Source organism: Salvelinus sp. IW2-2015, linkage group LG9 (genome assembly GCF_002910315.2).
Source record: "Salvelinus sp. IW2-2015 linkage group LG9, ASM291031v2, whole genome shotgun sequence".
In the NCBI taxonomy this organism is placed as follows: Eukaryota; Metazoa; Chordata; class Actinopteri; order Salmoniformes; family Salmonidae; genus Salvelinus; species Salvelinus sp. IW2-2015.
In genome coordinates, this window is record NC_036849.1 from 26,701,470 (window position 1) to 26,773,558 (window position 72,089).

The window sequence follows — 72,089 nt, forward strand, 5'->3', positions numbered from 1 at the left end:
ATCAAATGTCATGCTGTGGGTCAAAAACTCCATCCCACCTGAACAGTCTAAAATTCCAGTCATTTTTTCCCACAAACTCTCACACTAAAAGGGCATTATCATAATTTTCACAATTTCAGTGTTATTTCGACCTCATAGTGTCACGGCCGTCAAAAGGAGAAGACCAAGGAATCTAAGAATGAACACTGAACAAAACTAACAAAATAACAACGCGAACCGTGACGCTATACAACGAGTGCTGAACAGGCAACTACACATAGACAAGAACCCACAAAACCAGAAGGGAAAATGGCAACCTAAATATGATCCCCAATCAGAGACAACGATAAACAGCTGCCTATGATTGGGAACCAATTCAGGCCACCATAGACATACCTATGCCTAGACTTACCAACACCGATAGACATACAAAAAACCCTAGACAATACAAAACAAGCATACCCACCCTCGTCACACCCTGACCTAACCAAAATAATAAAGAAAACATAGCTAACTAAGGTCAGGGCGTGACACATAGTGTGGAAATAGCTTCATTAAATCAAATTTGATTTGTCACATGCGCCGAATACAACAGGTGTAGACCTTACAGTGAAATGCTTACTTACAAGACCCTAACCAACAATGCAGTTTAAAAAATACAAATAAGAATAAGAAATAAAAGTAACAAGTAGTTAAAGAGCAGCAGTAAAATAACAATAGCGAGATCTCGTCATTGTCGGTGATCAGGCCTACCACTGTTGTGTCATCGGCAAACTTAATGATGGCGTTGTAGTTGTGCCTGGCCATGCAGTCATGAGTGAACAGGGAGTACAGGAGGGGACTGAGCATTCACCCCTGAGGGGCCCCTGTGTTGAGGATCAGCGTGGCGGAAGTGTTGTTACCTACCCTTACCACCTGGGGGCGGCTCGTCAGGAAGTCCAGGATCCAGTTGCAGAGGGAGGTGTTTAGTCCCAGGGTCCTTAGCTTATTGATGAGCTTTGAGGGCACTATGGTGTTGAACACTGAGCTGTAGTCAATGAATAGCATTCTCACATAGGTGTTCCTTTTGTCCAGGTGTGAAAGGGCAGTGTGGAGTGCAAATGGATCTGTTAGGGTGATATGCAAATTTGAGTGGGTCTAGGGTTTCTGGGATAATGGTGTTGATGTGAGCCATGACCAGCCTTTGAAGGCACTTCATGGCTACAGACGTGAGTGCTATGGGTTGGTAGTCATTTAGGCAGGTTACCTTAGTGTTCTTGGGCACAGGGACTATGGTGGTCTGCTTAAAACATGTTGGTATTACAAACTCGGACAGGGTGAGGTTGAAAACGTCAGTGAAGACAGTTGGTCAGCGCATCCTCGCAGTACACATCCTGGTAATCCGTCTGGCCCAGCGGCCTTGTCAATGTTGACCATTTTAAAGGTCTTACTCACATTGGCTGCTGAGAGCGTGATCACACAGTTGTCCGGAACAGCTGCTGTGCTCATGCACGTTTCAGTGTTATTTGCCTCGAAGCGAGCATAGAAGTAGTTTAGCTCGTCTGGTAGGCTCGTGTCACTGGGCAGCTCTCGGCTGTGATTCCCTTTGTAGTCTGTAATGGTTTGCAAGCCCTGCCACATCCGACAAGCGTTGGAGCCGGTGTAGTACGATTCGATCTTGGTCCTGTAGTCCCGCTCCTTGAAAGCGGCAGCTCTAGCCTTTAGCTCAGTGCGGATGTTGCCTGTAATCCATGGCTTCTGTATGGGTTATGTATGTATCGTCACTGTGGGGACGACGTCATCGATTTCATTTTTTGATGAAGCCAATGACTGATGTGGTACTCCTCAATGTCATAGGAAGAATCCCGGAACATGTTCCAGTCTGTGCTAGCAAAACAGTCCTTTAGCTTAGCATCTGCTTCATCTGACCACTTTTTTATTGACTGAGTCACTGGTGCTTCATGGTTTAATTTTTGCTTGTAAGATAGAGAGAATATTAGCTCTGACTGCACTGCCCCTTTAAAGTCAACAAATTCACAGGTTTTATGATGAACGGACATGGCTTTGATGCTCTCTTTTCCACTGTAGAGCTGTTCCCATGACGCTGTGTGAGAGCATTCAGTACCCTCCTGAGAGACTGTGAGCCTTTCAGTCCAGCTAATGCATCCTGCCAATTATCTGACAATAAAACCACAGGGCAGACAGACTCAACGGAGACAAACACAATGGCTGCTGAAAGTAGTCGCAATGGAAAACTAATTCTGATTATATTTCTGAGTACACAGCGAGGGAATTAGTTTTGAAGATAAGCTTTAGATAGAGAGAATATCAGTTGATCTCCGACCTCGCGGAAAGAACATACGATCATTATAAATCACAGGATGAGGTCTGAATTTGAAAAAGGATTCTCCCGATTACACCCCCTGTTCAGCTGGTCTCGGGTGAAATATTTATCAATAGCATATCCAGCTGTGGACATCTGCTATCAGAATGCATCTAGATGTAGGACTTGAGGAGACAGGTGGATCTCCCATGTGACCTAGAGATGTGACCCCAGAGATAAGAGGGAGTTAGGGCGCTGAGCCCTGCTTGCCCATCGGCAGACCTCTTTTGCAATTGTGATGCTATTTTTACAAACCAAGCCACATAGTATTACGCAATCACCGCAAATTATGATGCAGATGTCTTCTTTTCACCTAGGGGCTACAATGTGTCATGGCTGGGATACAACATGAACACAAGGGTTGCCGAGGACCCAGCCAGTTGATCATCCAAGGAATAAAAATGATCACCATCAAGATTCAGGGACATTTCCCCATGGGTGAAATGAAATATGGAGTTAATTTTATTTATTTTTATTTAACCTTTATTTAACTAGACAAGTCAGTTAAGAACAAATTCTTATTTACAATGACGGCCTACCAAAAGGCAAATGGCCTCCTGCGGGGACGGGGGATTACAAATAAAATAAAAATATATATATAAATATAGGACAAAACACACATCACAACAAGCGAGACAACACAACACTACATAAAGATAGACCTAAGACAACAACATAGCAATGCAGCAACACAACATGACAACAACATGGTGGCAACACAACATGGTAGCAGCACAAAACATGGTACAAACATTATTGTTAAAGGCAAATTAATATTTGATATACTCTGGCCTATGTAACAAAGAATTTAATAAAACTGGCTATATGCTGTCTGTGTGCCCTATCACCAGGATAATGTGTTCTGTGTAGTGAAAATATTCTTAAAGTGAGCACTAAGCAGAGGTCATCTGGTCAAGGTTGGGTGGCTGATCACCCACAATAGCAAAGTTTAGGAAAAGGAAAGGGGTATCAAGAGGAGAAAATAGGAATATCTCGGTCACTATAATGAGTGGGTGCCACGCCCGCCTCGGGCCTCCCTGATGCTGCTAGAACTTGTGAAAGCGGGTAGGAATGGAGGATAACCATGGCAATGGTGACGTCTTCTCCCTTGCTCTAATTGGAGGAAACCCCGTGGCCCCAGCCGCAGCCTACACGCCAGTCGAACCCATTTCTGAACTCCCTCCCCCTTTCCCCGCGCAAAATAGCTACTGGCTAATATTACTAGCAATCATTGTTGACAGGAAGCAAAGTCTATTTGTGATTGGAGAATCATTCTCACATAGACCCGCTCCATCTAGCATGTCTGGTTGAATTTCACGGCTGCTGTTTTTCGCTCTGCTTCATACCAATCTCACAGCGGATCAATTCGGAGGAACAAATCGGGACCTTAGAAGGTTAGAATATTCAGAAATCAGTTCAAAATGTTTTTTGTTTGCTATTTGTAAATTATTGTTCTGTTGTAGTCAAGCTTATGGCATGGTAATGTTATTTTGTAGCAATCCATTCTCAATGAAAGGAGTGGCCCAACGCTAGTAGCTAGCTACAGTAGCTTTTAGCTACACTAACGTTAAATATGTGTGCTAACGTTACCGTAGGTGGTAACTAACGTTAATTATATGGCTAGTTGTTGGCTAATATGCTCCGCTGACTTGTTTGGCCGTAGTAAGACCGATGCATCGTTTTTGTGGTAAATAAATGTCCACCTAGTAGGGATGTAAGTTAGCTTGTTAACTGATTATCTCTAGTGTAAGACTAACGTTAGTCAGCAACCGTGACCACTGGTTAGTTTATAGATCACTAGAAAGCTAAGTACATCGAGTCTTTCTGCGTTAGCTGGTTACGTTTCCACTAGCTAGCGACCCATCGAATTTGACAGATACCACGTCAACGCACGCAGGACGCGCACACACCATCTGTATGTTGCCAGCGCGTGTAACCTCTGCGAGCTGGATTACTACTGTATCTGGTTATTTTCTAAAGGCTGCAGTGTATAATATGTTGGTTCTAGGTACAGTACATTCTGGTCACATTCTGTCTTCTATAATAAAATGACTTAGTGACATAAACCTTCTGTTTTACATTTGCAGGTTTTTGGTGGAATACTACGCAGCATCCGCTACTCTCTATCGTTTAGCGCCATCTTCAAGTCCCTCTTGCATTCCTGGACTCCTATTGTTTTTAACCCTTCCGTGACGAATCAAGCTAAGGTTATACACTAAAGAATAAAAAACTATGGATAAAGCGGAGCTTATTCAGAAGGCCAAGTTGGCGGAGCAAGCCGAGCGCTACGATGACATGGCCGCCTCGATGAAGGAGGTAACGGAACAGGGGGGCGAGCTGTCAAACGAGGAGAGGAACCTGCTATCTGTCGCATACAAGAACGTGGTCGGAGCACGGCGGTCGGCATGGAGGGTGATCTCCAGCATCGGACAGAAGACGGAGGGAAGCGACAAGAAGCTCGCAATGGTCAATGAATACCGGGAGAAGGTGGAGGGCGAGCTGAGAGATATCTGCAACGACGTACTGGTATGTAGTACTAGTATAAATCATTTGAATGGAAATGTTGACTGTATAAAATGGGCGTGGGTTTTAATGTATGGTAGCCTAAGACATGGTTTCCCAAACTCGGTGCTGCCCCCCAGGGTGCATGTTTGTTTTTTGCCCAAGCACTATACAGCTGATTCAAATAATAAGTAAGGGTGTTAACCTAGGTGTTCTGGCTAAATTCCCAATCTGACCCTCATACCATCATGGCCATCTAAACATCCCCAGCTTCCAATTGGCTCTTTCATCCCCCCCCTTACCCCTGTAACTATTCCCCAGGTTGTTGCTGTAAATGGAAATGTCTCAGTCAACTTACCTGGTAAAAAAAAAAGTTTGAAACCCTGACCCGGGATATTGAATACACCTGTTTCTCCCTCTCACTGCCTCTCACAGCGTGCTACTGGGAGAGTGTGGTCACTGGTCAGACAATTGGTCAGATTTGTATTGTATCATTATATGGGGCAATTTATTTGGATGAAAAGTAATTACATGGACAACACACATATAGCTAATTTGAAATACAATTTCAGTAATTCTAGTCCATATTGTAGGGAGTTGATTAGTCATGTCTCTCTAGGTCTGGGAAGTGTTTTGTTGTTGGTCTTCCGACTGCACACCTCATGCTCCTCCAGGGGCATATTTGAGTGCATCAGTGCAAAGCACGAGGCATCAGTAATTCACCCAGCCCTAGTGCTACAGGAATCTTGTCTCTATGATGTCTGGATAAATGTGCCTTTAGAAAAGGGAGTCTTTTTAAATTAAGAGCAATACCTTCTATGAACAGTGAACAATACATTCTGTATGATGAAAGATGTCCATTTCTTCACAAAAGCATAGCTATTCAACTTTTTCCTCTCTCATTTTTGACCAGTCTACCATGATTGGGTTTAAATCTCTCAATTCAGGTAGAATTGCACATGTAGGCAATTGTTTTTCTTTGGACTTTTTAATTCCTGAATGGAAGTGACCCCAACTCTGGTCTCATTATCAGCAGTGAGTGCTTCCAAGTTCCAACCATTAATTTATTTTGAAACATTTAGCACACCACACATCCCTTTTCTATTACTGTAAAATAGAGACTAACATTAGATTGTTTCAATGCAATATGGGTCAAATATCATGGCCCAGGTTACCTCAATGAGTTCCTCCGGTCTAAAAAGGTGATCTCCCCTGGCCTCGTGATGAGAAGGAAGTATTGTATTTTCACCCCATTACCCCGGTTCCTTCCTGTTGGGATTCTGTCACAATGAACAATGGGATTTAACCACGTGACGGAGCATACTGACAAAGGTCACAATCCAGTGTGTCTGCAAAGCAAGGTGTGTCAGAATCTGAGAGGTAGGCTCTGGCAGAGCACCAGTGGTGGCTGTTTGAGAGCCATGCTGTTACAGGCCTGAAACGAGGAGTGTGTCCTCCTGTTTTCATAATCGGTCTCATCTGACACATGAGTTGTAATGAAGCTAGCCAAGTGAAGAAGTTCATAGGCAGTTTGCTCAAAAGGCTACGTCTCTCAACCCCACTAACCTAGCTAGTTACCCATTTGATGCTCCAAATTGCTATGGCGCTCTGTGGTTGATTTAAACATGAAACACGCAGGAAAATATATTTTTAATTGGCTTTCAGTCAAATTACTTGACTTTCATTGACTGGACTTTCTACTAACAACTTTCTACATCTGTTATTGTTTCCTTTGGGACAATTGTTTTCAGTTAAATCCAAGGCTTTACAAGTGAATAGCTCTGTCCGTTATTTCTATCTGGTGTTGATGGTGGATTAAGTGAGGATCTCTGTGGCGGCTTAGCTGGGAGGTTGAGCATTTCCCTGAGCCTCTGACCTGAGACACAAGGTCTGGGATGAGGTGGTTTGGGGAGGTGGGCAGCATTTGTAAGCACACTGGAGCACAATCCAGCAGTTATCTATACATATTAGAGGTTATGGCTACGACAATGAAAGGTCATACGTCTATACTTATAAAAAATTTAAAAAAGTTTATATGAAGGCAGCAGAGTGACGAAGGATCCATTGTCTGTTAGAACGTCTAGCCAGGGAGATATTCAAAACTATGAAACCGCATTCCATTGCCAGTGCCATTCTAATTGGGTTGATGTCATTTACTTTGACCAATCTGAATGGACACCAACAGAGATTGGGTGGCATATATGCATAGTGGTTCTCTATAATTGGGAGCAAGCAAACAATGGATAATCCTACGTATGTAGCTAGGCATAACTGATAAGCAGATAACTGTAGGATATGGTTGGTTTACTTCAGGTTGATTTACTGCCCTCTCCTTTCCTGTATGAGTCATGTTGTAAACTGTACAGATGGCCACGCTTTCAGACCCCACCTTACAGCTACCCCACTTCTTTGCACACGTCACCGTCTGTGTGTGTGTGTGAAACACACCCTTCTAGACTGACTCAGCCGCTTGCCAATGTTAACTGAGGGCGTGGTGGAGTCAGCCTAGAAGGTGTTTCATGCCGCTTGCCCCAACTTGTTTCCTCTGCTCAGCGGCTGGCTACTGATGCAAGTAACCACTATGGGATGGGAGTCCTATGTCTACTTTCAGCTGACAGGCTTGGTCTGCACTGCGCTGAAGTGAGCCTGGTGGCAGAGACAGGACTGGATAACATGATACTCACTTTCCACTAAGGTGACATCATGCCAGACCGGACAGGGACACGGTGGAACCTCTCTGCTCTGCTGCCCACAGCCATGCAGACACTGTGCTGCCCTCTGCTGTGGCCTTACCCACTCTGTCTGCTTGCACTGTGTTGGCCTAGACCAGGGTTAGGGCTGGGTGATATATCAAATTAATTCAAATGATTTTTTGTGCAATATTCCAAATGCCTAGATTGCAGAAATGTTATTCTATAAAAAAACAAATTGGTTGTCATTTTGGTCTCATCTCCTTCGGTGCTGTGTGCACCTTCCCATTTATACCTGAGATCTGTATATAATGACGAGATGCACATGTCTCCGCTCTAAAAAAAATAAAAAAAATACAAGTTGTCCCAAAGGCGGGAAGGGAGGCGACAAGCTTAGGTCCAAAATAAGCCAATAGAAATGCATTGGGCTTCACCTCTTCCTCTCTGTTTACACACACCACCAAGCCCCTGCCACTCACACAACAAAGATGAGAGATCACTTCTTCCTCTCTGACAAGCAGTTTCAAACTCGCTATTTGCATTTGAGGTTTGGTCCAACAGAATCAGAGACATTATTTTACTATCTTTTATTATCTCTAATAGAGAAGTTACCTTTTCTAACAATACCCTTTTATGGCTCAACTGCTCACATTGAGAGCAGAGCAGACACTACCAACACGGGAGTATCAATAAACATTGATTCTGGAAAATAAATGCTCAGTTTGTCACGCGGCGTTATACTAGCTGTCTAGTGTGAGTTTTTATAAATGTACAATAAGCATAAAATACAATTTATAGAAGGAATTGGCAACTCTTTCTCATTCTGAGAAATAAGGTAGGCCACTTGATTTCAACATGTGGACAGGCTAGCGTGCTGTTCAAACAGTTGAAGACGGACAGAAGGGTGTGTTCATAACATTTCAACTTTTCTTCCTTGTTAGCTGGCTAATAGATCCATGTTTGCTCAACTTGAACTGTATAAAGATTCCTGTCAAGATTAGCTGGATACTCACTAGCATGTGGGCTTGTGCTTGAGAAATTGTTTGAGACCTGTGTTAATTTTCTATAACGCCTGCTTAAAGAAGTTTGTCATTAGTGAATGTGCATTATGCATGGTTCTGGTTCAATTTGTAACAAGGGCATTTTCATAGACCAACTTGAAAGCCAAGACAGTGATTATTGCAAAAAAGCACCTTAAATTATTTTGCAAAAATAATTACCTTATTATTGGGTCTTATGGTTGTGGGAGGCTTATATTTAGCTTTGGTATAATTTCACGAGCATGAATTCATTTGATTTATTTCTGACTGTTTGAAATGCAGTGTATTTGACCTTTAATTGATAACAAAGGTTATTTAGAGAACATTTTAAGAAGTGTATTCATTCATACATACATACATGCATACATACCTACCGCAGAGTGAAGGAAAAGCAGCCAACAAGTGCTCAGCATATGTGGGAACTCCTTCAAGACTGTTGGAAAATCATTCCAGGTGAAGCTGGTTGAGAGAATGCCAAAGGTGTGAAAGCTGTCATCAAGGCAAAGGGTGGCTACTTTGAAGAATGTCAAATACACAAATGAAAATTTTCTAACACTTTTGGTTACTACATGATTCCATGTGTGTTCTTTCATAGTTTTGATGTCGTCTTTGATGTCTTCACTATTGTACAATGTAGAAAATAGTAAAAAATAAAAACCCTTGAATGAGTAGGTATGTTTCTACTTTTGACTGGTACTGTATGTGTATATTTTTATATGTGAATTGCCCATAAGTTTAAAATAATAGTGATATGATTTTTAAACCATATCGTCCAACCCTAACCAGGCTTTCCGTAAGCCGCTGGCTTTTGGACAAAAATGAATAAATGAAAAGCCAATGTATTGGCATCGGGCGGTAGAATAAATAAATCCCATTGCAAAATTAATACTTTTTAGTCTATTCATCGATGGAAACGCATTAGACCGGTCATGCTTATCGGTCTATAGGTTACCTTTGCATAATTTAGTGAAATTAAAATGATTGTGCATATTTTCGTTAGTCATTATGATTCTTATTTACCTCACAGCAGACAGATACAGAGCCTAGTTTGAGTGTAAAATCTGTCAGACAAGCGAGTGCTGCTGCCACAACTCCTGTTGCTGCTGGAGTGAAATGTGCTTTTATATGCCCAATCATTGCGCAAAAAATTCTGAATGCAATCTTGGGTTTAAAAACAGTTTAAGGCCACGATTTAAGAAATACTATTTCTCAACTGGTAATTGAAGTGCGCTTCCCATTCAGCATTCAAGTGCTGAGGCAACGGTAGGCAGGCATCAGTGTGTCACACACCACTTTGCATTGTAAGCTGGAGGCAGTATGCATTTTGAAAACATGTACTTAATTGTGTGCAACCTTAACTTTTTACTTCATATTACGAGGCATGTCTTGCTTCAAATCAACTTTCTTAAATCCAAATAACATTTTATTTGTCACATGCTAAAACAACAGGTGTGGACAAATGGTGAAATGCTAATTTCCCATCAATGGAGAGAGAAAGACAATAGTTAAATAATGAAGTAAAACATGTAATAATAGATACACAGTAATGATAACWTGACTACATAAAAGGGGTTCAGCTGTATTCACTTTTAGAGGATCTGAGGGCCCATGCCAAATCTTTTCAGCCTCCTGAGGGAAAGAGGCGTGGTTGTGCACTCTTCACGACTGGTGGTGTGTGTGGACCATGATAGATCCTTAGTGATGTGGGGACACAGAGGAACTTGAAGGTCTCGACTCGCTCCACTACAGCCCCGTCGACGTGAATGGGGGCATGCTCGGCCCTCCGTTTCCAGCTCTTTTGTCTTGCTGACGTTGAGGGAGAGGTTGTTGTCCTGGCACCACACTGCCAGGTCTCTGACGACCTCCCTATAGGCTGTCATCATTGGTGATCATGCCTACCACCTCTCGTTGAGAGCGGTCTTAGTGCCAGCATTGGTTTGTGGTGGTAAATGGACAGCTACGAAAAATATAGAAACTCTCTTGGTAAATAGTATTGTTTTTAAAGTTATTTTGATGTACTGGTTGTATGCATTTGGGATCTATTGTCTTAGAGTCTGTTTGGAATAGGCTGTTTTTTTCTTGCACAGAACGACAAGCTGACCAATAGAATAGGTACCTTTCTACAATGGGGGATAGATTGACATAGGCTAGTGATTTTGCTGTTCGTTATTCATGTTGGCTGAGGAAAAGTAAATGTGGACACTTATTGTAACATCTTCAAAGTGCGAATTGAAATTCGGTAAGAAGGACGTATGTTGCATGTTCTGTTAATCACATTTAGATTAAGGTACAATTTCAGGTTACTCACCCAATCCATAAGGGTCAGGTCAATTTAAAACGCTGCCGGTCAATTGTCCGGTGCCACATTTTCCTAACGAAACCCCTGGCCTAGTCATACTTTATAGTACTAGCACGGAGTAGTCGCAATTCGATAGTTGCCCCCAATAACCACCTCAATCTGTTGGCAACTGTAGTTTGTATGCGACTACAGGCGACCGTGGTCAGAATCTGTTTACTTATTGTTGATTAAGCAATGTTGACTGAGAATAGTGCAGAGAATGGTGCAGGCTGTTTTCAGCGCTCCAGTTTCAGCCATAGGTAAGACCGAACAGGGCCCAATTACAAAACCATCAAGGCTGGTCGTCTCTTCGCCTGTGGATATAACCTTGGCAAGACACATTTTTCAAAGTCAAACCATTTAGGTTGTCATGGCGATGGCCCACATTTTCGTGAAGATAATTGAAAACCCAGCCAGATTCACATAGTAGTCTTGACAGAATCACACACAAATATGCTTATCCGGATGTTCACGATACACTCACCTCCAACAGAACAGCACAGCCGCAAATTGCAATCCATTGGCTTGAGGAGTGCAATTATGCAATTAGTCAAACCCTGGAGAATTTCGCCACCAGCTCTTGGTAGGCCTATGCCTATATCATGACCACACAGGGGAGATGGGGCCCTGGGTTTTATGGAGAACAGTGCTCTTGCTTGGGTCCTATCCATTAAGGCACACCGTAGCAAAACGTTTTACAACGAAAACCGAGAACAAGCATTTCTTATTGGACATGTTCAGGTAATTCATCCCCGTTTCCTTCCGTTTGGTACCTTTTAATAGACTACTCTGTGGTCTGAAAGAAACTGAACACATTGTGAAAATCCAAGCCGCTTCCCCTCCACTCGTTTGCAGCCAGGGCGACGTATGGGAAGGAATGCTTGACATTTGAGCGTGCCGTGTATCGTCTCGACTAATCTGTCTGTAAGTAGGCCGAGTGGGAGTGGTTGGAGTTGGGCCGGGTGGGAGTGGTTGGAGTAAGTGGGGGCCGGGTGGGAGTGGTTGGAGTAAGTGGTGGCTGGGCTGGGTGGACAGCCTCATCTGTGGTGAACTTGTTTAATCTGGTATTTGAAACCAGTTACGGTGACCTTAAACACTTGGTCTCACTGACACAGATTAGCAGTAAAGCTGTAATCAGGCAGCAATCCGGCCCTTCTAGATCCTTATGAGTTGGCCACTGGATGGTTAGGCTCCTTCACCCTAGCTAACTGGGGATTTAGCATTCCAGAACTCAATGTCAGGAGCTGATAGTTTTCTCTTACAGAAGGAAACATGCATCGGATTGAATCCCACATGGCGTGTGTGTGGCACCTACCGTCTTACCTGTACCCTCTTCAGTCTATTTATTGCGTTGCATAGGAACTGGTCTGCAGTACTAGTGGAGTTTTTGCTGCTGTGGGGTTTAAATATTGGTGCATGTGCTTTGGAGACCCTGTGAGTGCTATCGAAGATGCAGCTTACACTACTACGTGCATTCAGCCGTTGGTTTTGCTTCCGAGAGTCGCTGTGCCACTAAGACAGAGCAGTGAGGGACGTTGGTACGAAAGAAGCATGGATGAATCTAGGGCAAAAGATGGTCTGGAACCCGCAGTAGGGATGGCCTCATTGTGGACAAGTTGGAATGACTTGACGCAGTGCAACATGCTGGCTCCCTCCCTGCTTGTACTTGACCCACTGCTGCGTGCCCATATGCACAGCTAGGCTCTTGATGGGGACAGAACGGGCTTGATTAATGATGTAGAGGTGTCCAGGCTGTCCACTCCACTCCACTCGGTGTGACCACGGCAGTCTCATATGTCTGCCTGCCCTTGTGTGGGCACATCGCTGCATGGACATCACATGTTGTCATTATATATACCTGCTTGTTCATGATCACGTGACGCAACTAGCCTGGTCAGGATTTTTCAACCACATTTTTATATAATTGTTTATATTTAACTTTGAATCCTGTGGTCCTCATTGATATACCACCTTGGTCCAGTACAGTCACTAATGCTGCTGCTAATCCAGTTGTTGTTGGTTTCATCTCAGTTGTAATGGAAAGATTGAGGCTAGTTGCGGTTTGTGACTTCACTTATCTGCCCACCACTGGTGTGGGAGGGTTTTGGTTAGGAACTCTGGATATGATGGGAACTCCACTCGCATGGTCATGTTTGGGTGGATGTTGTCTCAGCCAATCATAAGCAACCTTCAAACCTACTGACTGGCTAAAGAAGATTTTGAAATGGGGTTAACAGTATTTCAATTACACAAACACAACTTTGAAAGGAAACATTGACTGTCAAATGGAAGGTTTATGCAGTGTGAGCAAATTATGAATCTGTGTTTCCTTCCCACAGGAACTGCTGAATAAATATTTAATTGAGAACTCCACAAATGCTGAAAGCAAAGTCTTCTATCTTAAGATGAAGGGCGACTACTATAGATACCTTGCCGAAGTTGCCTCTGGGAATGACAAAACAGGTGAGATTGCAATGAAATGGGCCCTTGAACTGAATGCGGCAAAGGTATTTGCCATGTTGCTATTTTCAAGCAATAGTCCTACATTTTAGGCGTAGCCAAGTGATACTCAAGATTGATATCAGTACAAAAATATATATATTTTTAAATATACAGAATAAAATACTTTTTGGGGGGGAATGACATCTAAGCAGGTTTTACTGACTGACTTTATTGGCCTCTGAGACTCCCACTTGTACCCATTGTGTGACACACACTAAAGAGAGCTCTATGCCCTATTTTAGCTTGTTATTAGCATGTGCAATTCAAATGGGTCCAGGAAAAAGGAAGTAAATGTGCCGCTCGACTGCGAGTTGCTTATTGCTAAGAATGTACCCCAGTCAGAATCGTCCAATACTGCATTTGTAGTCTTCAACCTAGCAGCCACTAGCTGTCAAAGTCCTCTCATGTATCTTAATCACTACAGAGTGAATTTAGCTAACGAGGTTATCAGGCTTCTGTCATTGTTACACTTGATTGCAGGTAGGGTGCCATACTGTATCATTGCCTCCAATAAAGTCCAGTCTGATMTTTTTGCTCCCCCAGCAACCATAGAGCACTCTCAGGAGGCGTACCAGCAGGCGTTTGACATCAGCAAGAAGGAGATGGACCCCACGCATCCCATCCGCCTGGGCCTGGCCCTCAACTTCTCAGTCTTCTTCTATGAGATCCTCAACTCTCCAGAGAAAGCCTGCTCACTGGCCAAACAGGTCAGTCCTGCGCCTCTCCCCTGTTTGCTTTAGGTATGGGGACTTTGTTACAGATGTTATCGGCTTGTTCCATGTCAGAACAAATGAAAGGAAATGTTAAGTGGTGTGTTTGATTGAATTGCTATCAAGTATGTGAATGGGTGGATAGTAATATGTTTCTTCTGGGAAAGTTATTACAATGGGAGATCTCAAATACATGGCTTTATATCTGTGCTGGACAAGCAGGGGGTTTACTTGATGGTAGCTTGGATTTTGTACAGCGATTCTTCATTTAAGCTTGCCGTGTAATAAGTGTGTGCTTTTTATGTCTCCAGGCATTTGATGACGCCATTGCAGAGCTGGACAAACTGAACGAGGAGTCATACAAAGACAGCACTCTCATCATGCAGCTGCTCAGAGACAACCTGACAGTTAGTACCCTTCCCTCTCTGCTCTCCCCATGTTCCTCATTTTAGTCAAACAATGCTTAGACTGTTACAAGTTTAATTTTGTTAAAAATCAAGACTCTACAATAATGATAATGTATAGTTGGAGGAAGACTGTCTGCGTGGGTAATGAGTTGTTAGTAGAGGAAGTAAACTAAGATGGTGGGTGTATAGAGGTGTTTAACGTCAATGTGTCTCTCTCCAGTTATGGACATCCGATAACGCGCCTGAGGAAGGCGAGGCTGGAGAAGCTGGAGAAGCCGGCGAAGCCGGAGAGAACGAGAACTGAAACTCACACAGGGTCATCTCTCCAACAAACAAAAAAAGAACCTTTTTACACATCTCCATTCCTTTATTGCTCCACTTAAAGTCTTTTAGCAATGAAACCCATTACTGAACAAAAGCTGCATGTGGAAATTCCAAAATAATTTGACTTTTCACACTGCAGGTTTTGTGCAAATAAAAGAAAGAAAAATATTGATTGAGGGGGGGGGGGGATGAAACCTCCATTCCTTGGTTTGTTTGTCCTGACCTTCCATACGTGCAGTTTCTCCTGTTAGAAAAGTATTAATAGCTTCTTTTTATCAATGTTTTAGTCCAAATTAGAGGAAAAAATAAGACATTCTAGGGCTTTTTGCTGAGCTACAGAATCTTAGTCCCATCAAAACACAAGGGGAGTTAAGATGTTGTTAGAACAGGGGTGTTTGTTAAACAAATTCGATGAATTGTTCCCTCACCCTCCATAGGCTTGTTCTCTATTTCTCCACACGGTTATCTTGTATGGTTACAGCTGCTGACGTCCTCCACACGGTTATCTTGTATGGTTACAGCTGCTGACGTCCTCCACACGGTTATCTTGTATGGTTACAGCTGCTGACGTCCTCCACACGGTTATCTTGTATGGTTACAGCTGCTGACGTCCTCCACACGGTTATCTTGTATGGTTACAGCTGCGACGTCCTCCACACGGTTATCTTGTATGGTTATAGCTGCTGACGTCCTCCACACGGTTATCTTGTATGGTACAGCTGCTGACGTCCAATGTGAACAAGTGTAATTGTTCCTTGCTGCAGGGAGGGCCAGTCAATGAGCTGGCACCAAGTATCGCAGCCAGGTGATTCCATTGGTTCTGACAACATTTTTCCTCGCTCCCCCCTGGTTATGACATTCACAATAAAGCAGGTCTGGTTGAAGAGAAGAGGTGGGGGCTTTCTGAAGACCAAAACAAAAAGAAATACTCCTACATGCATGTAATTTAATAGTACACTGAATGGGAACCAATGCTCTACACACCAAGTCCAAATGTCCAATTTAGTACTTTTCAATGCAGGTTTGTGCACATGTTAATTAACAAGGGTGTGTGGTTAGTCCAGTGATTGTCATTAGAGATTTGGACCACTATGTTTTTGCTAATCATCGATTGTAGTTCCCAAAAGCCTTGTGGAAATGCCCAATGTATCAGCTATGTAACATGAATAAAATGAAATTTTATAAACCCAGCTCGAGATAGGGTCTTTCTTAAAGGGAATTTAGGCTTGCGCTGTTTCTTTTTTAATGTGTACTGCTTTCAACCCTTTATCAAATTGTTATAGAAAAGATTTGCTGACACGGCCAGACATATAACCCTGGACCAGCGTTCATGTAGGTGGCGTGGGGGCAAATATCACGTGATTGATTCATTTGAGAAGAGTGAAGACACCAGTGGCGTGCCGTGGCCTGGGGCCTAGGCCTTCAGTGAGGTACTACACAGTCCCACCCGAATTAATCCACCTCTTATTATCATCAATTATGCCATGGCTCTAGACACTATTCATTTAGACAGAAACGCAGATAACCAGGCGTTGCGTCACCTTGAAATTGACAAATTGAAATTTTTGGGTAAACAGTGTTTAACAGACAACTCAAGTTTGCAAAGCCAGTGTGGCTCCAAACACCAAATCGATCACTTGCAAATAATAGGCATTCCCAGCAGTACAGTTTGCAGTGCTTCTCGGAGCCTTTGAGCCATTGACAGCGCTCGTAGTTGAAACTTTGAAAGTGGCGAGCGAACGAACCCCTTTCCCGCCTGTGACAGGCTTTGTGGCGTCGGGCGACCTCTCCTTACAATGTCTAACTTTTCTTGAAAAGTTCGTCTTGAGAATGGCGTTATAATTATATCCTCGACGAAATCGATATCTTCTCCTCCTTCCGCCATTGTGGGTTCAAAAAACAGCTTAGTAGAGTTTCCTAGATCTGCATAGACCTGCCCATAGGACCTGCCTCTCAATATTGGTAATCCAATCAAAAGACGTGGACGCCCTAGGCCTGCTAGCTGGCTCCTGTGTAACACTGGAGCCAGCCGCAGGCGTACAATAGCCAACTCTAAAGCTGATGGTTGACACAAAATTTTAATTTCCATTCACTTTAAGCTACAAGCGCCCGCACTGTTGATTCTGAAGGCCTGAGAGCAGATTTTAGACCCCTGGCAACACATGATGGCTGAATATGATTGGATAAAAGATCTAACATAAAGACCAGCCCTCCAAATCTCAACCTGGGGCTGGAAGCAGTGCAACCAAGAGGAAAGCTATGAAATGAAGAGTATAACTCTTACTCTGGGGAATAATTTAATACATATTTGTGGGAAAATATATTWAAAAAAAAATTATATTCTGATGATGTTTAGGCCAGCAGAGAAGGCCTTGCAGGCCCTGACGGCCCACCACTGGAAGACACCCATTCCACTAGTGGAAAGGAGAAAATCTGCAGGCTATAGACCTACCGCATTTAAATGAATGAGTATGGTATGCAGTTATTCCCTGTCCTAAATGTCTATCAGCATAATTTAGTAAATATTAAATTTTGTTCAATATGAAATATTTGTTCCCCAAAAAATATTTTGTATATTTTTCTCAGATGCAGTATGACTTCCGGGTGTAGGAAGCAGAAATTGCTAATTAAATGACTGAGTGTAACTTCAAATGTGTTAATCTACAATATATTATTAGACATTTAAACGTTTGAGCTATATATCTAAGGCTTGCGAATATAACTTAAGTCGCAATCGAAATAATTTTGGTTAAAAAGTCAAGCGCGAACAAGGACCGCTAAGCAAACTTGCTTGACCTAGGTAAAATGAGTTTTATACTGGATGTTCGGCTTCTCTCGACATTAGCTATTGAACCAAGCAAGCCATGCCTATGAAGATTATATATTCTGAATCGGGAGGGTGGAGAAAATTCCACGGCTTTCAATCTTCAAAGCCCTCACACAAAGCGGGCTATGACTAGGAAAATGATATATTCTGAATCGGGAGGGTGGAGAAAATCCAGTTTTGTATTTAATTTTTATGTTTATTCCTTTCAATCTTCAATAGCTCTTACACAAAGCGAGCAATGACTATGAAAAGCATATATTCTGAATCACGGGAGGATAGAGAAAAATCCACCGATTTGTTTTGTTTCAATCTTCATCTTTGTTTTTGTTCTAAAATTGTCTTTTTCAGACTTAAGACATCCGCCAGTGCTTTTTGAACTTTTACTGTTGGAAAGTGATATCCTAAGTATAAATACAATAAACTGTGTGTGTGTGTGCGTGCTTGAATGCGTGTGTTCCCCAGTTGCACTACACTCCATTAGCTAAGGGTACAGATTCCAAACTTCAGAGATTTTTGCAATTCGTTCCAGTCGCAGGCAGCAGAGAACTGGAAGGAAAGGCGGCCAAAGTAAGTGTTGGCTTTGGGGATGACCAGTGCAATATACCTGCTGCAGCACGTGCTGCAGCACGTGCTACAGGTGGGTGTTGCTATGGTGACCAGTGAGCTGAGATAAGGTGAGGCTTTACCTAGCAAAGACTTGGAGCCAGTGGGTTTGGCGACGGATATGTAGTGAGGGCCAGCCAACGAGAGTATACAGGTCGCAGTGGTGGGTAGTATATGGGGCTTTGGTGACAAAACGGATGGCACTGTGATAGACCACATCCAGTTTGCTGAGTAGAGTGTTAGGGGCTAATTTGTAAATGACATCACCGAAGTCAAGGATCGGTCGGATAGTCAGTTTTACGAGGGTATGTTTGGCAGCATGAGTGAAGGAGGCTTTGTTGCGAAATAGGAAGCCGATTCTAGATTTAATTTTGGATTGGAGATGCTTAATGTGAGTCTGGAAGGAGAGTTTACAGTCTAACCAGACACCTAGGTATTTGTAGTTATCCAAATATTCTAGGTCAGCACCGTCCAGAGTAGTGATGCTAGTCGGGCAGAAGGGTGCGGGCAGCAATCGGCTGAAGAGCATGCACTTAGTTTTATTAGCATTTAAGAGCAGTTGGAGGCCACGGAAGGAGTGTTGTATGGCGTTGAAGCTCGTTTGGAGGTTTGTTAGCACAGTGTCCAAAGAAGGGCCAGATGTATACAGACTGGTGTCGTCTGTGTAGAGGTGGGTCAGAGAATCATCAGCAGCAAGAGCGACATCATTGATATATATACAGAGAAAAAAGTTGGCCCGAGAATTGAACCCTGTGGCACCCCCATAGAGACTGCCAGAGGTCCGGACAACAGGCCCTCCAATTTGACACACTGAACTCTGAGAAGTAGTTGGTGAACCAGGCGAGGCAGTCATTTGAGAAGCCAAGGCTATTGAGTCTGCCGATAAGAATGTGGTGATTGACAGAGTCGAAAGCCTTGGCCAGGTCGATGAAGACGGCTGCACAGTACTGTCTTTTATCGATGGCGGTTATGATATCGTTTAGGGCCTTGAGCGTAGCAGAGGTGCACCCATGACCAGCTCGGAAACCAGATTGCATAGTGGAGAAGGTACGGTGGGATTCGAAATGGTCGTGATCTGTTTGCTTTAGAACAAAAGGCCCTGGATCTTGTGACTGGGGTCATAACCTGGCCTTGGGTATTATCTTCACAAAGGACATACCTTTTAACAAATTATTTTGCGATGTGGAGAAGCCTACTAGACTGTTGTCAAGCTGAAGTGATGGATGTCCAATCCCAGCAGCTCAATAAGGACAGAGCCATTAAGTACAGTATCATTTTCATAGTCAAGGTACACTTTGTATAATAGCTATTGAAGATTGAAAGCCCCCCACAAGAAAAATATAAACATTTCTACAAAAAAAAGCTATTGAAGATTGAAAGCTTAAAGGTTTTATTCTTCTAAATTTTAACGAAAAAAACCTGTGGATTTTTCACCATCATCCCCTGATTCAGAATATATCATGTTCATAGTCATGACATGTTGTGTGTAAGAGCTATTGAAGATTGAAATCAGAATAAAATAAAAGAATCAACATGTCAACACAAAAAAACAGTGGATTTGTGTCCTTCCTCCCCTGATTCAGAATTAATCATTTTCATAGTCATGGCACACGTTGTGTAAGAGCTATTGAAGATTGAAATCAGAAATCTTATTTATTTTTCACACAAAAAAAGGTGTGGGTTGTTCTCCATCCACCCCTGATTCAGAATATACCATCTTCATAGTCATGGCATTCAGTGATGTGTGTAGTAGTGCCTGGGGAAGTGGGTACCCTGAAATTTTTTCTAAAACATTTACAGAACGCCCAGCGAAGGAAAGGCGCCCGAGGTGAAAAATTCTATGGGAAACAGCGACGTACACTCTGAATTACCTAAAATTATACATCCCATAGTGGTCTTTCACAGTCAGGCCAACCCAAGCTGTACTGTGCAACTAAGCTAATAGTAGGCCTACCATTGAAGCAAATAAATGTAAAAAGGCGTTCACTCTTAAAGTCACACTTTTTTTAACAGAAAAAACAACAAAATTGTATGTTTTAAGTCCATGACAATGCTTAAAACTTCTTACAGCTGAGATCCCGTTAACAGGATCAATATGACAACAGCCAGTGAAAGTGCAGGGTGCCAAATTAAAACAGAAATCTCATAATTAAAATTCCTCAAACATACAAGTATTTTACACCATTTTAAAGATAAACTTGTTGTTAATCCCACCACAGTGTCCGATTTCAAAAAGGCTTTACGACGAAAGCATAACATGCGATTATGTTAGGTCAGCACCTAGTCACAGAAAAACACAGTCAGTTTTCCAGCCAAAGAGTCACAAAAAGCAGAAATAGAGATAAAATTAATCACTAACCTTTGATGATCTTCATCAGATGACACTCATAGGATTTCATGTTACACAATACATGTATGTTTTGTTCGATAAAGTTCATATTTATATCCAAAAATCTCAGTTTACATTGGCGCGTTATGTTCAGTAATGTTTTGCTTCCAAAACATCCGGTGATTTTGCAGAGCCACATCAATTTACAGAAATACTCATAATAAACATTGATAAAAGATACAAGTGTTATGCATGGAACTTTAGATAAACTTCTTAATGCAACTGCTTTGTCAGATTTCAAAAAAGCTTTACGGAAAAAACACACCATGCAATAATCTGAGTACAGCGCTCAGAGACCAAAACAAGCCATACAGATACCCGCCATGTTGTGGAGTCAACAGAAGTTAGAAATAGCATTATAAATATTCACTTACCTTTGATGATCTTCATCAGAATGCACTCCCAGGAATCCCAGTTCCACAATAAATGTTTGTTTTGTTCGATAAAGTCCATAATTTGTCCAAATACCTCCTTTTTGTTCGCGTGTTTAGTTCACAAATCCAAATTCACGATGCGCAGGCCAGACGAAAAGTCAAAAAATTCCATTACAGTTTGTAGAAACATGTCAAACGATGTATAGAATCAATCTTTAGGATGCTTTTAACATAAATCTTCAATAATGTTTCAACCGGAGAATTCCTTTGTCTTTAGAAATGCAATGGAACGCAGCTACCTCTCAAGGGCGCGCACCTGACTGAGCTCATGGCAATCTGCCAGAACTCTTACGCAATCAGCTCATATTCTCTCCTCCTTCACAGTAGAAGCCTGAAACAAGGTTCTAAAGACTGTTGACATGTAGTGGAAGCCTTAGGAAGTGCAATCGGACTAAATTTCCACTGTATATTGGATAGGCAAAGACTTGAAAACATACAAACCACAGATTTCCCACTTCCTGGTTGGATTTTTTCTCAGGTTTTTGCCTGCCATATGAGTTCTGTTATACTCACAGATATCATTCAAACACTTTTAGAAACGTCAGAGTGTTTTCTATCCAAATCCACTAATAATATGCATATCTTAGCTTCTGGGCCTGAGTAGCAGGCAGTTTACTCTGGGCACCTTATTCATCCAAGCTACTCAATACTGCACCTCATCCATAAGAAGTTTTAAACCACATCAGGAGACCACTTTTGATGTCTGGAAAAATCTAAGAAATTTAGATTTTTTTGTGTAGTTAATTGAAGTGTGTAGGCATCTAGCACTGTTGTTTGGTTAGCAGTGTTTCAGTAGCACATGAGATGGAGTTTGCAAAATAAATGGCTAGGCTACCGAATTGATGCAAATAATCACGTCACTGACAGATTGGCGTAGACTACTTTGTAGCTATGGTAGTTAACATTTAATAAAGAAGGTTTTTGGGAAAGCCTTTCCATCTACCAGAAAATGGTTGGGCCTATCATTGGCATTGCTATATTTTTATATTCCTTAATTGTTTGAAACCTGAACATTTTACTTCATATGAGGCATGTCTTACCTTACTTGAAAGTAGCCTATAGACAAAATCCCACCATAGAAACATGGAGGAAATTATTTGTAGAAAGACTTACTCATATGCTTTCTCCTATTCTATTGATTTTCTTTCAACTTTTTTCATTGTCTAGCAGCCAAAGGCATTATCATAGTAATTTTAGCAACCCATGATAGTAATTGCATATTTAAATCCGCCCTCTTTCAAAATTTCTAACATATATTTCCATCTCTGTCCATGAAACCCAGTGCACATTTTAAAACAGCGTTTTCCCGCAAATTGCATTTTGGAACATTCACGCAAAAGCCCACCGCCGTCTGTATATTGCTGCGCCTAAAATGCGAAGAAATAATAGTTTATCAACATTTAAGCTAAACGTTCTGATCTGTTCAATCATCCGTATTAATTGAAACGGAGGATACCTCAACTACATTACATTGGTACGTATCAGTGGGGATTAAGAAGTGAGCACACGCAAATGCCCACGGGAATAGTAAGTGGGTATATCTTCCTATATCCTAAACTACACCAGTGATGGCATGATTGGTTCAACAGTTATTGACGAGAGAAAACCAGAATATCCAATATAAAACTAATTTTACATGGGTGCTACACCTGCTCTGCCTAGCCTGGTTAACGGTTCCTGTGTTGACTTGCAATAATGACACAGGTGGAGTAAGCTCTTTTAACGTCATGATGAAGTATCTGGTACTTGTGGCCTTTTTGGCTCCTTGTTGGGTCAATTGTGCGATTAAATCAAGGGCCACTGAGGAAGAAACACGGGAAAATGACACAGAGTTCGGTGAGTAACGTTAACCTAGCTAGTGGCTAGCTAGCTCGCAGACATGTTCTAGAGAAGCAAGCTGTCAGTCAAATGTATGCAAATTAGGCTGTTAGTTAGCTACATCTTCAATTGCTAAAGTTTGACGATAGTGTTCGCTAGATAGCTGTCTAGTTAACTAACAAACGAGTTAACTTTTTAATGTTGTTAGGTTAGCAAGTCCTGAAGAAAATCTTACTCGCTATCTAGCTAGATGGAATGTCTGGTATTCAGCATCATAGTAACGTGCATCATGCTGTGTGCGTTCAAATGAATCAAGACAGGGTGGCTATTTCTTTTCCAGTGGTGCCAGAGCAGTGTTCTTCAATCCAAGTCTCATCACATCTTGTGATTCAACTGAAATATTGTATGTTAGTTAGCTGAGTTAACTAGCTACAGATGTATAGGGCTGGAACAAATACCTGCGCAACCTGTGGGTCCTCAGGACCAGGATTGAGGAATGCATTTGTTCCCAGTCTAGCTAGATAATTATGAAGATCGCAATTCAATGTTTTACATAACCTGTAGTGATGTGCTGAAACAACAAACGTGTACGCATAGCTTTCCAGTGTTGGCCACCCCTGAAATAATTTGGTAAATCAAGATTGGTATTTAGGTCTATTTTTATTTAACTAGGCAAGTCAGTTAAGAACAAATTCTTAGTTACAATGACGGCCTAGGAACAGTGGGTTAACTGCCTTGTTCAGAATGACATATGTTTACCTTGTCAGCTCAGGTATTCGATCAAGCAACCTTTCGGTTACTGGCCTAATGCTCTAACCACTAGGCTACCTGCCACCTATATAGGCCCATATCTTGAAATTGTCACAGGCTGAGGATGTCAATTAAGTACCTAGTTAAAATTTCAACCATGCTCAATTTGTTTTAATTAGGAAAGTGTAATGCTCTGACTAACCCCACAAAGACAGTGTTGACAATCTATTTGTAGGCTGTGTGGCATTAAGGGCTCTCCACAGTGATTTCACAGCCTACACAAAATTCAGCCTCGCAAAATTATGTAGAACTACGTAGAGAGCTACACAAACTAAACTCTGTTGGATCTGTTTCTTAGACTCTGTAGAGCCCTTTAGACAGGAAGGAACTAGCTACATGACAGCTTTCAAGAGGAAGTGAGAAACTTCCATTTTGGCTGAATCCTCTGAAAGATTCATGGTAAAAATGTATTTTAGACTACTAACTGTTACTCAGTGCTGCATCAATCCAATATTATTTGCCACAGAGCGAGTAGAGTATAGGCTATTGCAGAGGTCACTAAAAATAAACCAGGGTTTTGTTCCAGCACTAACACATCTGATTCAGCTAATCAGGAAGATCATGATTAATACATGAATCCGGTGTGTTACTGCTGGGTTAGAACCAAAGGCTGCACATTTGAAGCTCATTGGGACAAGGGTTGGTGACCACTGTACGCTTACTGTACCAATGATATTGAATGTTACCATTTTCACTTTATTGGAGTTACATTGAGGGAGTTCAGTTGTGTGTGTGTGTGTGTAGTACCAGTCAAAAGTTTGGAAACACCTACTCATTCCAGGGTTTTTCTTTATTTTTACTATTTTCTACATTGTAGAATAATAGTGAAGACATCAAAACTATGAAATGACACATATGGAATCATGTAGTTACCAAATTAGTGTTAAACAAATGAAAATATATTTTATTTTTGAGATTGTTCAAAGTAGCCATCCATTGCCTCGATGACAGGATTGGAAACTTTTGGCATTTTCTCAACCAGCTTGAATGCATTTCAATTAACAGGTGTGCCTTGTTAAAAGTTAATTTGTGGAAGTTTTTTCCTTAATGCATTTGAGCCAATCAGTTGTGTTGTGACAAGGTAGGGGTGGTATACAAAGATAGCCCTATTTGGTAAAAGACCAAGTCCATATTATGGCAAGAACAGCTCAAATAAGCAAAGAGAAATGACAGTCCATCATTACTTTAAGACATGAAGGTCAGTCAATCTGGAAAAGTTCAAGAACTTTGAAAGTTTCTTCAAGTGCAGTCGTAAAAACTAGAGGTCGACCGATTAATCGGAATGGCCGATTATTTAGGGCCGTTTTCATAACAATTGGAAATCGGTATTTTTGGACATCGATTTGGCCATTTTTATTTATTTATATATTTTTTACACCTTTTATTTAACTAAGCAAGTCAGTTGAGAATACATTCTTATTTTCAATGACGGCCTAGGAACGGTGGGTTAACTGCCTTGTTCAGGGGTAGAACGACAGATTTTTGCCTTGTCAGCTAGGGGATTCAATCTTGCAACCTTACGGTTAACTAGTCCAACGCTCTAACCACCTGCCTCTCATTGCACTCCACGAGGTGCCTGCCTGTTACGCGAATGCAGTAAGAAGCCACGGTAAGTTGCTAGCTAGCATTAAACTTATCTTATAAAAAAACAATCAATCAATCATAATCACTAGTTAACTACACATGGTTGATGATATTACTAGTTTATCTAGCGTGTCCTGCGTTGCATATAATCGATGCGGTGCGCATTCGCGAAAAAGGTACCTAAACATCAATGCCTTTCTTAAAATCAATACACAAGTATATATTTTTAAACCTGCATATTTAGTTAATATTGCCTGAATTTCTTTGTGTCACTTCTCTTGCAACAGAGTCAGGGTATATGCAGCAGTTTGGGCCGCCTAGCCCCTTGGCAAACTGTGTGGATACTATTTCTTCCTAACAAAGACAGCCAACTTCGCCAAACGGGGGATGATTTAACAAAAGCGCTTTTGCGAAAAAAGCACAATCGTTGCACGACTGGACCTAACCATAAACATCAATGCCTTTCTTAAAATCAATACACAGAAGTATATATTTTTAAACCTGCATATTTAGTTAAAAGAAATCCAGGTTAGCAGGCAATATTAACCAGGTGAAATTGTGTCACTTCTCTTGCGTTCATTGCACGCAGAGTCAGGGTATATGCAACAGTTTGGGACGCCTGGCTCGTTGCGAACAAATTTTATGACATAACATTGAAGGTTGTGCAATGTAACAGGAATATTTAGACTTATGGATGCCACCCGTTAGATAAAATACGGAACGGTTCCGTATTTCACTGAAAGAATAAATGTTTTGTTTTCGAGATGATAGTTTCCGGATTCGACCATATTAATGACCTAAGGCTTGTATTTCTGTGTGTTATAATTAAGTCTATGATTTGATAGAGCAGTCTGACTGAGCGATGGTAGGCACCAGCAGGCTCGTAAGCATTCATTCAAACAGCACTTTCGTGCGTTTTGCCAGCAGCTCTGCTGTTTATGACTTCAAGCCTATCAACTCCTCAGATGAGGCTGGTGTAACCGATGTGAAATGGCTAGCTAGTTAGCGGAGTGCACGCTAATAGCGTTTCAAACGTCACTCACTCTGAGACTTGGAGTAGTTGTTCCCCTTGCTCTGCATGGGTAACGCTGCTTCGAGGGTGGCTGTTGTCGATGTGTTCCTGGTTCGAGCCCAGGTAGGAGCGAGGAGAGGGACGGAAGCTATACTGTTACACTGGCAATACTAAAGTGCCTATAAGAACATCCAATAGTCAAAGGTATATGAAATACAAATGGTATAGAGAGAAATAGTCCTATAATTCCTATAATAACTACAACCTAAAACTTCTTACCTGGGAATATTGAAGACTCATGTTAAAAGGAACCACCAGCTTTCATATATTCTCATGTTCTGAGCAAGGAACTTAAATGTTAGCTTTCTTACATGGCACATATTGCACTTTTACTTTCTTCTCCAACACTTTGTTTTTGCATTATTTAAACCAAAATGAACATGTTTCATTATTTATTTGAGGCTAAATTGATTTTATTGATGTATTAAGTTAAAATAAGTGTTCATTCAGTATTGTTGTAATTGTCATTATTACAAATAAAAAATAAAATAATAATAATCGGCCGATTAATCGTTATCGGATTTTTTTTGGTCCTCCAATAATCGGTATCGGCGTTGAAAAATTATAATCGGTCGACCTCTAGTAAAAACCATCAAGCACTACAATTAAATTGGCTCTCATGAGGACCACCACAGGAAAGGAAGACCCAGAGTTACCTCTGCTGCAGAGGATAAGTTCATTAGAGTTAACTGCCCAAATAGAATTGCAGAACAAATAAATTATTCACCGAGTTCAAGTAACAGACACATCTCAACATCAACTGTTTAGAGGAGACTGTGTGAATCAGGCCTTCGTGGTCGTATTGCTGCAATATGTTAGTCGAGGTAATTGTGGTAATATGTACATGTAGGTAGAGTTATTAAAGTGACTATGCATAGATAATAACAGAGAGTAGTAGCAGCAGGGTAAAAGAGGAGGGGGGGGGGGCAATGCAAATAGTCTGGGTAACAATTTGATTAGGTGTTCAGGAGTCTTATGGCTTTGGGGTAGAATCTGTTTAGAAGCCTCTTGAACCTAGACTTGGCACCCCGGTACCGCTTGCCGTGCTGTAGCAGAGAGAACATGATTAGGGTGGCTGGAGTTTGACAATTTTTAGGGCCTTCCTCTAACACCGCCTGGTATAGAGGTCCTGGATGGCAGGAAGCTTGGCCCCAGTGATGTACTGGGCCGTACTCGCTACCCTCTGTAGTGCCTTGCGGACGTAGGCCGAGCAGTTGCTATACCAGTCAGTGATGCAACCTGTCAGGTTGGAAAAGCAGCCTACAAGTGCTCAGCATACGTGGGAACTCCTTCAAGACTATTGGAAAAGCATTCCAGGTGAAGCTGTTTGAGAGAATGCCAAGAGTGTGCAAAGCTGTCATCAAAGTAAAGGGTGGCTACTTTGAAGAATGTCAAATATAAAATACATTTTGATTTATTTAACACTTTTTTTTTTTTTGGTTACTACATCATTCCATATGTGTTATTTCATAGTTTGTCATCATTATTATTGTACAATGTAGAAATAGTAAAAATAAAGAAAAACCCTTGAATGAGTAGGTGTGTCCAAACTTTTGACTGATACTGATATATATATATATATATACACTGCTCAAAAAAATAAAGGGAACACTTAAACAACACAATGTAACTCCAAGTCAATCACACTTCTGTGAAATCAAACTGTCCACTTAGGAAGCAACACTGATTGACAATAATTCAACATGCTGTTTTGCAAATGGAATAGACAAAGGTGGAAATTATAGGCAATTAGCAAGACACCCCCAATAAAGGAGTGATTCTGCAGGTGGTGACCACAGACCACTTCTCAGTTCCTATGCTTCCTGGCTGATGTTTTGGTCACTTTTGAATGCTGGCGGTGCTTTCACTCTAGTGGTAGCATGAGACGGAGTCAACACCCACACAAGTGGCTCAGGTAGTGCGCTCATCCAGGATGGCACATCAATGCGAGCATTGCCAAACGCAAATGCCAAACGTCCTGCACGGTGTGGGCTGTAAGCACAACCCCCACCTGTGGACGTCGGGCCCTCATACCACCCTCATGGAGTCTGTTTCTAACAGTTTGAGCAGACACATGCACATTTGTGGCCTGCTGGAGGTCATTTTGCAGGGCTCTGGCAGTGCTCCTCCTTGCACAAAGGCGGAGGTAGCGGTCCTGCTGCTGGGTTGTTGCCCTCCTACGGCCTCCTCCACGTCTCCTGATGTACTGGCCTGTCTCCTGATAGCGCCTCCATGCTCTGGACACTACGCTGACAGACACAACAAACCTTCTTGCCACAGCTCGCATTGATGTGCCATCCTGATGAGTTGCACTACCTGAGCCACTTGTGTGGGTTGTAGACTCTGTCTCATGCTACCACTAGAGTGAGAGCACCGCCAGCATTCAAAAGTTTTTCTCATTGTTTATTTGAGCTGTTCTTGGCCAATAATCATGGACTTGGTCTTTTACCAAATAGGGCTATCTTTTGTATACCACCCCTACCTTGTCACAACACAACTGATTGGCTCAAACGCATTAAGGTAAGAAATTCCACAAATGAACTTTTAACAAGGCACACCTGTTAATTGAAACGCATTTCAGGTGACTACCTTATGAAGCTGGTTGAGAGAATGCCAAGAGTGTGCAAATGTAACAGTATAGCTTCCGTCCCTCTCCTCGCCCCTACCTGGGTTCGAACCAGGGACCCTCTGCACACATCGACAACAGCCACCATCAAAGCATCGTTACTTATCGCGCAGACAAAGGGAACAACTACTTTAAGGTCTCAGAGCGAGTGACGTCACCGATTGAAATGCTATTAGCCGTCACCCCGCTAACTAGCTAGCCATTTCACATCGGTTACACAAAGGGTGGCAACCTTTGAATAATCTCAAATGTTAATAACATTAATAACACTTCTTAATAGGGGGCGCTGTTTTCACTTTGGGGGAAAATCGTGCCCAAATTAAACGGCCTCGTACTCTGTTCTAGATCATACAATATGCATATTATTATTACTATTGGATAGAAAACACTCTGAAGTTTCTAAAACGGTTTGAATTATATCTGTGAGTAAAACAGAACTCATTTGGCAGCAAACTTCCAAACAGGAAGTGAAAGTTCTGAAAGTGGGGCTCTGTGTCAGGGCTTGCCTATTCAATTGCCTTATATTTATGGATCTGTATGCACTTCATACGCCTTCCACTAGATGTCAACAGGCAGTAGAATGTTGAATGGGGTGTCTAGCTTGATGTGAGACCGAATGAGAGCTTTGGAGTGACAGGTCCACCCTATTGGCGGTATTCAACTGCGCACCAGGGAACCCCACATTGTCTTCTGAAATGCGTTAGGTATACACGACAAAATGCTCCGGCTCTGACTTTATTGGATACATATGAGAAAAACATCATAAAGATGGATTTTCAACCGAGTTTGACCAGTTTATTCTACGTTTATTGTGAATTTTGGAATTTTTCGTTCCATGCGCCAAGAGTTCTTGGACATGTGCGCTCCACATGGCTAGCCAAAGTTGCTAATTCGACAGAAGAAATGGACATTCTAAAACAAAACAACGATTTATTGTGGAACTAGGACTCCTTGCACTACATTCTGATAGAAGATCATCAAAGGTAAGAGAATATTTATGATGTTATTTCGTATTTTTGTGGTATATGTTGGCTCCAACAAGGCGGAGAATTTGTGGGCGCTGTCTCACAATATTGCATGCTGTACTTTGTACTAAAGTTATTTTTTTAAATCTAACAGCGGTTCCATTAAGAACCAGTGTATCTTTCATTTGCTGTACAACATGTATTTTTTAGTAAAGTTTATGATGAGTTTTTTGGTTAGATTACGTGATTGTCCAAAATTTCTCCGGACAATTTGGTGCATTATGGCGACGTAATCACAATGTAAAACCAGGATTTGTAGCTATAAATATGCACATTTTCGAACAAAACATAAATGTATTGTATAACATGATGTTATAAGACTGTCATCTGATGAAGTTGTTCAAAGGTTAGTGATTCATTTTATCTCTATTTGTGGGTTTTGTGAAAGCTACCTTTGCGGTGGAAACATGGCGTTGTGTGTTTGGCTATTGTGGTGAGCTAATATAAATATATATTGTGTTTTCGCTGTAAAACACTTAAAAAATCGGAAATATTGGCTGGATTCACAAGATGTTTATCTTTCATTTGCTGTATTGGACTTGTGATTTCATGAAATTATATTATATGATATCCCTGTGGCGCTAGGCTAGGCTATGCTAGTCAGCTTTTTTGATGAGGATGATCCCGGATCCGGGATGGGGGGTCCGTAGAGGTTTTAAACAAATCAAAATATATTTTATACGTTTTTTGATTACTATATGATTCCATATATTTTATTTCATAGTTTTGATGTCTTCACGATCATTCTACAATGTAGAAAATAGTAAAAATAAAGAAAAACCCTTGAATGAGTAGGTGTGTCCAAACTTTTTTCTGGTACTGATATAGAGAGAACATGCCATTTAGCAGATGCTTTTATCCAAAGCGACATACAGTCATGCATGCATAAATTTTATGTACAAGTGGTCCCGGAAATTGAACCTACTATCCTACCGTTGCAAACGCCATGCTCTACCAACTGAGCTACATAGGACTGGCCCTCTCACTCTCCTCATATGACTCTTCCCTTATTCCAGAGGCTCTGAGCTCATTGCTGTCCGACTTTGAGGTGCTGCCCGTGTCCGGCCTCCAGCAGCACTCACTCAGGAAGAGGGACATCCACACAGAGTCCCAGCTGGAGCGCATTGTCAGCTTCAGTGCCCTCAAGAGGTAGGTGGCACAAAGTCTCTTATATGGGACTTCTACATTGTGAGCTCTGGATAAGAGCGTCTGCTAAATTACTAAAATGTAAGGGAAAAACAGCCAAGACTCCATTCTACTCAATGAGGCACTTCCACCCACTCATGTAAAGTTCAAAAGCAAGCAAAAAAAGTTGATGTTCAATGGTTTTGTATCATTCTGATGCCGCCCAGTGCTTAGGAAAGATCATATGACGTTAGGGGTTGGAGAAATAGACTAGCACTGTCTCAATTATCTGTAACTTTTCTCAGAGGTTCTAGTCCTCCCTGCTAAGTCCTACTCCTATGTGTTTTTACATTGTTACTGGAATGGCTTTTTATCATTGCCGTGGCCTAATGACTAGAGTGCATGGATTTTCAGTGCAATTGAAACAGACCATTGGCAAAGTTAAAATGTTATCTGTACCCCCATAAACCAGAATATGTACATTCCTCATGTTTCTCTCCATCAAACTGTAATTTATTTCTTCTGCAGACATTTTAAGCTTTACTTGACAACTAACACAGACTTGTTCACTGAGGACTTCAAAGCTGTGTTTGTAGATAAGCAAGGGAAGGAAGACCGCTATGATGTTCAGCTGCAGAACTACTTTACTGGACATCTTGTAGGTGAGTCTGGAGGGTATTTGTTTTGTTGGTTTTACATGGAATATTGATATGGAGGTTTTTGCGCTTGTGTGTCTGTGTGTGTGTGCTTCCATTTCAGTGTGTGTGTGTGCGAGTGAGTACTGAGAAGAATACCTTAACATTGTGTGTGTGTAGGCGAGGAGCACTCCCGTGTTCAGGCACACATAGACGGGGACGAGTTCTCGGCCCACATCCTGACAGAGGAGACAGAGTACAACGTAGAGGTAAATCCCAAAATGGGAGCACTGCTTTAAAGTTTTTAAAGCAGGGGTTGGAACTGGTTCAGGGAACAGAACAGAAAAATAATATTTTTCAAGGAACTGAAACGGAACCTGGAACGAGAGTGATCCATACTGTTCCGGAATGGAACCATTATTTAAAAGCATGGGAACCGGTTAGTAATGTTATTTTACATTCCAGGCATTTTTTTTGTCCCACAAAAAAAGCAACGAAGTTCCTATGCAAAGCTCTGTCACTCAAAAACGTATTCCAGTGTCCAAATCTTTGCCAATGTCTATGTGTGTTTAGGCTACCTGCCCGTCCCCCCTCCAAAACAGGCTACTGTACTGACATTGCAACCGTCATTCAGAAGATAGGGAGAGATTTTTAAATAGCTAGAGAAGAATGGATTAACTTGTTTAATGCTAGTTAAGGAAACTATAGGCCTAGTTATCACGTTTCACGTTGGATTTATCAACTACAAAAAGGTAAGACGTGTTTTTTAATTCTGGTGCTGCTCTGCACATACAAGCTTTTTAGCTAGCTAGCTCAAGCTTGTTAGCGAGCTAGCTCAAAGGACATTCAAAATTCCTCCATAGAAGCCACTCCTAGGTATAATTCTGTGGACCTAATTCAGATAATGCATGTCATAAGATGCCCAGCACTTCAATCCTACTCCTCAACCCTCTCTCCCCACCCGAAAAATGTCATACATTGGCTGCACGCATGTCCATCACGCATGTAAACAACTAGCTTGCCTGCTCTATCTGCACTGATTGGTGAAGTAATATAATGAGCTAAATGTAAAAAACGGTTGATTTCACAGTTTAAAAAAGGAATGATATAAACCAGTACTTTTTTTGAGATCCAACCGGTTCAGAACTTTATTTTGCTGGTAGGAACAGTGGAACGGGGGGAAAAAAGTGGTTCTGTTCAGAATGAAACAATTGGAAAATAGTTCCGGTTCCAAGCCCTTGGTTTAAATTAGGCCAGAAAAAGTCTTAAAACAGTTGCTGGGGAAAAGAGATAGTTTTATCAGCTAAATAAACCAGCGCTAGCCTTTGTTTTGGTAGAATACTTTATCTAACCAATCCTACTTCTCCTTCGTCCTCTCTCGCTCTCTCTTTCTTCTTCACTATTCTCTCTTATTCCTCTTTCTCTCCATCCCCTTCCCCTCTTCCCTCTCTCCTCAGCCCCTTTGGAGGTTCACCGAGGTGCCCCCCGATGGCCGTCTGTTGGTATATCGCTCTGAGGACATCCGGAACCTCAGTCGCCTGGCCTCGCCCAAGGTGTGTGGATACATCCACGCTGGGGCCCAGGACCTGCTACCAGAGGCCGCCAGAGGTGGAGAGGCACAGGAGAGTAAGATGGAGTGTGGGTGTGTGTTTGACAGTATAGGCCTACATACAGAGTAGGAGACACACCATTTATGTATGTTGCATAGGCATAGACCGAGTGCTTGTGTGTGTGGTGTGCAAAAGTGTGTAGGAGTCAAACATTAGAAGCTACTTTATACAACCTTAGTGTGAGGAGGTAGGGAAAGGGAGGAAGATGATTCCTGGAGGAGAGGAGGTAGTAGGTAGGGGGCGCCCATTCTATCTCGTCCCCACACAGCCTCACAATTAATAAAAACCCTTTAATGTCTAAAACCTATGTTCCATAGGCTGGCAACAGGGTGTTATATAAAGCTCTGATTCCTTTGTGCTGCCTGTAAAATGTAAAGAATGACAATGACCTAGGGGAAATCTGAAGGCGCTCAAGACAATGTCCTCTTCAAAAAAACTGTGTGGAAAATGAGGTGAATGATCTCCACAGAAACATTAGAATTCATGAGAGCTGTTGTATGTAATACACGGAGGGGAAGCCATAGTGAGTACACCCACATGCTGTGGTTCGCTACGGAAGAATCTGAGGTCTTTGTGGAGGGAAGAAGAGTACATGATTGACTTGTCTTTGGGGGGGGGGGGGGGGGGGCTGCTGACTGTGGTGTATAGCCAGGTACTATGATACACCAGGCCCACTCCAAATGGATGTAGTCGGAAGGGAATTAACATAGTTAGTTTGAATTGACACATGCTGTACAGTGTGGTTTCTGAGCTGAGCAGAAGTATTATTCTACAGATGGAATAACCTGTGAATTTCAAATAAGGGTTAATAAAAACATTTATTCCGAAAGTAGTGCTTTGCTATTTTGATTACAGATTCTTGTAATGATGAATCCTACAAGCCACAGCCAGTCTTCCTCCTCATAGAATAAGTGGTGTTGATTCATTTTACTAAACACAAAGTTGGAAATCTGAAAGTTCTGAAAATTACTCTATAGTAAAGGATTCATCAGCTAGGCCTATATCTTTAATTTTTAATTTTACTCTTATGAACAAATGGTGTCAAGAAAAAGTGGATTTCTGCATAAATTGGTCATAAAATTTGATATGATCTTCATCTAAGTTACAACAAAGGACAAACAGTCTGCTTAAACTAATAACACAAACTATTTGACGTTTTCTTGTTTTTATTGAACACACCGTGTAAACATTCACAGTGTAGGTTGGAGAAAGTATATGAACCCTTGGATTTAATAACTGGTTGACCCTCCTTTGGCAGCAATAAACTCAACCAAATGTTTTCTGTAGTTGCGGATCAGACCTGCACAATGGTTAGGAGGAATTTTGGTCCATTCATCTTTACAAAACTGTTTCAGTTCAGCAATATTCTTAGGATGTCTGGTGTGAACCGCTCTCGAGGTCATGCCACCGCATTTTAAATTGAGGTCAGGACTCTGACTGAGCCACTCCAGAAGGCGTATTTTCTTCTGTTGAAGCCATTCTGTTGTTGATTTACTTCTGTTTTGGGACATTGTCCTGTTGCATCACCCAACTTCTGTTGAGCATCAATTTGTGGACAGATAGCCAAACATTCTCCTGCAAAATGTCTTGATAAACTTGAATACATTTTTCCGTCGACAATAGCAAGTTGTCCAGGCCCTGAGGTAGCAAAACAGCCCCAAACGATGATGCTCCCTCTACCATACTTTACAGTTGGGATTAGGTTTTGATGTTGGTGTGCTGTGCCTTTTTTTTTTCTCTACGCATTGTGTTGTGTGTTCCTTCCAAACAACTCAACTTTAGTTTAATCTGTCCACAGAATATTTTGCCGGAAGCGATATGGAACATCCAGGTGCTCTTTTGCGAACTTCAGACGTGCAGCAATGTTTTTTTTGGACCGCAGTGGCTTCTTCCGTGGTGTCCTCCCATGAACACCATTCTTGTTTAGTGTTTTACGTATTGTAGACTCGTCAGAGATGTTAGCATGTTCCAGAGATTTCTGTAAGTCTTTAGCTGACTCTCTAGGATTCTTCTTAACCTTATTGAGCATTCTGCACTGTGCTCTTGCAGTCATCTTTACAGGACGGCCACTCCTAAGGAGAGTAGCAACAGTGTTGAACTTTCTCCATGTTTATAGAACATCAAGGCTTTTAGAGATACTTTTGTAACTATTGGTCAATTTCTTCAACAGATGATTAGGTCTATATAATTAACAAACATGTATATATTGGTAGTAGAAAGGAAACAGACTCTTTGTTTAAGTATTAAAATTATCCTTTAGTAATACAATTGTAGGCAGAAGTTGGTACAGAGTACAGTATATGATAGCTCTCCCCAGGTTCTGCAAAGTGTCTAAGACATCCTGTAACTCATATAGCCTCTCACCCAGCCTCTCTCTCATATAGCCTCTCCCGCTTCATAACCCTTTCCAGCTTTATGCAAGTCAACAAAAATTATTCTGAGATCTCTTTTGTTCGAGGCATGGTGTACATCAGGCAATGCTTCTTGTGAATAGCAAACTCAACATTTTATTTTGTAGTGCAGGGCAGCTCTAACCAACATCTCCAATCTTGTCTCATTGATTGGACTCCAGGTTAGCTGACTCCTGTCTCCAATTTAGCTTTTGGAAAAGTCGTTAGCCTAGGGGTTCACATACTTTTTCCAACCTACACTGTGAATGTTTAAATGATGTATTCAATATAGACAAGAAAAATACAATAATTTGTGTGTTATTAGTTTAAGCACACTGTGTTTGTCTATTGTTGTGACTTAGATGAAGATCAAATCAAATTTTTTGGGACTAATTTATTCAGAAATCCAGGTAATTCCAAAGGGTTCACATACCTTTTCTTGCCACTGTATAGTATACTGCATGAAATCAGTTCATAGGCAAATGAAATGTGAATACAAGGGCACCGAACAGTTGGAACTTAAGTGCTGGCCTCATTCACTCATTCTCCCACCTGTGACTTCTTACAGTGTTTCTCTCCTCTCGTTCCTTCCTCCCATCATAGATTCCCTCCACAGAGAGAAGAGAGTGACCCACAACCACAAGAAGAACACCTGTCCTCTAGCCCTGGTGGCCGACTACCGCTTCTTCAAACACATGGGCCGCGGAGAGGAGAGCATTACACTCAACTATCTGGTGAGAGTCCCAAACTAGTCTCAGATACCCAGATCTAAAATCTTGCATAATTGTGTCGGATGTTCGATTTAAGTTCTCCGGGGCGACGTGTTAGAAAAGATACTAACGAGACTAAGGGACAACAATACTTCATGTACACATTATATGTAGTTAAATAATTATAGATATATTCCTATTTTCCTCTTTCTGCAAGTGCTGGATTTTAACCCACAGCGGCCAATCCACCATTCATTGTGATCTTAACTCCAGCCCTCCGGTGTCCACAGATTAACCCATCTTTCCCAGTATAACGCCATTTAGCAATTTYCTTTTGCAATACATCCCTCCATTTTACTGTGATGTCTTACGAGGCTCCTGAACCTCCCTATTTGTAACATTTCTACCGATATTGCCCTGAAAATAAATACTTTACCCAAGACTACAATGATATTTCCCATTGACTGATCATGGTTTTTCAGATCCCCTAACAATATAGTTTGCAGGTCCATCTGAACCCTAATATTATGACTTAACATCAATGTTGGGAACTCTTTCTTATTGGTCTATTAACTAAGTTATTGCCTGGTGATGTCACCAAAACAGGTTGAAATTTCAGGCGTTCTTTTCAAACTGCTCTTAAACTAACAGGGCATTATCATAATTTTCAAAAAAGTCACAGTATTATTCCAACCTCATAGTGTGGAAATACAGCTGCACCATACAGGTTGCAAAATAGTTGGGAGGAGATTTTTGATGTACCGATTCAATGGCACATGATTTATGAGCTGATACACAAAACGAAGGCGGATTCAAAATGTAGTTTTTAATTTAAATTATTATACATAATTCTTGCAACCAATATAATGTAATAACTTATACATACATACATACACACAATTGAAGTCGGAAGTTTACATACACCTTAGCCAAATACATTTAAACTCAGTTGTTCACAATTCCTGACATTTAATCCAAGTAAAAATTCCCTGTCTTAGGTCAGTTAGGATCACCACTTTATTTTAAGAATGTGAAATGTCAGAATAATAGTAGAGAGAATGATTTATTTCAGCTTTTATTTCTTTCATCACATTCCCAGTTGGTCAGAAGTTTACATACACTCAATTAGTATTTGGTAGCACTATTGTAAAATGTATGTATAAGCAGGAAATAGACGCCTAAGTATTGTTGCCTGTTAGTTTACTCCAATTAGGGAAGGGGTGGTAGTGTTAAGGGAAAATTCTAAAGAATGAAAAATATATACTTAACAAAAATATAAACACAACATGTAAAGTGTTAGTCCAAGATAATCGATCCACCTGATGGGTGTGGCATATCAAGATGCTGATTAAACAGCATGATCATTACAGGTGCACCTTGTGCTGGGGACAATAAAATGCCATTCTAAAAATTGCAATTTTACCCCACAATAAAATGCCACAGATGTCTCAAGTTTTGAGGGAGCGTGCTATTGGCATGTTGACTGGAGGAATGTCCACCAGAGCTGTTGCCAGATGAAATTGTTAATTTCTCTACCGTAAGCCGCCGTAAGTTGTTTTTGAGAATTTGCCAGTACATCCAACAGGCCCTTACAACCGCAGACCATTTGATTGGCGTTGTGTGGGTGAGCGGTTTTCTGGTGTCACCGTATTGAACAGAGCGATGGGGTTATGATATGGGCAGGCGTAAGCTACGGAAAACAAACACAATTGCATTTTATTGATGGCAATTTGAATGCACAAAGATACCGTGACGAGATCCTGAGGCCTATTTATTTATTTTTAAGGTATCTGTGACCAAAAGATGCATATCTGTATTCCCAGTCGTGGAATCCGTAGATTTGGGCCTACTTAATTTATTTCAATTAGATGTTTAAGCCTTGAGACAGTTGAGACATGGATTGTGTATGTGTACTATTCAGAGGGTGAATGGGCAAGACAAAAGATTTAAGTGCCTTTTCAATGAGGTATGGTAGTAGGTGCCAGGCGCACCGGTTTGAGTGTGTCAAGAACTGCAACTCTGCTGGGTTTTTCACGCTCAACAGTTTCCCGTGTGTGTAAAATGGTCAAAGGACATCCAGACAACTTGACACAACTGTGGGAACCATTGGAGTCAACATGGGCCAGCATCCCTGTTGAATGCTTTCGACACCTTGTAGTGTCCATGTCCCTACGAATTGAGGATGTTCTGAGGGCAAAAGGGGGTGCAACTCAACATTAGGATGGTGTTCCTAATTTTTTGTACACTCGGGTGTATGGTTGGTAAATCTGAGGAGATCCTATAGGTTGAAGTCATGTAGTTAGATTTTCATCGAGCCTAAGGTGGAGCTATTAGCAATCTATCATTATGCCTCACAGGATGGCTCATTTATAATGGCCGGAACCACGCAAATGGAACAGCATCAAATACCTGGAAACCATGTTTGATGTACTTGATACCATTCCGCTCCTTACACGAGCCTGTTTCCCCAATTAAGGTGCCAACAACTTGTGCTATACCTACTCAATGCTTTTAGACCAGGGGTTTCAAACTCATTCCATGGAAGGCCTAAACTGTGTTTGAATACCCATACTAACATACTGTATACTACGTACTTAATGAGTATATACTATTTGTTCATTTTAGTATACTGTAAACTAACAATATCCTTTCAGTTGAGTGTACTAGCGCTTTGTCTGCCTACTGGAAGTTGATGCTGTTGCTATGCAACATCTTGTTAGCTTGTTAGCATAACAAATTACTAGCTAGACATCTTACGACTTCATCAACCATATCCATTGAGAATGCACAACAACTATACGGCTAAGAATGATGTGAATAATCAAGTCAATAAACATTGAGTAGTTAGATAGCATATAGTTAATACTGTATACTGGCAAGTTTGATTTATTAGTAGCCAACTAACTTTAAGTAGCTAGCTAACATACCGGTACATACAAGCTACTGCTGTAATGATATGCTATGCGGTTCGTAAGGCTAGCGTAGCTAACAAATTGTCAGCTAACATAAGGTGTAACGTAAGTTATTTGAAAAGTCAAATAACAACATTTTCTTAACATTTGTCATAATTCTTTAAAGCAATGAATTTGTACCCGCTCTCGTCGGTCTTCGGCTGCATATTTTCTTAAAATCTGAAAATGTTATGAAGCTACACTCATTTTCTGAGCAATGGCATTATTGGCCCTAAAAGCACAGAAATAGTGTCCACTGCTTGTATACTTCGTATTTTAGTACGACATGCGGGAACTGTTTTGGCATACTAACTATATCCATACTAAACTCAGCAGAAAAAGAAAAGTCCCTTTTTCAGGACCCTGTCTTTCAAAGATAATTCATAAAAATTCAAATAACTTCACAGATCTTCATTTAAACGCTTGTTCAATGAACCATAAACAATTAATGAACATGCACCCGTGGAACAGTCGTTAAGACATGAACAGCTTACAGATGGTAGGCAATTAAGGTCACAGTTATGAAAATTTAGGACACTAAAGAGGCCTTTCTACTGACTCAGAAAAACACCAAAAGAAAGATGCCCAGGGACCCTGCTCATCTGTGTGAACGTGCCTTAGGCATGCTGCGAGGAGGCATGAGGACTGCAGATGTGGCCAGGGCAATAAATTGCAATGTCCGTACTGTGAGATGCCAAAGACAGCGCTACAGGGAGACAAGGCGGACAGCTGATCATCCTCGCAGTGGCACACCATGTGTAACAACACCTGCACAGGATCGGTACATTCGAACATCACACCTGCGGGGCAGGTACAGGATGGCAACAACAACTGCCCGAGTTACACCAGGAACGCACAATCCCTTCATCAGTGCTCAGACTGTCCGCAATAGGCTGAGAGAGGCTGGACTGAGGGCTTGTAGGCCTGTTGTAAGGCAGGTCCTCACCAGACATCACCGGCAACAACGTTGCCTATGGGCACAAACCCACTGTTGCTGGACCAGACAGGACTGGTAAAAAGTGCTCTTCACTGACGAATCACGGTTTTGTCTCAACAGGGGTGATGGTCGGATTTGTGTTTATCGTCGAAAGAATGAGCGTTACACCGAGGCCTGTACTCTGGAGCGGGATCGATTTGGTGGTGGAGGGTCCGTCATGGTCTGGGGCGGTGTGTCACAACATCATCGGACTGAGCTTGTTGTCATTGCAGGCAGTCTCAACGCTGTGCGTTACAGGGAAGACGACATCCTCCCTCATGTGGTACCCGTCCTGCAGGCTCATCCTGACATGACCCTCCAGCATGACAATGCCACCAGCCATATTGCTCATTCAGTGCGTGATTTCCTGCAAGACAGAATGTCAGTGTTCTGCCATGGCCAGCGAAGAGCCCGGATCTCAGTCCCATTGAGCACGTCTGGGACCTGTTGGATCGGAGGGTGAGGGCTAGGGCTAAGGCCACCCCCCCCCAGAAATGTCAGTGAACTTGCAGGTGCCTTGGTGGAAGAGTGGGGTAACATCTCACAGCAAGAACTGGCAAATCTAGTCCAGTCCATGAGGAGGAGATGCACTGCAGTACTTAATGCAGCTGTTGGCCACACCAGATACTGACTGTTACTTTTGATTTTGATCCCCCTCTTGTTCAGGGACACATTATTACATTTATGTTAGTCACATGTCTGTGGAATTTGTTCAGTTTATGTCTGTTGTTGAATCTTGTTATGTTCATACAAATATTTACACATGTTAAGTTTGCTGAAAATAAACGCAGTTGACAGTGAGAGGACGTTTCTTTTTTTGCTGAGTTTATGACAAATAAGCATATTACAGACTTAATTTACATCACAAATAGTATGCTTAGTGGGGTTAGTATGAGTAGTCGAACACCGCTCTAGTGTCTGATAGTTTTTGTTTTTTCCTTTCAATTAAGACTTAAACAAGCAGGTGAGAGGAGTTCTATACTAATTAGTGACCTTTAATTCACCAATCAAGTACAAGGGAGGAGTGAAAACCCGCAGACACTCAGACCGTCCGTGGAATGAGTTTGAGACGTGTTTTAGACCTTCATGAAGTACCTGAAAGTAGAGCCATGAGGTCCATTTGGAGTTGTGTAGTGCTGCAACGAACCACTGTCCAGGAACAGGCATTATCTGGGTTTGTACTAATACTGTCTGTTTCCCCCAGATTGAGTTGATTGACAGAGTGGACGACATGTACAGGAACACAACCTGGGATGACGAGTTTACAGGATACGGTGTTCAGATCCAACAGGTGGGACTATTTGTTAGCTGTGTGTGTGAGTTGGTAGTAGTTGTAAGCAAATATTTGGCATGTTGTCATTTGGTGTTGTCATTTCCATGCCAATCATTCCATATCACTAGTGACAACACAGCTCAGTGTGTTATGTGTCAGTGCTGGGTTGAGAAATGAAGCTGAGCAGAACTGTATTACCCTAATTGAATATCGAAAAGCATTTTTGGAGCAGACTGTGGAAGCTCTTTGTGTGGGAATGAATGGCAACACTGCGTCTACTACGAAACCACCGCTGTCTCACTGAATAAATGTGGCGGTCTATGATCCATATCTTCTCCAGACCATAATATCTTGTGCACAGCATTATGAGGACTGTAGTACGTGCTGTAACCTTTTATTGGGTTTAAGAAGTTGTAATGTCCTGGTTGTAGATCATCATCAACAAGGAGCCGACCAGAGCGCCGCTTGGCCAGGCTGGGCCGGACTGGACCCACTACAACATGAAGGGAAGCCCTATCCAAGGCAAGGAGGTGTGGGACGTCAAGAAACTGCTGGAAGTGAGACCCTGCTAATGACTCTAATCTACTCAGATGCCATTACAGAGTGTAGCCTGTACAGTGTTCTGTAGGTAGGGAGTACATGAAGACACATTTTTTGGGGGGTCACTATGAACTTTACGTTGTAGAATCTTCAATAACATTTACTTGAAAGGGCCTAAACATGATTGACAACAAACACCCTCACCAATGGGGGATACTTTTGGCTTGTAATGACTACTATTTTCTTGTCATTCATTTTTCAATACCTCTTTCTTTCTCTGCAGCAATTTAGCACGGACATAGCGGACAATGCTAGCACTGTGTGCCTGGCCCACCTGTTCACCTATCAGGACTTTGACGAGGGGACACTGGGCTTGGCTTACGTGGCCCCTTCTAAAGCCCAGGCTCTGGGGGGCCTCTGCCCTGAACGTAAGGCTTAGCCTCTCACAAAGGTCCTTTCAATTCTGATCAAATAACTATGATTAGTGTTTTGATAATGGTGTGATAGATTCTCAAGAGATTGCTCCTATATTTCTAGTCTGATTTCTCTTTTCTTCTGCAGCTTTCTTTCCATCTCCTTCTGTTAAGAACCCCAGTTTCCTCAACACTGGTTTAACCAGCACTAAGAATTATGGCAAAACCATTCTAACCAAGGTAGGTTCCTCATTGAGTATTTGAATCCAGCAATGCTATTTCTATGGCATCTACACCGTCTATCGAACAAACTAGAACCAGGACTGAACAACTCCCTGTATTGCATAATTCATGACATCTTTCTGGGTCATAGGTCAGATGATGGGCCTCAAGGCAGTACTCAGTCAAGATGATGGTTTGAGGTGTTGTCTAATGACACTCATGTGATGGATAGAATAATCTGTGGGGCACATTGTTTTGGGTCATGGGTTGAGTAGGCAGCATCATGTGACTAATATTAATGACTTAGACCTTACAAGACCCTCTTCAAGTCACTGCCCCTCAGATATTCTACATGCTTTTATATCCCAAAGATAATAGTTATGTCATTATTTCTTTATTTTATTAATTGTTGCAAGTCAATGTATGGTTTCCAAGCATTAAGTGTTTTTTTGTTTTGTTTTTTCCCCCCATCACCAGGAAGCAGATTTGGTGACAACCCATGAGCTGGGCCACAACTTTGGAGCTGAGCACGACCCTGACAGCATGCACTACTGCGCCCCTAGCGACGACCACGGGGGCAAGTTTGTCATGTACCCCATCGCTGTGAGCGGGGACCACTACAATAACAAGGTAATGCTCTTGTGTGCTTCAAATCTTCTGTCAAATGACTCGTATATGCTCACATGACATTTACCTTATATTCTTTCCTTCCTCCCTTCCTTTATATTTGTCTTCTCCCCACAGCGTTTCTCCAACTGCAGTAAGATCTCCATAGGGAAGACGCTGCGCCTCAAGGCTCCCATCTGCTTCAAGGAGAGGAACAGCAAGGTGTGTGGGAACTTGCGCGTTGAGGAAGGGGAGGAGTGCGACCCGGGCCTGCTGCACCTCAACGACGACCAGTGCTGCTCCACCGACTGCAAGTTCAGGCCCGAGTCCCAGTGCAGGTAGAAACCCGCCAAACACGGCCCAAAATGGCCACCTCTGAGTGCAGTAATTCATATGGTAGGATGACATTTACAAGGGCTTCAGTGAATTCCTGCCTTTCTTTACTTACTGGCTGACTTTATTGTCCCCTTGGGGAAATTTAGTTTGCAGTGTCATGTAGAAGTTACAACATGGTTACATACAGAATCATGTCAATTTCATAATATAAAGTAAACTGACATTGATACCCTACTGACATTGCAGTTATTTTGTGTGTTTAAAGGCCCAGTGCTGTCAAAAACGTGTTTTTCTTTTTTTTTCTCCTCCTGTGTTTTATATACATTTTCACACTGGTTGGAATAATACTGTGAAAATGACCATGAAGCCGTTTTAGTGTAAAAGCTGTTTGAAAAGACAGCCTGAAATTTCAGCCTCTTTTGGCAGTTTTGGCCTGCCTGGTGACATCACCAGGCGGTAAAATGAGTTAATAGACCAATAAGAGTTCCAAACCGCTCTGCCAATTACAGGTTGTTTTCAGTTTCCCCCTCCCTACTCAGACCACTCCCAGACAGTCCTAGCTAAACTCTTGCTTGAGAAATTGCACTTTGCTAAGAAGCTATTTACATTTATTTTTTATTTTTACCATTTTAATTGAAAATGAACACAGTAAGGTACTTTATTGTTACCCAGAAAGGATTTGATATTGAGATAAAAATGGCTGCATTGGACCTTGAACATACTATCCAGTAACCTTCCTCTCTATGCCAGTGCATACACACTACTATGATGCTTAGTGACATTCCCAACATGGAAACTGAAGTTATCGTTTTCTACATCCGGGTACAACCAGTGACAGGAACAGTCCATGCTGTAAGAACTGCAAGTTTCAGCAGGCAGGCAAGCCGTGCCAGGAGCCAATCAACGCCACCTGTAAGGGCATGTCCCTCTGCACAGGTAAGCCTCCCCTACTGTTCATACACAGGATAGCCACGACTAAACAGACCGATGTGATTTATTTTTTATTGATCATTGATGCTCTGTAATACAGGGCTCCCTAGTAAAATATGTTCTCAGTGGGACTCACCCCTGTTTAAAGAAAAATAAATATACTCTTATTCAACCGGACAACTAATCATTATCTGCTATGTAAGTGATATTTTGGACCAACATCCTCTAGCTGGCTAGGTCTCCAGGTCATGCTGTAGAGACTAGAGGTTGACCGATTATGATTTTTCAACGCCGATACCGATTATTGGAGGACAAACTAAGCCGATACCGATTATTGGAGGACAAACTAAGCCGATACCGATTAATCGGACGATTTTTTTTATTTTTTTTATTAAAAAATGTTTTTTGTTTTTTTTTAAACAAATGGTGTATTTATATATATAATACACACACATACATTTTTGTAATAATGACAATTGCAACAATACTCAATGAACACTTTTATTTTAACTTAATATAATACATAAATAAAATCAATTTAGTCTCAAATAACATGAGAACATATGTTAAAACGAACCACCAGCTTTCATGGGTCTTCAATATTCCCAGTTAAGTTTTAGGTTGTAGTGCAGAAAGCAGAGCTTGTCTGCATGGTCCCCTGTCAGTCTGCTCCTTCGTGAAACACAGACCTTATTTGAAGTAGATCAAGACATTCTCTATGGAAGACATGAACAGTAAAATAACAAAGGAACCCCTTTCAAGTTCAGCCGCAAGTTATTACAGGAATTATAATGCGTCGACTATTTCTCTCTAAACCATATACCTTTGACTAATCCGGAAACTATCACCTCGAAAACAAAACGTTTATYCCGTTCCGTATTTTATCTAACGGGTGGCATYYAYGAGTCTAAATATTCCTGTTACATTGCACAACCTTCAATGTTATGTCATAATTACGTAAAATTCTGGCAAATTAGTTYGCAAAGAGCCAGGCGGCCCAAACTGTTGCATATACCCTGACTCTGCGTGCAATGAAYGCAAGAGAAATGACACAATTTCACCTGGTTAATATTGCCTGCTAACCTGGATTTCTTTTAGCTAAATATGCAGGTTTAAAAATATATACTTGTGTATTGATTTTAAGAAAGGCATTGATGTTTATGGTTAAGTACACATTGGAGCAATGACAGTCATTGATTGATTGTTTTTTATAAGATAAGTTTAATGCTAGCTAGCACTTACCTTAGCTTACTGCATTCGCGTAACAGGCAGGCTCCTCGTGGAGTGCAATGTAATCAGGTGTTAGAGCATTGGACTAGTTAACTGTAAGGTTGCAAGATTGGATCCCCCGAGCTGACAAGGTTAAAAATCTGAGGCAGAACATTCCTAGGCCATCATTGAAAATAAGAATGTGTTCTTAAATAAAGGTGTAAAAAAATATATTTAAAAAAAATTGGCAAATCGGCGCCCAAAAATACCGATTTCCGATTGTTATGAGAACTTGAAATCGGCCCTAATTAATCGGCCATTCCGATTAATCGGTCGACCTCTAGTTGAGACATCAGTTTGTGTATTTGACTGACTTCCTGAGGGAGAATCTCAATTTCTTTGATGTCCTCTCTCCCCGCCGCCTTCTCAAAACCTTAGGTAACAACAGTGAGTGCCCAACCCCAGACAACGCTCCGGACAATACCATCTGTGTGGACAGTGGGAGGTGCAGCGACGGGGAGTGCATGACCTTCTGTGAGGCTGTGCAGAACCTGCAGCCCTGTGCTTGTAATGGTACAACCCTCTCACATACACACTGCTACAATCTAGATTGACACCACTGTACAGTACCATGGTGTACCCATAGAGCCTCTCTATAGTTATATTTCTATCTCAATGGGTGGACCCAATATCTTTGCATTAAAAGTTTTGTTCTTTATTTGATTTGAGGCTTCAAGTTTAAATTAATGTTCGAAACCCAAAGCCTTAAATTTGATTTCTGCCAATATACTACTGCCTTCAGAAAGTGTTCTTAATTAACACTTGACTTATTCCACATTTTGTAGTGTTACAGCCAGAATTCAAAATGGATTCCATTTATTTTTTCTCACCCACCCTCACACAATACCCCATAATGACAAAGTGAAAACATGTTTAAAGAAATGTCTGGATATTTGAGTTTCTGAACACCCCTGAGTTAATACTTTGTAGAAGCACCTTTAGCGGCGGTTACAGCTTTGAGTCATCTTGAGTATGTCTGTATCGGCTTTGCACATCTGGATTTGGGTCTTCTCTCCCATTTATTCCTGGCAGATTTTCTCAAGCTCTGTTATGTTAGATAGAGAGTGGCAGTGAACAGCAATCTTCAAGTCTTTCCACATATTTTCAATGGGATACAAGTCTGGCCTTTGGCTGTGCCTCTTAAGGACTTTCACATTCTTGTTCTGAAGCCATTCCAGCTTTGCTTTGGCTGTATGCTTGGGGTCAATGTCCTGTTGGAATGTAAATATTTGCCACAGTCTAAGGTTGTTCTATCCTTACCAGTCTCCCAGTCTCTGCCACTGAAAAGCATCCCCATAGCATGATGCTGCCAGCACCATGCTTCATGGTAGGGATGGTTTTAGACATGCGATGAGCAGTGCCTGGCTTTGCATTCAGGCCAGAGAATTATATTTTTCCATCAGACCATTTTGCCTTGTGCTCTGAGTCTTTCACGTGACGTTTTGCAAGCTCCAGGCGTGCTGTCATGTGCTTCTTTTTTTAGGACTGGCTTCCGTCTGGCCACTCTTCCAGATTGGTGGAGTGCTGTACAGACTGTTGTCCTTCTGGCAGGTTCTCCCATTTCAGTCAATGAACTCTGTAGTACTGTCAGTGTTCATTGGGTTCTTGGTCACCTCCATGAACAAGGTCCTTCTTGCCCGGAGGCTCTGTTTGGTCAGATGGCCAGCTCTAATCAGTCTGGGTAGTTCCATATGTTTTACTTTCCCAATGATGGAGACCACTGTGCTCTTGGAAACTTTCAACATTCTAGAAGTTGTTTTATACCCTTCCTCAGATATATGCCTCATCACAATTCTATCTCGGAGATCTAAGAACAGTTCCTTGGACTGCATGGTACAGTTTCTGCTCTGACACCTTGTATAGATAGACAGGTGTTTCTTTCTAAATCATGTCCAAACAAATGAATTGGCCTATCAAGTTGTAGTGACATATCAAGGATGATCAAAGGAAATTGGATGCACCAGAGCTCAATTTGTAGGGTTGTGAATACTTATGTAAATGAGATATTTATGTATTTAATTTTCAATACATGTGCTAACATTTCATTATGGGGTATTGTGTGTAGATGGTTAAGGAAAAAATGGTTTATTAAATGTTGAATTCAGGCGATAACACAACATGTGGAATAAGTCAAGGGATATTAAGGCACTGTAAAGGACATTTGGAGAAAGATACAGATAATAGTATTACACCAGGTTGTCTTTGAACCTAACTGACCTCCCTTTACTCTCCCAGAGATGGTCAACTCGTGTAAGGTCTGCTGCCGGGACAAACATGGCACCTGCACTCCCTTCGTCAAAAAGGACCAGAACTTCCTGTACCTGCGCAAGGGGAAACCCTGCACCGTGGGCTTCTGTGACGAGGGCGTGAGTGACTGACCTCTACCATTAGCATTGACCTGTCACCTCTACTCACACTGAATGGACTCGGCCTGTATTCAGAGTTTCAACACATTTCACGTCAATAAATCCATTTAAAAATAATAATAAAATACATTTTTACACGAAGAGAATGTTTTGAATAGATGGTATTTGTCCTACAGGGAGAGTTACCACGTTCTATTTAAATTGGCTGACAATTATGATATATTGATTTGTCTGTTTGTTTCAGGGCAAATGCATGAAGCAAGTCCAGGATGTGATCGAGAGGTTGTGGGATTTCATCGACAAGCTGGACATCAACACATTCGGTGAGTTGGGATGCAGTGTTGGCGTTAGACTAGCTTGGAGGTCCAGTTGGACTAGCTTGGAGGTCCAGTTGGACTAGCTTGGAGGTCCAGTTGGACTAGCTTGGAGGTCCAGTTGGACTAGCTTGGAGGTCCAGTTGGACTAGCTTGGAGGTCCAGTTGGACTAGCTTGGAGGTCCAGTTGGACTAGCTTGGAGGTCCAGTTGGACTAGCTTGGAGGTCCAGTTGGACTAGCTTGGAGGTCCAGTTGGACTAGCTTGGAGGTCCAGTTGGACTAGCTTGGAGGTCCAGTTGGACTAGCTTGGAGGTCCAGTTGGACTAGCTTGGAGGTTATTTGAAAGGCTGGTTGGAGTTAGTCTTTTTCTCTCTGTCTCCCTCTTGTAGGGAAGTTCCTGGCAGACAACATCGTGGGCTCAGTGGTGGTGTTCTCTCTGATCTTCTGGATCCCTCTCAGTATCCTAGTGCACTGTGTGGTGAGACACCTTACTGAGCATGTCTGTCTATACATGTTGTCCTCTGTTGCTCAGTTGGTGGAGCATGGCGCTTTGCAACGCCAGGATAGTGGGTTCGATTCCCAGGACCACCGATAAGTGAAATGTATGCACGGATGACACTAAGTCGCTTTGGATAAAAGTGTCTTAATATTGGCATGTTGTATAATAATATTTGAAGCCCACCACATGGTTGATTTAAGACACATTAATGTCTATTGCTGATACACTAACGGCATGCTTTCTGTTTCGTTTCTGTAGGATAAAAATCTGGAGGAGGAGAACACCAAGTCCAGCGTAAGTCTGTCACGTCATGACTAAAACATGACCTTCCCCAGCGTCGGTCTGTCATGACTAAAACATGAACTTCCCCAGCGTAGGTTCTGTCACTCATGACTAAAACATGACCTTCCCAGCGTCGGTCTGTCATGACTAAAACATGAACTTCCCCAGCGTAGGTCTGTCACGTCATGACTAAAACATGACCTTCCCCAGCGTCGGTCTGTCATGACTAAAACATGAACTTCCCCAGTGTAGGTCTGTCACATCATGACTAAAACATGAACTTCCCCAGCGTGGGTCTGTCACGTCATGACTAAAACATGAACTTCCCAGCGTGGGTCTGTCACGTCATGACTAAAACATGAACTCCCCACGTGGGTCTGTCACGTCATGACTAAAACATGAACTTCCCCAGCGTGGGTCTGTCACGTCATGACTAAAACATGAACTTCCCCAGCGCAGATCTGTCACATCATGACTAAAACATGAACTTCCCTAGCATGGGTCTGTCACGTCATGACAATACCATGTACTTCACCAACATAAGTCCTATTCCCTTCCATGTTCACCACTGTCCACATGTTCTAGGTTTGAACTTTGAAGTCGCATTCACTATAACACGCTATCCCTTTTAGAGAACTCAGACTACTACAGAGCATGTTGTCTTTTCTTGCCCAGGGACCCCTGTCCAGGCAAACCGGAGACCACCATCATGTTAGCAAAAAAAAAAAATGTTTGCAGGTCTTTTCAGGTGAACGGCAAGGAGAAGTAATTAATAGATTTGGTAGATTTATTATTTTGACCTCCCCACATTATGATTGGAAAAGTAATTGTAAACTAACAGCCTTTTTATCTAGATAGGTAACTGAAAACACATTTTCTCTAATATCAGCCATTTAGCTGGTTAGTCAAAGGTTGGCAAGATGTTATTAAGGACTACAGATTGCATGACAGAAATGTAATTTCTGATTTGAGCCGACATATGCAGCGTTTACCGTGAATCCAGTCTCCGCTAACGAAGGAACATTGCCTTTCAATCATGCTGTAAAGCTGAACTGGCGCGAAATGCATTAGAGTCCTAAGTCAAGAAAGCTTACCATCAGCCAGTGGCATTTGCCATGCCTAGTACTCGTGGGTGCTTTTTCAAAGCCTATGTCAAACGCCAGTGAGTGTGTAATTTGCTCAATATTAGAAATTGAGAAAGTTGACATCATTAGAAAGAAGATATTATCCTCTTTACTACAGTGCATTTGGAGAGTATTTAGATCCCTTGACTTTTTCCACAATTTGTTACGTTACAGCCTTATTCTAAAATTGATAAAATATATTTTTTCCCTCATCGATTTACACACAATACCCCATAATGTCAAAGCACAAACATTATTTTTTTTTTTTAAATAAAAAATTGAAATATTACATTTACATAAGTATTCAGACCCTTTACTAAGTACTTTATTGAAGCACATTTGGCAGTGATTACAGCCTCAAGTCTTCTTGGGTATTTTTATTTATTTTATTTATTTCACCTTTATTTAACCAGGTAGGCCAGTTGAGAACAAGTTCTCATTTACAACTGCGACCTGGCCAAGATAAAGCAAAGCAGTGCGACACAAACAACAACACAGAGTTACACATGGGATAAACAAACATACAGTCAATACCACAATAGAAAAGTCTATATACAGTGTGTGCAAATGACGTAAGATTAGGGAGGTAAGGCAATAAATAGGCCATAGTGGCGAAATAACACTACAAGCTTGGTACACCTGTATTTGGGGAGTTTCTCCCATTCCTCTCTGCAGATCCCCTCAAGCTCTGTCAGGTTGGATGGGGAGTGTTGCTGCACAGCTATTTTCAGGTCTCCAGAGATGTTCGATCGGGTTCAAGTCCAGGCTCTGGCTGGGCCACTCAAGGACATTCAGAGACTTGTCCCGAAGCCACTCCTGCGTTGTCTTGGTTGTGTGCTTAGGCTTGTTGACCTGTTGGAAGGTGAACCTTTGCCCCAGTCTAAGAACCTGCTCCAGAGCGCTCAGGACTTCATTCATTAAGGAGCTCTGTTCATCTTTGCCTCGATCCTGACTAGTTTCCTAGTCTTGGTTTCATCAGACCAGAGAATCTTGTTTCTCATGGTCTGAGAGTCTTCAAGTGCCTTTAGGCAAACTCCAAGTGGGCTGTCATGTGGCTTCTGTCTGGTCACTACCATAAAGGCCTGATTGGTGTAGTGCTGCAGAGATGGTTGCCCTTCTGGAAGGTTCTCATCTCCACAGAGGAACTCTGGTGCTCTGTCAAAGGGATCATCAGGTTCTTGGTCACCTCCCTGACCAATTCAATTTTGTAAGTTATTTTCACTGCATCAAGGATAACATACACAGACGTTTGGGCTTTACAGCTTTTTTCAGTGTGTAGGTATAATTTCAAAATTAAAAACAGCATTTGTAAAGAACAACAGATGTGCAGCAGGTGCTTCTAATCAGGGATGCCACTCATCTGCCAATCGGGGATGTGGCTTTTCTGGTCTACCTGTATACAAATGAGTCACTAAGAAATAAACAATTCTAGGGTATGGGAGCGGGCACGAAGGGCAACTCACAAATCAATCGCCCCAGGTGTCCGCTCACCTAAATACATCAGATTCATGAGATAGCCAGGCCCACCCACAAAAGGTATTTTATTACAGACTGAAATGCTCCTCAGTTTCATCAGCTGTCCAGACGATCAGCTGTCCAGGTGGCTGGTTCTCAGACGATCCTGCAGGTGAAGAAGCTGGATGTGGAGGTCCTGGGCTGGAGTGGTTACACATGGTCTGCAGTTGTGAGGCAGGTTGTACGTACTGCCAAATTATCTAAAACGGCTTTGGAGGCAGCTTATTGTAGAGAAATTAACTTTACATTATCTGGAAACAGCTCTTGTGGACATTCCTGCAGTCAGCATGCCAAGTGCACTCTCCCTCAACTTGAGATGTTGTGTTGTGACAAAACTGCACAGTTTAGAGTGGCTTTTTATTGTCCCCAACACGCTATTTAATCAGCTTCTTGATATGCCACCTGTCAGGTGGATGGATTATCTTGACAAAGGAGAAATGCTCACTAACAGGGATGTAAACAAATTTGATCACAAAATTGGAGAAAAATGCGCTTTATGTGCGTATGGAACATTTCTAGGATCTTTTATTCCAGCTCATGAAACATGGGACCAACACTTTACATTTTGAAATAAAGGATAAATAATAGTAAACTGGGATATTTGAGTTACAATGACCTGTTCCATTTGTGTGTTTTGATTTAATCATCCCCTTAAAAAGTGCTGTCCATTTTAGTTGTTAGGCTTTAAAACAACATCCACAACGACCATGTTTTCCATTCGTTTTCAAACTGTTGATCTTTCTTCAAATTGATCAATCACAGTAAGTTGAGTTTTAAAAGCAGTGTTTTGATGTTTGTTGTGATTTTCGATTGTATTACATTGATGTCAGTGGTTAGAGGGACAATAGAGTCCTGAGTACCAGGCCATTAGCGACCTGATGATCATTAGTGAGTTGGGTACTACCAATGCATGTCCAGAGTGGATAAGAGGATATCACCATGACTCAACGGTCACGTCAAATTTTACTGCAGTCATGACTCATGACTGCCGGTGTGGCGGTAATACGGTCACCGCAACAGCCCTAGCCTAACCCTGACCCTATCCCAGATCCCCTAGATGAGCCTGACCCTAGCCCAGATCCCCTAGATGAGCCTGACCCTAGCCCAGATCGCCTAGATGAGCCTGACCCGGATGCCCTAGATGAGCCTGACCTGGATGCCCTAGATGAGCCTGACCCTATCCCGGATCCCCTAGATGAGCCTGACCCTAGCCCAGATCCCCTAGATGAGCCTGACCCGGATGCCCTAGATGAGCCTGACCTGGATGCCCTAGATGAGCCTGACCCTATCCCGGATGCCCTAGATGAGCCTGACTCTAGCCCGGATCCCCTAGATCTGAAAGAACTTCATAGTTGTAAGCAGTATGGGGTGAAGATTCCACCAAGCCCGTAAGAGGGCATGTTGGCGTAAGAACCATATGCTATTACCCATTGAATCTTTTCACATTTATACGAAGTGCCTAGGGGCAAGAGTTTAGGAATGAATCTGAAACTGGGCTGTAGTTGGCCCAGAAGCGGCATGAATGAGTTCAGACGGTAGTACGTCTGATGGGCTCACTTGAAAAATAAATCTCAATATGACTTCCCTGATGAAATAAAGGATAAATAATAGTAAACTGGGATAATTAGTTTACAATGACCTGTTCTGCACCCCCAAAGCCTTGGCCCCTCGCGGAACTGCAGCGGATGGTGAAGGTACCTGTATTTGGTACAGCTCCAACTTTTAGGGGAGTGGGTGAGGCTTTGGGGGGGCGGGGCCAGGGTGCGCGCTGCCGGCGTGTCACAAGGATGCGCGATGTATGTGAGGAGAAGAGCCGTGTTGTCTTTATAAAAGGCAGAGTGTAGACCTTGTTTGGAGCCAGAGTGTCTGAGTTGTTTGTTTTTGGGCTATTCAGTTGTAATGGTGTGACCAGACCATTAAAGATCAACTGAATTGAGTTTGAAAAGGATACAGTCAGGCAGTGGATTAGTCAAACACAAACCTGACCCTGCTGTCCTCCTGTCCCCCTCAGAAAGCAGAGATGCTGAGCAGCTTCGAGACAGCCTCTGTCGTCGTCATCAAGCCACCTACGCCTCCAACCTCCTCCGGCACTCGGATCCTTCCCCACTCCCTCCCTTCTCTACCCCCAACAGGCCCACCTGCTTCAGGCAGCATCAGTGCCCCAGGCTTGGCTTCTGGCCCTGCCCCGGGAAGCGGGGTGGTCGTGGTGGGGGAGGGCCCGCGGATGGCCACCATCCAGGAGGATTCCAGCTGCGATTCTTACCTCGACCCGGATGAAGACGACTTCCCTCCACCCGGATGCTCCAACGCCACCAAGTCATCTTACGAGGACCTGACGGCAGAGCACGCCGCGATCGGACCGCCACGACAAGCCCCGCCTCGAAGCAAACCTGTGTGGTGAACAGTAAAGAGACCCAGTGCTGAGGGAACATGTTTGTATATGTACTCACATACACACACAGCCACGGGCATGTACATGCAAACACACGTGTACACACACACACACACACACAATTTTACACGAGGGAACATAGTCTGGAGTAGGTAGATGCATGCATACAGACACACCGCATATAGAAGAGGCATGCATACATGACTAAACTATAGTACACACACACACTGTTATAGTACACACAAACATCCACTCATAGAAGAGAAGGGACTGGAATACTGGTTACAGAGCACTGGTTGGGGTTCATAGAACAACACCGTTTCTAGTAGAGCTCTTAAATAAAGCACTGTGGGATTGGCTACATCCTAGATTTTATAAGGTCAATTTGGAAGACTCCCATACAACCAAAACAGTAGGTGCTTATGAGTAGTAGTGCTCTGATGCAAGTGACTGCAGTTTAGAATAGCCTAGATACTGAATGATTTGTGTGTGTGTGTTGTGGGGAAGAAATAATTTGTGCCTTGTTAGTTTCAAGAGTCAAAGCTAAGTGCTTTATTTGGCACCACTCAGTCCGATACAGGCCAGACAGTCTTTGGAGGTGTTATTTTGAATGACTTGACTAACAGCTGTCCGAATGGGTTGATTGATTGACAGCTGGGCCAGTTGATTTACCACTGCAGCGACTTTACGGCTATTGGTTAGGCATGTGGGTGGGTTAGAGTGCCCGTGTTAAAAGGAATCATGCTACGGTCAAATAACTGAAATGTGTTATTTTAAATGTTTAAAGGCCCAGTGCAGTCAACAATGTGATATTAATGTGTTTTATATGTATTTCCACACTGAGGTTGGAATAATACTTTGAAAATGATGATATCCTTTTTAGTGTAAGAGCTGTTTAAAAAGACAGCCTGAAGTGTCAGCCTGTTTTGGTGGGATTGAGTTTTTAGTTAATAGTCCAATAAGAAAGAGTTCCAAGCCTCTCCGCCAACAGCTAGTTTTCAGTTTTCCCCTCCCTACTCAGACCACACACAGACAGTCCTAGCAAAATTAAGTATTAAAAGTAAATAGTTTCAAATTCCTTATATTAAGCAAACCACAGGGCACCGTTTTTTAGGATTGTTATTTTTATTATTTACATTTTTTTACACGGCTAGCCAGGTGCACACATCACTTACAAATGAAGCATGTGTTTAGTGAGTCCGTCAGATCAGAGGTAGTAGGGATGATCAGAGATGTTATATTTTGAATGTCTATCAAGAGAACAAGTACTTTTGGAAAGGGAAAGTGAATGGAGTAAAAAAGTACATACTTTTCTTTAGGAATGTAGTAAAGTAAAAGTTGTCAAATTGTGGAGTACAAATACCCCAAAAAACAACTTAAGTAGTACTTTCAAGTATTTTTTACTTTACACCACTGCCCAAAGTATTTTATTTGAAGCTGGTGTACAGAACCGAAAGTAGGATGCAAAAATGAAACTTAAGAACAGGAAGCATAGAAATGGTGTACCTAGGACAGATCTACTGCTTCTTAGACTTGCTTTCAATTATGACAGATTTGTAACACACATTTCTATGTGAATTTGGACGGGTTGCCCAAAAAACGAATATATTGCAGCTTTAATTGTTAGCCAGAAATGATTTGATATTGAGATAAATATGACTGCATTGGACCTTTTTAATGTTATGTCATCTTTCCATTGTCACATCAGTAAGACAATGTTTTTAATTATTTGCCTTTTTCTGGCAATATTTCTGATATTGCCATTTGAATTTTTTACTTTTTTACTTTGTTAATTGGTTGTTAATATGTTTCTAGTCCTCCTTATCACCATGGTTTGTCTTCAAGTTTGAACATCATCTGTTTAAAATTTTGGCAATTATTTTGGGTGATGCCTAACATAGGCAACATTACATCAGTAGTTATCGACCAAAGTAATTCAGCTGTGAAATGGATGCCAAAGGGTATTGTTAAAAAGTTTCTAATGTTGCAGAGGAAGGCATTATTTTCTAGTAATTGCAACCAAACAGGCACTGAGTGTCCGGCTGTGTTTACACGGGCAGTCTATTTCTGATCTTTTGCCAATAATTGGTCTTTTGACCGATCAGATATTTTGCCCATAATTGAGCAAAAGATCAGAATTGGGCTGCCTGTGTAAACAAAGCTACAGAGGTCCAGACTAGTAGTTAGGCTGGGCTGGATACTTGGTCAAATCGGAGCGCTTCATCGGACTTTGGCCTACCGAACATCAATTTATCTGTTCTACTGTGTCTCCACTGAAGTATTGGTTCTGTTTGATTTGTAGTGAAATAATGATGAACCGTTTTGATATTTGTGTATGGCCTTATTCTGGTACAATGGGCTATTAACCTTTTCATCTTCAACCTGAAGTTTGCAATTCATGCAAGTCATTTATTTGACAATTTACTCAACACATTGGAAGATGAGGGACTGTTGGTGCAGACATTCATTGCAGTTTTATTCTATTTCTCATGTCAATGCCTTTTCTATGCAGTCAGATATTGTTTGTAGACCAACTTCTGCTTTTTTAATCTGAAAAAAAGACTAGTGCCTTATTTCAGAAGTTGAGTATTTTTGTTTTATATCTAGCCTTATTTCTCTAGTAATACAGTGGCTTCAGAAAGTATTCGCACCCCATTCATCTTTTCCACATTTTGTTGTTACAAAGTGGGATTCAAATGGTTTAATTGCCATTGTCTAAAGATAATATCTTGAATAAGTATTCACCCCCTGAGTCAATACATGTTAGACTCAACGTTGGTAGCGATTAAAGCGGTGAGTCTTTAAGAGCTTTCCACACCTGGATTCTGCAACATTTACCCATTTTTTTTTAATTTTTTTTTATATATTTTTATATTTAAAAATATATATATATAATTTAAATAACAAAAACAAAAAACAAAAATATTACAAAATTTCTTCAAGCTCTGTCAAATTGGTTGTTCATTCCTAGACAACCATTTTCAGGTCTTGCCATAGATTTTCAGCCACTCAGGAACATTCACAGTCTTGGTAATCAACTCCAGTGTAGACTTGACCTTGTGTTTTAGGTTGTCTTGCTGAAAGGTAAATTAATTTCCCAGTGTCTGTGGGAAAGCAGACTAAACCAGGTTTTTCTCTAGGATTTTGCCTGTGCGTATCTCCATTCCATTTATTTTTTTAATCCTGAAGTCCTTAACGATTACAAGCATACCCATAACATGATGCAGCCACCACTATGCTTGAAAATATGGAGCGTGGTACTCCGAACATAACTTCTTGTCCTGAATACGAAGTGTTAATTGCTTTATTACATTTTATTTGCATTTATTATTTTAGTGCCTTGTTGCAAACAGGATGCATGTTTTGGAATATTTTTTATTCTGTACAGGCTTCTTTTCACTCTGTCTATTAGGTTAGTATTGTGGAGTAACTACAAGGTTGTTGATCCATCTTCAGTTTTCTCCTATCACAGCCATTAAACTCTGTAACTGTTATAAAGTCACCGTTGGCCTCATGGTGAAATCCCTGAGATGTTTCCTTCCTCTCCAGCAACTGAGTTAGGGAGGTCACCTGTATCTTTGTAGTGACTGGATGTATTGATACTCCATCCAAAGTGTAATTAAAAACTTCACCGTGCTCAAAAGTATATTCAATATCTGCTTTTTTATTTTTACCCATCTACCAAAAGGTGCCCTTTTTTTGGAAAAGTTCCCTGATCTTTGTGGTTGAATCCGTGTTTGAAATTCACTGCTCGACCGTATGTGGGGTACAGCGATGGCGTAGTCATTGAGAAATCATGTTGCACATGCCACTTATGTGACTTATGCACATTTTTACTCCTGAACTTATTTAGGCTTGCCATAACAGGTTGAATACTTATTGACTAAAGACATTTCACCTTTGCATTTAATTAATTTGTAAAATATATATTTTTTACTTGTGTGTAGGCCAGTGATGACATCTCAATTGAATCCATTTTAAATTCAGGCTGTAACACAACAAATTCTGGAAAAAGTCCAGGGGTATGAATACTTTCTGACGGTACTGTAAGCAAAGGGAATATGTCTATCACCCAGCTGGAACTCCTGTTTACTAATGTTGCCTGTTAGCTGGCATGGGAAGTGTTGTCCTAAGCACCACTTGGTGTTGGAATATTCGTGTGCCAATGATAAATGAATACATATCTGCTTGTGGAACGTTACGCTAAAATATTGTTTTATATTGTCTGTTCACCGTTTCCTGTATATTAGGCAATAAGTACTTATGTTAATTCTGATGGAAAGGGGGAATATGTGTCTTGCTTGTGGGTCAAGGGCATTCTGCAGCTTTGCTATGACTTTGGACTAGTATGGTCTGGATACATCTTTAGCATGTACCTACGTCCATAGTATTAGCTCTGTAGGAGATGTGAGGGGAAACTCCTTGACTCACGTATTCTTCCTGTGTCCTATGTTTCATTTTCAGGGTGTATTAAATTATCTGGATGAATAAATAAATGCCTCTATGCTAATAAATGTGTACACCAACTTGAAATGTGCCCCTCATGCTTACAGTGAAACAAGAATTAAAAAAAAATTCAAATATGTAGTGTGCATTTCAACACAGGTCTCCATAAAGATAAAGTCCATCAGCACTACAGCAACACAGACACTACAGCATTCATCCTCCAAAATGCAACATCTGTTTGAGGCCCCAGTATGTGTTGGAACCCAGTAAGACTAGCTGTAGCTAATGGGGGTCCAAACTGCGTCTGGAAGCAACGTCAGCACAAGAACTGTTCTACGGAAGTTTCATGAAATGGGTTTCCATGGCCGAGCAGGCGCACACAAGCCTAAGGTCACCATGTGCAATGCCAAGTGTCCGCTGTAGTGGTGTAAAACTTGTCGCCATTGGACTCTGGAAAAGTGGAAATGTGTTCTTTGGAGTGATGAATCATGCTTCACCATCTGGCAATCTGATGTATGAATCTGGGTTTGGTGGCTGCTAGGAGACTGCTATCTGCCCCAATGCATAGTGCCAACTGTAAAGTTTCGTGGAGGAGGAATAATGGTCTGGGGCTGTTTTCCATATTCCGGCTAGGCCCCTTAGTTCCAGTGAAGGGAAATCTTAACGCTACAGCATACAATGACATTTTAGACTATTCTGTGCTTCCAACTTTGTGGTAACAGTTTGGGGAAGGCCCTTTCCTGTTTCAGCATGACAATGCCCCCATGCACAAAGCGAGGTCCATACAGAAATGGTTTGGCGAGATTGGCGAGGAAGAACTTGACTAGCCTGCACAGAGCCCTGACCTCAACCCGAATCGAACACCTTTGTGGTGAATTGGAGCGCCGACTGCGAGTCAGGCCTAATCGCCCAACATCAGTGCCCGACGTCTCTAATGCTATTATGGCTCAATGGAAGCAAGTCCCCACAGCAATGTTACAATTTCTAATGGAAAGCCTTCCCAGAAGAGTGGAGGCTATTATAACAGCAAAGGGGGGACCAACTCCAATGAGATATTCGACGAGCAGGTGTCCACATATCTTTGGTCATGTAGTGGATCTGGTGGATGTGTGTTCTTTAACCTTTCGGGATGCACAAGCTATTCGCTACACCTGCAATAAAATCTGATAAATATGTGTATGTGATCAATAATTTCATTTGAAATGTTATTTGTTATTGCCCCGTGCTAGTCGGAACTAGGCATAGCCGCAGGAAGTAGGCACGCTGAGGGTGTTGCAGCACCCCCTCAAAAATCAGAATAAAATATATAAACTCAGCAAAGAAATAAACGTCCCTTTTTCAGGACCCTGTCTTTCAAAGATAATTCGTAAAAATCCAAATAACTTTGCAGATCTTCATTGTAAAGGGTTTAAACACTGTTTCCCATGCTTGTTCAATGAACCATAAACAATTAATGAACATGCACCTGTGGAACGGTCATTAAGACACGAACAGCTTACAGACGGTAGGTCACAGTTATGAGGCATGAGGACTGCAGATGTGGCCAGGGCAATAAATTGCAATGTCCGTACTGTGAGAAGCCTAAGACAGGGATACAGGACGGACAGCTGATCGTTCTCGCAGTGGCAGACCACGTGTAACAACACCTGCACAGGATCAGTACATCCGAACATCACACCTGCGGGACAGGTACAGGATGACAACAAGTGAACTGCCCAAGTTACACCAGGAACGCACAATCCCTCCATCAGTGCTCAGACTGTACCCAATAGGCTGAGAGGCTGGACTGAGGGCACGTCCTCACCAAACATCACCGGCAACAACGTTGCCTATGGGCACATGTGGTACCCGTCCCGCAGGCTCATCCTGACATGACCCTCCAGCATGACAATGCCACCAGCCATACTGCTCGTTCTGTGTGTGATTTCCTGCAAGACAGGAATGTCAGTGTTCTGCCATGGCCAGCGAAGATCCCGGATCTCAATCCCATTGAGCACGTCTGGGACCTGTTGGATCGAAGGGTGAGGGCGAGGGCCATTCCCCCCAGAAATGTCTGGGAACTTGCAGGTGCTTTGGTGGAAGAGTGGGGTAACATCTCACAGCAAGAACTGGCAAATCTGGTGCAGTCCATGAGGAGGAGATGCACTGCAGTACTTAATGCAGCTGGTGGCCACACCAGATACTGACTGTTGTTTTTGATTTTGACCCCCCCTTTGTTCAGGGACACAGGGACACATTTCTGTTAGTCACATGTCTGTGGAACTTGTTCAGTTTACGTCTCAGTTGTTGATCTTGTTATGTTCATACAAATATTTACACATGTTAAGTTTGCTGAAAATAAACACAGTTGATAGTGAGAAGACGTTTCTTTTTTAGCTGAGTTAGTATATATTGTTGACCAATTCCGACACTCTCATTGACCTCCATACAAAAACTCCTCGCTTGATGAGCGAAAGAAACAAAACAATGACACCTGCTGGAGAAGACTTTTGTCCCAGTGAACAACTGTGATGAGATTGTTGAGAAACATCCCATTATTGCATAGTACTTTTGTGGCACAATTGCAGGTACACTACTTATACACCTAGTTTTAATTTAATTGCAAAACATACTACACCTTTGAATGGCAAGTGGTAATAACCACCATGATACCCACTTCCTGCCCTGCACCTCTATGATAAGAGCATCACAGAGAACGAAAACCATCCCATAATTTGTTCCGACATAATTAAATTATTTGCTTATCGTTCAAAACGTTTTTGTATTTTGATTGATAGTTACTGGACATACATTCGCTTATTAGACGTTTTAGTTTTAGCGCTCAATTCAATCACTATAAAAAGCAGCGTCACACTATAGACTCGTGTTGGTGGCACGTGAAACAGAAGTATCCATTCATGTTGATGCTTTGTGTCAAATATTGATACAACTGTAACTAAGTTGCTTCCCCTTTATAATGGTGTTGGGTGGAGCTGCAAAGGAAGTGAAATGTCTATGCGAGTCTTGCCTACACAGAAAGAACCCCAGCCCTGCCACTTTGATGAACAACAACCCAAAATAGCCATAACTGACCAGCCAGTCCAGCGACATAGAACAAGTTCCAAACTGAGGTATGCCGTGTGTATTTGTACCTAGTGCTCCAGTTTGCCACGTTCTGTAAAAATACACGACAATTTCAACCTTTTTGAGCTTGAGCAGATACGTCGATACGGGTGTGGGTGGGGTAAATTGTTTATCCTAGCAACGGGTTTCCGTTACACATGGCATTCATTGACAAAGTTTGGCAATTTACAATGGTCTTTCATTGAGTCCCAGCCAACTCCAGACATCATTTCAGGCTCAGGCGCGCAGCCTAGTGGATCAAGCGAAAGTGCGCGTGTGCCATAGCCTCTTCTGAATAAGTTGGACAAAGTTCTTGAGTTGTGATGGGAGTGATAGTATGCAGTAATTGAATAGTTTGCGTTCACTTTGTGGCAACTGTTGGTCTCCTAATAACTTAGTAATACATGTATCACTGCCTTCACAATTTATATTCTAATAGGATGGGTTTATCTCATTCTCTGTAGACCACAAGCCAATTCACTTTACTTGCCCTGTGTACTGGGGCTTCCAAGTGGCCTAGAGACCCTGGTTCAATTCCAGGCTGTACCACAACTGGCCGTGATTGGGAGTCCCATAGATTTTTACCTTGTCAGCTCGGGGATTTGATCAAGCAACTTTTTGGTTACTGGCCCAACACTCTAATCACCAGGCTACCTGCCTCCCCAACTATTCAAAATGTCCTTGTCTTCACCAGACGGTCCCGGGGGGCTGGAGGAGTGCTGGCTTCATGGTGAGCAATGTTCCGGAAGGTCAAAAAGCATCGCAGCAGCTCCCAAAGCAGTGAGATCAGTACCAAGAGCAAGGTGGATAATTATACAATACAATACAATGTCCTGGGCTACATTCCAAACCCCCAAAATGTGTATTTTCCCCTTCCATCAGCCCTAGATGACGCCCTTTAGTTGATCTGAAGACTGGATAGATATTGGGCTCCTGAGTGGCGCAGCGGTCTAAGGCACTGCATCTCAGTGCTAGAGGTGTCACTACAGACCGTGGTTCGATTCCAGGCTGTATCACAACTGGCCTGTGATTGGGAGTCCCATAGGGAGGTGCACAATTGCTTTATGAGTTTGCTGCTGTGGAGTGAGATTAATAAACTAGCTTAGTATTTTTTTTAAATATATATTGTTTTATTGAACCTTTATTTAACTACACAAGTCAGTTAAGAACAAATTCTTATTTACAATGACAGCCTACCAAAAGGCCCCCTGCGGGGATGGGGGCAGGGATAAAAAAAATAACACACATCATGATAAGAGAGACAACACTACATAAAGAGAGACCTAAGACAACAACATAGCATGGCAGCAACACATAAAAACATGACAACAACATGGTAGAAACAATATGGTAGCAGCACAACATGGTAGCAGCACAAAACATGGTACAAACATTACTGGGCACAGACAACAGCACAAAGGGCAAGAAGGTAGAGACAACAATACATCACACAAAGCAGCCACAACTGTCAGTAAGAGTGCCCATGATTGAGTCTTTGAATGAAGAGATGGACATAAAACGGTCCAGTTTGAGTGTTGCAGCGAACTGAAAAGAGGAGCGACCCAGGGATCTGTGTGACTGGCAGAACGGTGTTGTATGTGGAGGATGCAGTAGATATCTCAGATAAGGGGGAGGGAGGCCTAAGAGGGTTTTATAAATAAGCATCAACCAGTGGGTCTTGCGAAGGGTATACACAGATGACCAGTTTACAGAGGAGTATAGAGTGCAGTGCTGTGTCCTATAAGGAGCATTGGTGGCAAATCTGATGGCCGAATGGTAAAGCTGCTCGAGAGCACCCTTACCTGCCGATCTATAAATTATGTCTCCGTAATCTAGCATGGGTAGGATGGTCATCTGAATCAGGGTTAGTTTGGCAGCTGGGGTGAAAGAGGAGCGATTACGATAGAAGAAACCAAGTCCAGATTTAACTTTATCCTGCAGCTTTGATATGTGCTGAGAGAAGGACAGTGCACTGTCTAGCCATACTCCCAAGTACTTGTATGAGGTGACTACCTCAAGCTGTAAACCCTCAGAGATAGTAATAACACCTGTGGGAGGAGGGGCATTCTTCTTACCAAACCTGTTACTCAGGCCCAGAAGCCAGGATATGCATATAATTGGTGCCATTGGATAGAAAACACTTTGAAGTTTGTAGAAATGTTAAAATAATGTATGAGACTATAACACAATTGATATAGTAGGAGAAAATCCAAAGAAAAACCAACTGGAATTTTCTTTTTTTGGAGCCCGTGCTCTTCCAATGGAACTTATAGGGTCATATCCAAATCCAGCTCCCAGATTGCAATTCCTATGGCTTCCACTAGATGTCAACAGTCTTTGTTCAAGGTTTAAGGCTTGTTTCTTCCCAAATGAGGAAGAATTTTGAGTTTTAGTACTGGGAGTCAGAGTTGGAATCAGTCTGTGCGCGCGCAATGACGAGGACATGCACCTGCTAATTTTGCTTTTCTATTGAACATCTTTCCGTATGAAATATTATAGTTTAATTACATTTTAGGGTACCTGAGGATTAAGTAGAAACGTATTTTGACTTGTTTTAACAAAGTTTAGCGGTAGCTTTTTGGATTCCTTTCTCTGCATGTTGAACGAGTGGACTACTCAAATCGATGGCGCCAATTTAACAGACTTTTTGGGATATAAAGAAGGATTTTATCTAACAAAACGACCATGCATGTTGTAGCTGGGACCCTTTAGATTGCAAATCAGAGGAAGATTTTCAAAAAGTAAGTGAATATTTATTCGCTATTTATGATTTTATGAAGCCTATGCTGGTTGAAAAATATTTTGATTTGGTGCGCCGTCCTCAAACAATCGCATGGCATGCTTTCGCTGTAAAGCCTATTGTAAATCGGACAATGCAGTTAGATGAACAAGACAAAGCTTTTAACTTCTCTGCGCTACGGATCCCTTTTACGGGATCATTTTCCTAAACAACCGCTGAATTGCAGGGCGCAAAATATTACAAAAAATATTTATAATCATGCAATCACAAGTGAAATATACCAAAACACAGCTTAGCTTGTTGTTAATCCACCTATCSTGTCAGATTTTGAAAATATGCTTTACAGAGAAAGAAATCCAAGCTTTTGTGAGTGTATCAATCAATGCTAGAACAGCTAGCCCCAAATTAGCATGGTCACGAAAGTCAGAAAAGTAATAAAATGAATCGCTTACCTTTGATAATCTTCGGATGTTTGGCACTCACGAGACTCCCAGTTACACAATCAATGTTATTTTTGTTCGATAAATATTACTTTTATAAACAAAAAACGCCATTTGGGTTGCGCGTTATGTTCAGAAAACTACAGCCTCGTTCCGGTCCTGAAAGGCAGAAGAAATTCCCAAACGTATCAGATTCAAAATATTACTAAAAATATTTATAATCATGCAATCACAAGTGAAATATACCAAAACACAGCTTAGCTTGTTGTTAATCCACCTATCCTGTCAGATTTTGAAAATATGCTTTGCAGCGAAAGCAATCAAAGCTTTTGTGAGTGTATCAATCAATGCTACAACAGCTAGCACCAAATTAGCATGGTCACGAAAGTCAGAAAAGCAATCAAATTCATCGCTTACCTTTGATAATCTTCAGATGTTTGCACTCACGAGACTCCCAGTTACACAACAAATGTTCTTTTTGTTCGATAAATATTACTTTTATAACAAAAAAAACGCCATTCGGGTTGCGCGTTATGTTCAGAAAACCAAAGCCTCGTTCCGTTCGACGAAAATTCTAAAAAGTATCCGTAATGTTCGTAGAAACATGTCAAATGTTTTTTATAATCCATCCTCAGGTTGTTTTTAACAAACATAATCGATAATATTTCAACCGGACCGTAACCTATTCAATAAAAGAGAGAAAGAAAATGGAGAGCTACCCCTCTCGCGCGCAGGAACTAATCAGAGGACACCTGACTACTTTTGAAAAATCTCGCTCATTTTTCAAAATAAAAGCCTGAAACTATGTCTAAAGCCTGGTCACAGCATGAGGAAGCCATTGGAAAAGGAATCTGGTTGATACCCCTTTAAATGGAAGAAAGACAGGCCAGGAAACACAGATAGAAATAAAAATAAACACTTCCGGGTTAGATTTCCTCAGGTTTTCGCCTGCAGAATCAGTTTTGTTATACTCACAGACAATATTTTGACAGTTTTGGAAACTTTGGAGTGTTTTCTATCCTAATCTGTAAATTATATGCATATTCTACGATCTGGACCTGAGAAATAGTCCGTTTACCTTGGGAACGTTATTAAAAAAAAAATGTAAAAAAAATCTGACCCCTAGCGTTAAGAGGTTAACTGATATAAGACACTTGTATGTACCTAAATGTTTAATATCAATAATTTTTATGATTATTTATTTGAATTGCGCGCCCTCTAATTTCACCGGAGGTTGTCGACAGGTGTCCTGCTGGCGGGACGCCTAGCCCTAAGATTATTAAGGGTAGAGAAAGCTTGTCGGACACTAAGAAAGCTTTGTTGTAGAGCATTTAACACAAAATCCGGGGAGGGGCCAGCTGAGTATAAGACTGTATCATCTGCATATAAATGGATGAGAGAGCTTCCTACTGCCTGAGCTATGTTGTTGATGTAAATTGAGAAGAGCGTGTGGCCTAGGATCGAGCCTTGGGGTACTCCCTTGGTGGCAGGCAGTGGCTGAGACAGCAGATTTTCTGACTTTATACACTGCACTCTTTGAGAGAGGTAGTTAGCAAACCAGCCCAAAGTCCCCTCAGAGATACCAATACTCCTTAGCCGGCCCACAAGAATGGAATGGTCTACCGTATCAAAAGATTTGGCCAAGTCAATAAAAATAGCAGCACAATATTGCTTAGAATCAAGGGCAATGGTGACATCATTGAGGACCTTTAAGGTTGTGTGACACATCCATAACCTGAACGAAAACCATATTGCATACCCGGGAGAATACTATAGACATCAAGAAAGCCAGTCAGTTGATTATTGACAAGTTTTTCCAAGACTTTTGATAAACAGGGCAAAATAGAAATAGCCCTATAACAGTTAGCATCAGCTTGATCTTCCCCTTTAATTAAAAGACGAACCGTGGCTGCCTTCCAAGCAATGGGAAACTCTCCAGAAAGGAGAGACAGGCTTGGCGATGATAGGGCCAGCAACCTTAAAGAAGAAAGGGTCTAAACCATCTGACCCAGATGTTTTTTGGGGTCAAGTTTAAGGAGCTCATTTAGCACCTCGGACTCGGTGACTGCCTGCAGGGAGAAACTTTGTAGCGGGGCAGGGGAAAAGAGGGAGAAGCATCGGGGACTGTCGCATTAGAAGGGGTGGAAGATGAGGAAATGTTGGATGGGCAAGGAGGCATGGCTGAGTGAAATAGGACTCCTGACTTAATGAAGTGGTGATTAAAGAGCTCAGCCACATGCTTCTTGTCAGTAACAACCACATCATCAACATTAAGGGACATGGGCAGCTGTGAGGAGGGTTTATTCTCCAGGTCTTTAACCGTTTTCCAGGACTTCTTGGGGTTAGACCCACAGAGAGAGAACTGCTCCTTAAAGTAACTAACTTTGGCCTTCCAGATAGCCTGAGTGCACTTCTTTCTCATTTGCCTGAACGAGAGCCAGTCAGCCTGAGTATGCGTGTGCCGAGCCTTTCGCCAAATGCAATTCTTGAGGTGGAGTAACTCTGCAAGTTAAGGGTCGAACCAGGGGCTGAACCTGTTTTTAATTCTAATTTTCTTTATGGGGCATGTTTGTTAACAATACCACTGAAAATATAAAAAATAAGGTCCAAGCGTCTTTGACAGAGGGGGGGGGGGATCAATCTGATTCTATACCAATTTACAGAGGCCAGTTCATGAAGGAAGGCTTGCTCATTAAAGTTTTTCAGCAAGCGTCTACTGTATGACAAATCAGGACAGGTCGTTTCACTGAGCAGCCATTACGAACACAGGCTGTAAAACAGAGATCACAAAGGTCATTACAGAAAATACCAAACTGATACCTATCAGGATAATTTGTGAGAATAACATTGAGAAGAGTAGCCTTTTCTGGGCTTTGGGATTGGTAATAACCCATACCTTGTGGGATTGGTAATAATCTGAGAAAGATTTAGGGAGTCCCATTGCTTTAGGATTTGGTCAGGTGGTTTAAGCATGTCCCAGTTTAGGTCACCAAGCAGGACAAATTCAGACTTAGTGTAAGGGGCCAGGAGAGAGCTTAGGGCAGGTAGGGTACAGGCCGGTGCTGATGGAGGACGATAGCACCCAGCAACAGTCAACGAAGAGCTATTTGAAAGTTTAATCCTTAAAACCAGCAAATCAAATTGCTTGGGGACAGACTTGGTGGAGACAACCAAGCACTGAAGGTGATCCTTGGTAAGGATTGCCACTCCCCCACCTTTGGAAGATCTGTCTTGCCGAAAAAGGTTATAACCAGAAAGGTTTTTTATTTTTTTATTTAACCTTTATTCAACCAGGTAAGCTAGTTGAGAACAAGTTCTCATTTGCAACTGCGACCTGGCCAAGATAAAGCAAAGCAGTGCGACACAAACAACAACACAGAGTTACACATGGAATAAACAAGCGTACAGTCAATAACACAATAGAAAAAAAGAAAGTCTGAGGTGGCGTGAGGCGTGAGGAGGTAGGCAATAAATAGGCCATAGTAGCGAAGTAATTACAATTTAGCAGATTAACACTGGAGTGATAAATGAGCAGATGACGATGTGCAATTAGAGATACTGGTGTGCAAAATAGCAGAAAAGTAAATAAAAACAATATGGGGATGAGGTAGGTAGATTGGGTGGCCTATTTAAAGATGGACTATGTACAGCTGCAGCGATCGGTTAGCTGCTCAGATAGCTGATGTTTAAAGTTAGTGAGGGAAATATAAGTCTCCAGCTTCAGCGATTTTTGCAATTCGTTCCAGTCATTGGCAGCAGAGAACTGGAAGGAAAGGCGGCCAAAGGAGGTGTTAGCTTTGGGGATGACCAGTGAGATTTACCTGCTGGAGCGTGTGCTACGGGTGGGTGTTGTGATCGTGACCAGTGAGCTAAGGCGGAGCTTTACGTAGCATAGACTTATAGATGACCTGGAGCCAGTGGGTCTGGCGACGAATATGTAGCGTGGGCCAGCCAACTAGAGCATACAGGTCACAGTGGTGGGTGGTATAAGGGGCTTTGGTAACAAAACGGATGGCTCTGTGATAGACCGCATCCAGTTTGCTGAGTAGAGTATTGGAAGCTATTTTGTAGATGACATCGCCGAAGTCGAGGATCGGTAGGATAGTCAGTTTTACTAGGGTAAGTTTGGCGGCGTGAGTGAAAGAGGCTTTGTTGCGAAATAGAAAGCCAATTCTAGATTTGATTTTGGATTGGAGATGTTTAATATGAGTCTGGAAGGAGAGTTTACAGTCTAGCCAGACACCTAGGTATTTGTAGTTGTCCACATATTCTAGGTCAGAACCGTCCAGGGTAGTGATGCTAACCAGAAAGGTTAACATCAGTATGCAAATCACTCTTCCTTAACCACGTGTCTCAGTAATGACCAACACATCTGTATTGAAGCTGTGAACCGACACTTTTAATTGATCCATTTTAGGTAATAAACTTCTAGTGTTAACGTGCAGAAAACCCAGGCTTTTACAAGAGCAGAAATCAGTTAAGCAGATATCAGAGCACAAATCAGAATTGGGACAAGCAACAGTAGATGGGCCAGGGTGTACATGCACATTTCCAGATATCATCAACAGTTATACAATCAAGGCACGGCAGAGGACAGGGAGAGCTCTGCAGTGCTGATTTATGACATCTGAATGTGCGTCAGGTAACATGAATACAAAGCCAGCGAGAGGTGGTTAGAATAGGATGGGAGACCAAAAGTCTGCGTAACCAATAGTCAGGGGTCAGAGTCCCGAGTGTGGGAACAAACATAGCCTGTCCCACGGTTGGGTAAAGAAAGTTTGTAGTCAACAAAGTATGCAGGAGTCATGAGGAAAATAGCAAAATGCACAAGAATTTTTTTTAATATATAACGACTCTGAACTTACAATGGCTAGCCCCGAATCACTCACCCCAACAGGATCCACATGCAGTGCAGTGGAGACCAATGAATTCATGTATAATAACTATAACCACTCAGTTTGATTATTGTGATTGATTATGGTGCTGGATTATGGTGATGGAGATTAATGTTATAGGGATGTGAGGCAGAGGCAGCCTCTGTGTCCTCCTTGACAAGTCACTATACATGAACATTGTGTGTTCCTTCCAAAGCAAGATAGAAAGCTGCCGTTTGTGCCTAAAGATGAGATGGTACTGGGAGTGTCGAAGTATGGAGTCAAAGTGGCCTCCATGGATCAGTGTGTGATTGAGTCCATGTCATAAATGCTCTAGCGCGCCGCAACATTTTCTACTGAAAGGTTGACTTTTCTAGTTGGACCATATTGTTGCAACGTTTCCTATGTTGGACGCTTCTGCAGCACCACCCTCTCTACCTGATTGTCTGTCTGTGTTACAATGATGTTTGTAATGTGTATTATTGTTGTGGATCCTGTACAGGACGTTCTGCAGAGCCACCCTCTCTACCTGATTGTCTGTCTGTGTTACGATCATGTTTGTAATGTGTATTATTGTTGTGGATCCTGTACAGGACGTTCTGCAGAGCCACCCTCTCTACCTGATTGTGAGGATGCTGTGTTATGATGACGGCCTGGGGTCTGGGAAGAACCTGCTGGCTCTCAAGACCACCGACACCAAGCAGCAGGAGTGTAGCATCTGGGTGTACCAGTGGAGCAGTGCGGTGAGTGTCTGTGTAAGTGCACGTGCGTGTGTGCGTGTATGTAACGGACGGACCATCAAATCAAATCAAATCAAATTTTATTAGTCACATACACATGGTTAGCAGATGTTAATGCGAGTGTAGCGAAATGCTTGTGCTTCTAGTTCCGACAATGCAGTAATAACCAACAAGTAATCTAACCTAACAATTCCACAACTACTACCTTATACACACACAAGTGTAAAGGGATAAAGAATATGTACATAAAGATATATGAATGAGTGGTGGTACAGAACGCCCATAGGCAAGATGCAGAGAGATGGTATAGAGTACGGTAATATACATATGAGATGAGTACTGTAGGGTATGTAAACATAAAGTGGCATAGTTTAAAGTGGCTAGTGGTACATGTATTACATAAGAATGGCAAGATGCAGTAGATGATATAGAGTACAGTATATACATATGAGATGGGTAATTAGGGTATGTAACATTATAAGTGGCATTGTTTAAAGTGGCTAGTGGTACATTTTACATAATTTCCATCAATTCCCATTTTTAAAGTGGCTGGAGTTGAGTCAGTATGTTGGCAGCGGCGCGCTAAATGTTAGTGGTGGCTGTTTAACAGTCTGATGGCCTTGAGATAGAAGCTGTTTTTCAGTCTCTCGGTCCCTGCTTTGATGCACCTGTACTGACCTCGCCTTCTGGATGATAGCGGGGTGAACAGGCAGTGGCTTGGTGGTTGTTGTCCTTGATGATCTTTATGCCTTCCTGTGACATCGGGTGGTGTAGGTGTCCTGGAGGGCAGGTAGTTTGCCCCTGGTGATGCGTTCTGCAGACCTCACTACCCTCTGGAGAGCCTTACGGTTGTGGGCGGAGCAGTTGCCGTACCAGCGGTGAACAGCCGACAGGATGCTCTCGATTGTGCATCTTGTAGAAGTTTGTGAGTGCTTTTGGTGACAAGCCGAATTTCTCAGCCTCCTGAGTTGAAAGAGCGCTGCTGCGCCTTCTTCACGACGCTGTCTGTGTGGGTGGACCAATTCAGTTTTGTCCGTGATGTGTACACCGAGGAACTTAAAACTTTCCACCTTCTCCACTACTGACCCGTCGATGTGGATAGGGGGTGCTCCCTCTGCTGTTTCCTGAAGTCCACAATCATCTCCTTTGTTTTGTTGACGTTGAGTGTGAGTTATTTCCTGACACCACACTCGAGGGCCCTCACCTCCTCCCTGTAGCCGTCTCGT

At 42.0% G+C, this 72,089-nt stretch overlaps 2 protein-coding genes across 3 annotated transcripts; both read left to right on the forward strand.

Moving 5' to 3' along the window:
* Nucleotides 1-3,620: 3,620 nt before the first annotated feature.
* LOC111968887 (14-3-3 protein zeta) lies at nucleotides 3,621-15,466 on the forward strand. The gene is made up of 6 exons (XM_023994825.2): nucleotides 3,621-3,735; nucleotides 4,429-4,867; nucleotides 13,251-13,374; nucleotides 13,957-14,120; nucleotides 14,435-14,530; nucleotides 14,751-15,466. The coding sequence occupies exons 2-6, from the start codon at nucleotides 4,574-4,576 to the stop codon at nucleotides 14,832-14,834; spliced, it is 762 nt and encodes a 253-aa protein (XP_023850593.1). The 5' UTR covers nucleotides 3,621-3,735; nucleotides 4,429-4,573; the 3' UTR covers nucleotides 14,835-15,466.
* Nucleotides 15,467-22,743: 7,277 nt separating this feature from the next.
* LOC111968888 (disintegrin and metalloproteinase domain-containing protein 17) lies at nucleotides 22,744-59,054 on the forward strand. 2 transcript variants are annotated; one of them, XM_023994826.2, is made up of 19 exons: nucleotides 22,744-22,943; nucleotides 31,059-31,191; nucleotides 31,696-31,829; nucleotides 31,983-32,071; nucleotides 33,260-33,428; nucleotides 36,406-36,536; nucleotides 41,644-41,730; nucleotides 42,144-42,269; nucleotides 42,536-42,680; nucleotides 42,814-42,905; nucleotides 43,365-43,517; nucleotides 43,632-43,831; nucleotides 44,662-44,765; nucleotides 46,407-46,541; nucleotides 48,264-48,394; nucleotides 48,639-48,717; nucleotides 49,099-49,187; nucleotides 49,467-49,502; nucleotides 54,141-59,054. In XM_023994826.2, the coding sequence occupies exons 1-19, from the start codon at nucleotides 22,835-22,837 to the stop codon at nucleotides 54,528-54,530; spliced, it is 2,532 nt and encodes an 843-aa protein (XP_023850594.1). In that variant the 5' UTR covers nucleotides 22,744-22,834; the 3' UTR covers nucleotides 54,531-59,054. The 2 variants fall into 2 exon arrangements, with proteins under 2 accessions (XP_023850594.1, XP_070301346.1); XM_070445245.1 differs by lacking the exons at nucleotides 22,744-22,943; nucleotides 31,059-31,191; nucleotides 31,696-31,829; nucleotides 31,983-32,071 and adding an exon at nucleotides 32,134-32,554.
* Nucleotides 59,055-72,089: the final 13,035 nt, after the last annotated feature.

Coding starts and splice junctions, on each gene's coding strand:
- LOC111968888 (XM_023994826.2), top strand. CDS start 22,835: ATGATGAAGTATCTGGTACTTGTGGCCTTTTTGGCTCCTTGTTGGGTC. Junction 22,944..31,058: donor GGAAAATGACACAGAGTTCG/GTGAGTAACGTT, acceptor CCCTTATTCCAG/AGGCTCTGAGCTCATTGCTG. Junction 49,503..54,140: donor AGGAGAACACCAAGTCCAGC/GTAAGTCTGTCA, acceptor TGTCCCCCTCAG/AAAGCAGAGATGCTGAGCAG.
- LOC111968887 (XM_023994825.2), top strand. CDS start 4,574: ATGGATAAAGCGGAGCTTATTCAGAAGGCCAAGTTGGCGGAGCAAGCC. Junction 4,868..13,250: donor ATATCTGCAACGACGTACTG/GTATGTAGTACT, acceptor TCCTTCCCACAG/GAACTGCTGAATAAATATTT. Junction 14,531..14,750: donor TGCTCAGAGACAACCTGACA/GTTAGTACCCTT, acceptor GTCTCTCTCCAG/TTATGGACATCCGATAACGC.